Genomic DNA, 72089 nt, shown 5'->3' on the forward strand with positions numbered 1-72089 from the left:
AACTGTCTTTTTATTTTGCAGGTACAAGTTCGGGGCGGCTGCAGGGTGCCGGAATACCCACTGGGTTAGATGTGGAAAGGAGTAATGGCACGTGAGTATTAAAGTTCCCCAATGTCTTTAAACGCACCTTGTTTTGTCTTTCAGATGCGGGATGCAGCGCCGAAGGCCTCCGGAGCGTGCGAAGAGTTGGTAAGCTTTTGTCTTTCAGATGCCGGAATGCAGTGTGAAGACCTCCGGAGCGCACGAAGAGTAGGTAAGCCTTTGTCTTTCAGATGCCGGAATGCAGCGCGAGGCGTTGGTGACAGCCGATGGACCAGGTAAGTGAAGAGCTGTCACTGAAGACCGTAATGCTAACCTGTTCTTTCTTGTCTCTATAGGTGTTGCTGAAGACTGGATTCAGAATGGTAAGCCTTTTTCCTTAGGCCCAGGATCAGATGCAGAAGACACGATGAGCGTTCTGCTGCTGAGGATGCAGAATAACGCAAAGCAAGATTCATCCATCGGGTGTGGTTTAAATAGCCTCCTGTAGTGCTTAGGTGTCTCCTTCCACAGCCACGCCTAGGTCAGAAAAGAGTTCCTGCTTTCCAGAAGAGTTCCAGTGTTCTGAATCTAGGGAGTGGCTCCTGCCCCACCCAACAGGAAAAGTAGTTCAAAACAGAAGATGATCAGAGACTCAACTGGCAGGCAAGTAAGCAGCATGGTCTGCTGCAGGTAAGTCCACCCAAGCATTATGAGCCCGGCACTTCCAGCGCTGGGACTGGGCATATTTATGAGCCTGGTGCCACTGGCGCCAGGACTGGGTCCAAAAGGTCCCAATTGGGACTGGTTGGCACTCGGAACCTGGGTTATGGATCTGCTTCCAAGGGAGTTGGGAAAACCCTGACCTTTTGGAAGCAGAGATCATGACATATAAAACGTCTAAGGAAGAAGATTGGTGGCTCAGCCTGATGAGCGGGGAGAAAATCAAATAGGTGGTAGCAGTGTCATCTTTTTTCCGGAAACTAGATCTGTGAAGATCACCATCTGAGACGTGGTTTAGTAAAAATCAAGAGCAGGCAAAAGGACGGGATAAATAGACTGGACAGTTTCCCAGAGACTTAACATTGTAATTGGAACTGGTAAATGCAAATGGAAACTTTTTCCTTCTTTTAAAAAAGACCTTTGTAAAAATTGTCAATCAATTAAACAAGTAATAAAAAAGTAATGGTCTATTGTCAGCCTTTATAAACAACCTCTGCATATATTGGTTGTCTCTATGGTGGAGTTGATATATTAAGGCTTTCACAAGATTCCTATGCCGTTGACACTCCCACCTTTTGAGACTAGCAAATTCCTCTATGGAGACGGCTGACTAGGTGAATGATTTAATCACTCGCCTTTTGGACCTCTTAGAGTCTCTTATTCTTTTTGTCAAACAAATGGGGATCCCGTAATATGCCCACTGTTTCCGAGGTAGCCCTGCGTATACATTACCCAATACACAGGTCTCAAGGTACTTTAGATCCCCGCTCCCGACACCCCCTAGGTGTCTTGACTGCTGCTATGTGCACTTGGCAGTAGGTATTTCCAGTGTTTGTTATGAATTTGGGAGTCCCAGCGATGGGACCACCCATTGTTCTGTGGTATTTCCAACGCTAGGGCATCACATATATCAGACCTACATGTAATTTCACTCATTGTAAAGTGAATAATGAGGTGATCACTAACCCCTGCATCGTGCACGCTGTAAGACCTTGTCTTGAGAGAGACAGAGATGAAAAGATAGTCTAGCCATGATTTAGAAGAGCCCCAATGCCAAGTAAAGAGATCTTCCCCCTCCAATAGATGCAGATCCCAGGCTGACATAAACGTGCCCCAACTCAAACCCCACATGGAGTTTTTATATCCCCCGCCCTCCTTCCTGGCATAAGGCATAGGTGCCATCCCTGTGGCACAAAAGGCATTAAAGCCCCCCCTGCCCCCTCCACAATCATAGGATGTTGAGAGACCACCGTTAACCAAGAGTAAAACGCCTGTGAGGCGAGAAATGCGGAGATGTTTTCTTTTTGTCAGGTTCCAATATATGTTTACAAGCAGAACATTCCCAATCCCATCCAAAAAGGAGGCATGCACTGCCAAGCTGCCCTTGCCCTCGAACCACAGTGAGGGACGGATCGACAGGCTGGTGTTCATATCAATAGCCAAGCCCCCACTTGGCCCCACCTTAGCCCCTCCCCTCACTGGAGAGGACACAGATGAATACCCCTTAAGCACAAAAGGTGACATGCACATGGTTTATTGTAGGAACAGAATGTTACATTTTCTCATCTCAGACGAATTCTTCCAATTGTAAGAAAAAATGTTCATCCCACATGTGTTCCATGAGATAATCTTAATCTCACCAATGCTAGGATTGCTACTACCCCGCTGTAAGAGACACAAAGGTTTTAATGGCCCCCTCGATCCAGGACCAATCCTGTACATCATTAGAGCTAACAGATTGAATGCTAGCCAAAGCTTGTGTGGTCATATTGTCAACAGTTTTAGGTGATGGCTTGGAGGCCAAGGAAGGAGCCAAAAAAGCCTTTGCAGTCTCTGTGTTTTGATGTCAAACAAACCATAGCGCGACGCCTTCAAAATCTCCCTCTGGGACCAAACCAACTTTGATACAATCTCGGAAAAGAATTCCGAGACCATGCGATTGTTTGTGACCATAGATTCTATATCCCGATGAATGTAGAGACCTTAGTGAGGGGATCTGCAGGAATATTTCCAGTACCCTAGACCTGTTTAATCGATTGGATCCCCGACCTATGTGGCTCAGCTCCCAACCAATTATTTTAGATACACCCCACATCTCAACAAGCGTCCCATGCGGCTGAGTCCCAGACTGGACCATAAAGGGATTATTCATGGCACAAACAGTCTGACTGTTTGAATACTTGTTTCCTACATTCATTAGGATTTCCCTGGGTCTGCACAGAGGTCGAATTCCCAGGATCTTTGGGCAGATCCATCGCAGGAGCCCCAAGAACCGAGCAAATGATCGGAGGCACCTTCGGTTGAGGTACCACTTCGTCCCTAGGTTTCTGTGACTTACTGGACTTAGGCAGTGTGACCCACGAAGGCCACAGTGCAGAAAGCTTTGACTGCTGTGCTCTGTTCAATACCTCAGGTTAAAGACCTCCCTTGTTATTTTACCTTCAGTGGATTGCTGATCAGCACCTAACTGATTGCAGGGGATGATGGGACTAGAGGGGCTGATCTATCATCACTGGGGGTAATGAGGCGTTAGCAGACATTCCCTGTTTAGACTTCTTTTTTTGTACCCTGATTTCCTCCTACTAGATATTACAACAGGCCCTTGCTCAACAGCTGGATCTATACCCTGCTCGTTTAGATCAATAATGTCTGGTTGACGTGTCAAAGGTCAGGTGATCCTTTCCAGCATGAATGTTCGAGTCTGTAAAATAACACTGCAAAGAATAACTGCTTTCTTGCACGTCTCCTTCGGCAGCGTCATCTGTAGATACTCTTGTGTGAAGAAATGGGCACTTGGTATTTTCTGCATCTAAGCTGATCTCTTGTAGCACACGCTGTTAGGTCTAGAGCTCACTTCTTTGCAGCCTCTTTGTTGCTAGGGGCTGTTTTTGTTGTTTCCCTGCAGCACCGCCATTGGAGCAGGGTAAAGGATGCTGAACTACAGGTGTCTTCAGTTCTTTTCAGGCTACAGGGGGTGGTGCTCGGCGAAGGGCAGGGCTCAAGTCGAGGGTACACGCGGGGGGAACAGAGTCAACCCACTTTTTTCAGAGGGTGGACTCAGTCCTCCCAGCTAAAATGAGAAACATTGAATGACTTCTTTGAATTTATAAATTAAAGATGACCTCGGGGATCAAACCACAATCGTCAGGTTTGCAGGCACTGACACTTCACCACTGCACTATACAACCTGATGAAAAATAACAAACAACTAAAGGTGAAATGTTGCATTTCGGTACTGCAAATCCCAGGGGAAACATTTGTATTGGTTCTTGGAGTTTAAAACATGCACACCTTTTAACGTTTTCAAAAAAAATATTAGAGGAAAATATCCACTGGGGTTTTGTGTGTGTGTGTTGATTTTATGAAAGGCAAATGCCATTCATCATGTGCAATTTGAGTGGTTATGCAAAGCCAATTTAATGAAATGTGCAAATTTCAAGTTGATATGCTAATTTCTGTCGATGTCGCATTCCATTGCGTTTGTTGATGAGTCCACCCACTTTTAATTTTAGGACTTGACCCCTGGTGAAGGGTTAGCCGCTATTACCTTTCGCTGAGTGTCTGTGGGGGACATGCTTTCAGAATTTGTGTTCCTCACCCCTTAGACCAGGGTGGAATGTGGGCTTCTGGCCTGCTTCATCACTACTGAGGCTGGTGTGGGATGTGGGCGTCTGGCCTGCTTCATCACTGCTGAGGCCAGTGTGGGATGTTGGCCTGCTTCATCACTGCTGAAGCTGGTGTGGGATGTTGGCGTCTGGCCTGCTTCATCACTGCTGAGGCCAGTGTGGGATGTTGGCCTGCTTCATCACTGCTGAAGCTGGTGTGGGATGTTGGCGTCTGGCCTGCTTCATCACTGCTGAGGCCAGTGTGGGATGTTGGCGTCTGGCCTGCTTCCTCACTGCTGAGGCCAGTGTGGGATGTTGGCGTCTGGCCTGCTTCATCACTGCTGAGGCTGGTGTGGGATGTGGGCGTCTGGCCTGCTTCATCACTGCTGAGGCCAGTGTGGGATGTTGGCGTCTGGCCTGCTTCCTCACTGCTGAGGCCAGTGTGGGATGTTGGCGTCTGGCCTGCTTCATCACTGCTGAGGCTGGTGTGGGATGTGGGTGTCTGGCCTGCTTCATCACTGCTGAGGCTGGTGTGGGATGTTGGCGTCTGGCCTGCTTCATCACTGCTGAGGGTGGTGTGGGATGTTGGCGTCTGGCCTGCTTCATCTCTGCTGAGGGTGGTATGGGCTGTTGTCGTCTGGCCTGCTTCATCACTGCTGAGGCTGGTGTAGGATGTTGGCGTCTGGCCTGCTTCATCACTGCTGAGGCTGGTGTGGGATGTTGGCGTCTGGCCTGCTTCATCACTGCTGAGGGTGGTATGGGCTGTTGTCGTCTGGCCTGCTTCATCACTGCTGAGGCTGGTGTAGGATGTTGGCGTCTGGCCTGCTTCATCACTGCTGAGGCTGGTGTGGGATGTTGGTGTCTGGCCTTCTTCATCACTGCTGAGGGTGGTGTGGGATGTTGGCGTCTGGCCTGCTTCATCCCTGCTGAGGCTGGTGTGGGATGTTGGCGTCTGGCCTTCATCACTGCTGAGGGTGGTGTGGGATGTTGGCATCTGGCCTGCTTCATCACTGCTGAGGCTGGTGTGGGATGTTGGTGTCTGGCCTGCTTCATCACTGCTGAGGCTGGTGTGGCATGTTGGCGTCTGGCTTGCTGCCTCACTGCTGAGGCTGGTGTGGCATGTTGGCGTCTGGCCTGCTTCATCACTGCTGGTGGGATGTTGACCTGCTTCATCACTGCTGAGGCTGGTGTGGGATGTTGGCGTGTGGTCTGCTTCATCATTGCTGAGGCTGGTGTGGGATGTTGGCGTCTGGCCTGCTTCATCACTGCTGAGGCTGGTGTGGGATGTTGGCGTCTGGCCTGCTTCATCACTGCTGAGGATGGTGTGGCATGTTGGTGTCTGGCCTGCTGAATCACTGCTGAGGCTGGTGTGGCATTTTGGCGTCTGGCCTGCTTCATCACTGCTGAGGCTGGTGTGGCATGTTGGCGTCTGGCCTGCTTCATCACTGCTGATGCTAGTGTGGGATGTGGGCATCTGGCCTGCTTCATCACTGCTGAGGCTGGTGTGGGATGTGGGCGTCTGGCCTGCTTCATCACTGCTGAGGCTGGTATGGGATGTGGGCGTCTGGCCTGTTTCATCACTGCTGAGGCTGGTGTGGGATGTGGGCGTCTGGCCTGCTTCATCACTGCTGAGGCTGGTGTGGGATGTGGGCGTCAGGCCTGCTTCATCACTACTGAGGCTGGTGTGGCATGTTGGTGTCTGGCCTGCTGAATCACTGCTGAGGCTGGTGTGGCATTTTGGCGTCTGGCCTGCTTCATCACTGCTGAGGCTGGTGTGGCATGTTGGCGTCTGGCCTGCTTCATCACTGCTGAGGCTGGTGTGGGATGTTGGCGTCTGGCCTGCTTCATCACTGCTGAGGCTGGTGTGGGATGTTGGCGTCTGGCCTGCTTCATCACTGTTGAGGCTGGTGTGGGATGTTGGCGTCTGGCCTGCTTCATCACTGCTGAGGCTGGTATGGGATGTTGGCGTCTGGCCTGCTTCATCACTGCTGAGGCTGGTGTGGGATGTTGGCATCTGGCCTGCTTCATCACTGCTGTGGCTGGTGTGGGATGTTGGCGTCTGGCCTGCTTCATCACTGCTGAGGCTGGTGTGGGATGTTGGGGTCTGGCCTGCTTCATCACTGCTGAGGCTGGTGTGGGAAGTTGGCGTCTGGCCTGCTTCCTCACTGCTGAGGCTGGTGTGGGATGTGGGTGTCTGGCCTGCTTCATCACTGCTGAGGCTGGTGTGAGATGTTGGCGTCTGGCCTGCTTCATCACTGCTGAGGCTGGTGTGGGATGTTGGCGTCTGGCCTGCTTCATCACTGCTGAGGGTGGTATGGGCTGTTGTCGTCTGGCCTGCTTCATCACTGCTGAGGCTGGTGTAGGATGTTGGCGTCTGGCCTGCTTCATCACTGCTGAGGCTGGTGTGGGATGTTGGTGTCTGGCCTTCTTCATCACTGCTGAGGGTGGTGTGGGATGTTGGCGTCTGGCCTGCTTCATCCCTGCTGAGGCTGGTGTGGGATGTTGGCGTCTGGCCTTCATCACTGCTGAGGGTGGTGTGGGATGTTGGCATCTGGCCTGCTTCATCACTGCTGAGGCTGGTGTGGGATGTTGGTGTCTGGCCTGCTTCATCACTGCTGAGGCTGGTGTGGCATGTTGGCGTCTGGCTTGCTGCCTCACTGCTGAGGCTGGTGTGGCATGTTGGCGTCTGGCCTGCTTCATCACTGCTGGTGGGATGTTGGCCTGCTTCATCACTGCTGAGGCTGGTGTGGGATGTTGGCGTGTGGCCTGCTTCATCATTGCTGAGGCTGGTGTGGGATGTTGGCGTCTGGCCTGCTTCATCACTGCTGAGGCTGGTGTGGGATGTTGGCGTCTGGCCTGCTTCATCACTGCTGAGGCTGGTGTGGCATGTTGGTGTCTGGCCTGCTGAATCACTGCTGAGGCTGGTGTGGCATTTTGGCGTCTGGCCTGCTTCATCACTGCTGAGGCTGGTGTGGCATGTTGGCGTCTGGCCTGCTTCATCACTGCTGATGCTAGTGTGGGATGTGGGCGTCTGGCCTGCTTCATCACTGCTGAGGCTGGTGTGGGATGTGGGCGTCTGGCCTGCTTCATCACTGCTGAGGCTGGTATGGGATGTGGGCGTCTGGCCTGCTTCATCACTGCTGAGGCTGGTGTGGGATGTGGGCGTCTGGCCTGCTTCATCACTGCTGAGGCTGGTGTGGGATGTGGGCGTCTGGCCTGCTTCATCACTGCTGAGGCTGGTGTGGGATGTGGGCGTCAGGCCTGCTTCATCACTACTGAGGCTGGTGTGGGATGTTGGCCTGCTTCATCACTGCTGAGGCTGGTGTGGGATGTTGGCATCTGGCCTGCTTCCTTACTGCTGAGGCTGGTGTGGGATGTTGGGGTCTGGCCTGCTTCATCACTGCTGAGGCTGGTGTGGGATGTTGGCGTCTGGCCTGCTTCATCACTGTTGAGGCTGGTGTGGGATGTTGGCGTCTGGCCTGCTTCATCACTGCTGAGGCTGGTATGGGATGTTGGCGTCTGGCCTGCTTCATCACTGCTGAGGCTGGTGTGGGATGTTGGCGTCTGGCCTGCTTCATCACTGCTGAGGCTGGTGTGGGATGTTGGCGTCTGGCCTGCTTCATCACTGCTGAGGCTGGTGTGGGATGTTGGGGTCTGGCCTGCTTCATCACTGCTGAGGCTGGTGTGGGAAGTTGGCGTCTGGCCTGCTTCCTCACTGCTGAGGCTGGTGTGGGATGTGGGTGTCTGGCCTGCTTCATCACTGCTGAGGCTGGTGTGGGATGTTGGCGTCTGGCCTGCTTCATCACTGCTGAGGCTGGTGTGGGATGTTGGCGTCTGGCCTGCTTCATCACTGCTGGGGCTGGTGTGGGATGTTGGCGTCTGGCCTGCTTCATCACTGGTGAGGCCAGTGTGGGATGTTGGCGTCTGGCCTGCTTCATCACTGGTGAGGCCGGTGTGGGATGTTGGCGTCTGGCTTGCTTCATCACTGCTGGGCTGGTGTGGGATGCAGTTTGATGACCTGCATAAGGAAGCACATTTCAGTTGTCTCCTTCTAAATAGTTAGATTTGGGGTCCACTATTCACAACCAACATTGCATTCTCAGTCTTGGCCTCAGACTCACCAGACAGAATTCTGCAAAATCACATATGCACGCCAACTAACACATGCTGTACTATGTGTCATGAGGCAGTGCCATGTTGAAAGACTTCTCCAATAATATGGGCACCCCTGAGCCCATATCATAGTGAGTCACGTTCTTTACAAATAGTGATAACACGACGTACGAGTGAGGAAACGCTGGAGGCCCAGGCGCATTAAAGAGATATAGGGCTATCAGTATTACTGAATATATGCTAGATTAAGCAGAGACCAGACAAACAAATATTAAAAGTGAAATCAATTTGGAAAAGGTGTCTCTTTCTTGAACTAGGGTGCATTGGAATGTGCTTTCAGCACAGTTCATGGTAAGTTTCCCTAGCCAGGAAGAAAATGTCAGTTTCACTGGAATGTCATTGGGAACCGTCTGGTACACACCTGAACCCCGAAGGCCAAGGTTGAAGTAGAGCCTGAGTATAGACTGTATGCCTCCATTTTAGGAATCCCCCAGATCTCATCCATTTCAGAGTAAAGGTTGCCCACTTCCTCCAACGTTTTGTGTTGAACATTAAAATCACCCAGAAGTGTAGGATTTGTATCTGGCTTTGCCCCTTGCAAGTGCTTCAGTTTACCAAAAAACAATCTTTTTTCCAGCGATGTATTTGATGATCTAAACTAAACATTGTCTATCACCAGTGCTACTTCATAGACAGTGACAAAGTCTACGACCAAGCAGTCTGCTGGATGAACCGTACCTGTTTAGCACTAACTATGAGCTTAGCACTAATCCAGACTCGGTCCGCAACTAAACTATTAAGACAGAAGTCCTCTTGCTGCCTCCATTACCAATCTGCTCACCTCTCACCCATCCATGGCCCCTCTTAAACTTCCCTTTCCAATAGATCTCAACCTTGTTGTTCTTTCACAGTGACCTGAAACTCAATGGTTTCAACACTGACAGTGACACTGCAACCAGTCATTAGAAAAACCTGCCCCTCCTCCTGCGCCCCTCCTCCTGCACCACTTCTCTAAAACACTTCTGCTCTTGCACTCAGCAAACTGGCCCATTGTGTGACCCTACTTGGCCTACCCCTCTACTGTTTTGCTCTCCTCATGAACGTACTCAGCTTTGTGAAACGTCTCTTTCAGATACCCGGATCTGCCACCTCCACCTCTGCAAACAGTCTTCCATGCAGAATCACTCCTGTTTAAGTTCCGGCCCCCTACTCCATCTATGGACTTATTAATTGTATTCAAACACATGATTAATATATTTACATTTCTATTTGGTTTTACCCTTATGGTTAGCCGTCAGATTTTGTAATTAAAACTATTTGTTTAGAGGTACTGGGACGAATGTGGGTTCCATACCCATTCCCCTGTTGGTAAGATAACCTGCTTATGGTAGTGTTTACTAGTGTCAATGCTGCTGACACACACCACTGCATTTTTGTTTTTTTATTTTTTTTATTTATTGTGGTGCAACCAAATTTTGTTTTTTCCCAAAATACAAAACAATTCAATTATTTCAATTAAATCATTCAATTACAACTTACAAAATGTCTTGAAATTCGTTAAAACTTTTTCACTCCACCTCACATCTCTCAAATACCAGTTAACAACATTCAAATGAAAATAACCCAAACTGCTAGAGAAATTAATCGTCAAAGCTGTTTCATGACCAGCAATCAATCTTTTCCAAAACATCAGTGAAGGCAACTAATCAATTGAGACGATAAAGTGCCAGAGATATTTTTGTCTAACCTCCCAGGTCCCTCGACAGAATCTTTGTAGGTGCTTAATGGTTTGTTTTTTAGATCTGCACATTCCAAACAGAAGAATTTTATAATGTCCTTCGATACTCGACAGGCAAGGACCGTTCCCATTTCAACAAAGTTGAGTCGAACTCTCAAAATGTTCTGCCTCATCTTGGGATCTGGGAAATGTAACAAGTATTTTAGTAGGTAGCCCATCTTCTTGTCATAAAGAGAAAAGGAGGGTGCAGCAGTCGAAGCCCTCATTTGATCTATTGTCCCAATCCAATCTGTTATAAGTAGGGCTTTCCAAGTCTTCATAGGATTGGAGACTAAGGTGTCTTCATCACGGCCACAGTGGGCTAGCATTTCTAAGGCCGTCCTCTTTAGATCTTGCAAAACCAAAGACTGTTTCAGATTAAGATGTAACACAATATCCTCCTCCCGTGTGTTTCTTAGGGGATCTATTAACCTATAAAGGGACAAGAGCTTCCAATCTACTTGCGACTTGAGTGATCTCAAACCTAGCTTGTATCTCAAGGTCACTATCTGTAGACTATTTGGCAGACCTAAAGCTTTCTTCCAGATCTTACCCTCGATTTTCTGCCAATCGAATGTCCAAGTCAGAGTTTTAGCCTCTACACCATAAAGACGTGCAGGAATAATGTTTGTCATATAGAACCTTACCGCTGGCAAAAGAGAACATTTGCAGTATTGTCTGACAATCTTTTTCAGCTGTGATGTCAACCGCATACCCTTGGACAAAAGGTCCGAAAGAGTTTGGCCCTGTCTTGGAAGGGCATACAAGGTATGCCCCAAATAAATGATCTCATCTACCACTGGGATTGGATGACCTCCCACCGTCCAGCGAGAATTACTGATCCAAGGCCCCTTTTCTCCAAAAATGACAATTTTTGACTTCTACGGATAACCTGCTATGGTAGTGTTTACTAGTGTCAATGCTACTGACAAACACCACTGCATCTTTGCAGACACTCGGGCCTTGTCTCCATCTAGCCAAATTTGAGCACTTATATCACACTTGTTCCTTCAAAGTACAGTGCCACTTTCACTCTGTGGATATCAGGCCTTGCCACACTATCCAACACCTTCCTGTCCCGCTCCTTCAGGACAGCGTCCATGGTCAACTCGGGCACCCACAAATGATTCAATCCCCACAGTTCAATCACACACTTGCTGACTACTATCACGGCCACACTAGCTTTCCTAAAAGCCGCTATTTGGTTGAAAACGGGTGCTGTGAACCCAATTGTTAAATCATGTCAGGGATATATAAAAATGACATTCCATACAGCACCTTTCATTTACACAAAAGGCGTGGACACGGGAGGCTAAACACACGTCTTTATTCTTCTCTCTTCGTTCCTCCTTAACTCCTCCCCTTCCTGTGACATCACTTCCCTCACAAAGTGAAGTTCCCATATAATGCTTCCTCCCACATAATGAGGCAGTCTAACCTACAAAGTGAATTGCCACAAACAACATTACAACCCTGCCCCAATTTAACCAAAACGTTCATATCAACCCATCTCCTCAGTCAGTCTCACATGTCTTCTCCTGATTCAACCTCATGGCTCCTTGAAAACCATAGTCTCAGACACGATGAGATGAGACCCTCTTAAAATGTGCTGAATTTCACGTGATCTGGCGACTTTCATGTAGAATTGTCCTAAAATGTATTTATATATTGTCTCAAACACACAGAGTTAAATACAAATAGGTGTGTTTGTTGGGCATTGGTTTGTCTGGGGAGCCAAAAGTAGCTCCTGGCAGCTGTTGGTGTTAAGCTAACCAGGCTCTTCTAGGTTACAAGCAGGACTCAATTTTGAACCCTGAACATGAGACAGGCCTTAAAGTGATTTTTATTTTAAATCATTGAATGACTAATGATAGTGTGTATACCATTCTGTAATAGTTTTGTAGAGGCATACGTTTTCTGTCCATCCAATACCGTGAGTTTGTGAAGTACTGGAATCTGTGTTCAGTCCAACTGAAATGAAACATTGATCAGAGATGCATTAAATATTTCTGTTGACCAAGTATGCAATTGTATGACACTTTTATCCTGAAAGGAACATATGGTGAGACATGCTCATTGTAAAGGGCTAGGTTCTCCAGCCGCATGGAGGCGGCACATCTATCACTCGTATGAAAAGGCATTCCTGCACTGGCCTCGGATTGCTCAATGTATGCAAATATAATGCACTTCTGAGAAAGATTTGCGTCTTTCTGATGCCCCTTAAATACTTCAGAACTTTGAATCTCACGAAACATGGCAGCTTATCGCTGTAGGAATGTTAACATGTAAAGTGAGTTCACAGTCAAACCCACAGTAGTATATATTTGAAATCCTACATATTATAGCAATCTAAGATGCCTCCGACAAAGTGTATAGTCTGAAATGATGCCTATGTTTAGTTTGTGCAATCCATCATGCATGGGGACACCTTTCATGCATCCTCAATTGCAGTTTGGTACCCAAAAATTCTATACATGGAACTGTATCTGGCCACTACTGTTAATATTCATTCAGTTTGTGTGAATATTTTTGGTTCATCCTTTTATAAGTAAGAAATGGGAATGGAAAGAAGATATGAGTTCCTAACACCTCAATTGAGCTGCAGCCCTGCTTTATTCTCCAGACATCTTGTACACTAGAGTACGTGTCTGTGTATGTCAGTATTGTCACACAAGTGTAGTTGGAATGAAGTATACGATTGATAAATAATGATTTTTAACTATCTCGCCGGTTGAAGAAATAAATAATAAATCATTGACTGAGTTGCAAACTGCTGCTGTCTTCTTGCTTTTCAGCATCTGTGGCCTGATATAAGTACAATATTCTTGAAACCACTAGAAATTGTAACATGTATAAACGCACAGAGAACAAATGTAAATATCACCTGTGAGCTGATAAATTAAAAATAGAGATCTCATGCAATAACATATGCCTTCAAACTGCTTCTTAGCAAAGTCACTAATTAGGCACATCCTGGAAATATCCTAATTCCCACTACCAAGTGCTGAGATTGCCCTTATTCAGGTAATTTATATACATTTAAGAGAAGAGTTGTCCTTCAATAGTAAGCTTGATTGTATTTTTTTTATTTCAGGTAGCTTAATATAAAGTTACTGACATTTTCTTCAAGAGTGCAATGCAAATGTTTCTTGCTGATCTGCCATCTTGTTCTCTTTCACTTCGGTGGTGGCAAATGTTCTGCCAGCTTCGGTCTGATGTTTCCGTTCCAGCGACTCCTAAAACAGAAAAGTGAGAAGTGTATGACCATGTACTCATGTGTGCCATGAGGAGCTCCAGTAGAGCTGATGTGATTATTCAAGTATCTTTTTGCTGAATGGTCGCAATGACAATAGTGATCTATTTACTGGAGAAAAATGACCTACTTTGTATTAGTCACACAATGCTTTTATTTTAATCAAAGACAGTCTGTTTGCACAATTGGGGAATGAAACGAAACATATTAACGTATTGCATTCTCATTAGAGGAAAAAAGAGCTATCCTACAAGACAAGTAAAATAATTACAACTGTTAATTAGCAATAGGTAAAAGACCATTTGTCAGTGTGGGATCAAGGGGATAGAAGGTAAATCCAATTTTAAGATTTTCACAAATCCGGTCACTGCTGTCACAGTTTAGGATAGCCGAACGGGCAGTCAAAAATGCCAGACTGATTCGACATCCCCCGAGGGTCAAATCTTTTAAATAAAATGTCGGCTTCCTCCCCTGGACAGCTCCACAAGAGATAGAAATGTGTACATGTACATTACAGAAACGACAGTTGGTAGATTCGGGTTCAAGATGACCATATTTAACCAACACTTCCCATGTGTAAAGCAAATTAAGTCTAAAATGCAAAAAACATCTAACATTCCTATCAGGGTAGATTGATAAATATGGAGCGAGTATCCCAACTCGTTTATGATCACTACCCAGATGATTTTGTGATTTATAAGTATGCATTTTGTCAACAGTAGCAGACCAATCTTGCTGAATAAATGTATTTTGACTTTTACGGGGTTAAGTGCCAAATTCTGCACATGCCATTTCCATTAAGCAGATTGATACAAAAATTAGAGAACTTGGCAATAAAACAATCACCTTTTTTAGCTTTTCAACCAACAGTGAATCCGTTTTGTGCATAATAAGTGATACAGCAATGTTCCCCAGAAAATAACGCATGTAAGCCTGCCGAGTTCATGTTGTACCACCGATAAGGGAACAGTACTTGGTATACAAAGGATTTTTTGCCAAATTAGGCCCTCTAATACTACTAAACTATCCAGGACCTCAATCGGTAAAATTTCAATCCCATATAACAGTTTAGGGATTACTTTAGCTTGGTAACATTTTGATACAGGGATTAGGGTGTACTTGCCATGTTTAGAATCAATTCTAAGCGCCCGATTCAAGAGTGCAAAAGTGCGTGTTCTGAGTCAATCTTTCAATTGGATTATTTGGGATGTGTCATAAATGGGGAATCCCAAATAAACAAAGTTAGTGACCTGACCAATCTCTTCACAACCCATTCGCCAAATATGAGTCACTACCTTCCTTTGGTTGGTGCTATGCATAACTTTTGTTTTGCCTGGGTTAACCCTTTAAGTGGTGAATTGTGACAAATTCAGAAAAAGCGGCTCTCAGTCTTTGAATGCCCAGCCAAGAACAATCAACACTAAGAAAATCATCGGCATATCAGAGCCACATTGCTTTTTATATTGCTGGTTTTCGATGTGGCAAATGCAGCTGGCATCAAAGAATCCTCAACATCTGATATATAGAGATTAAACAGGCAGGGTGCTAAAATGCAACCCTGCCTGACTCCTCTATGGATAGCAGCCTTTCCGTATAGGGACCCCCGTCCCTGTGCTTAAGCCTTATTTGAACATTTGAGTGTGTATACAAACAATCCTATAATAAGTCGGAGGAGCCCCTCAGGAATACCCCACCTATTCAGCTTGGGCCATAGGAGGTTCCTATCAACTGCATTAAATGCAGTGGAAAGATCAATGGTGGCAATGTAGATGGGGCCATATTTTCTTTGGGCAACTTGAATAGTTATACTCTTCAACAAGAAGCCATGAAGCGAGGTGCCGGGTTGTTCCTGAAACCCTGTTTGCCACTTCCTGATTCAGCAAATAGTGTCCTTCCAGTTCTCTAGATGACCCAACATCAAGGCTGCAAAGACCTTGCTGCCTGCATCTAGGATTGCTATTGGGCGATAGTTATGTAGATCCAACCTCAATCCCTTTTTGTATATAGGCTGTTGACCAAGAGGTGTGGAATAGACTAGACTGGGAAATATGCTCAAAAAGAGAAGCTACAATATGTGCCCAGGCTTCAGGGTTTCACTTGAATAACAAATTAGATCATTAGTTGTGACCCGGTGCACCTGAAGTGCTAATTTCCTTAATTATTTCCAATGCCTGAGGATAGTCAACAGATAATTTCCAGCTATTATCAAAGAAATGCAATTCATTGTTTTTTTCAATTAAACAATCAACTGTTGAAGCAATTAATGAGACACCGAAGTCTGTTCTGACATTAGATTCTCTTGTGAATATGTCTAAGGTTTTTCAAAGCCATTTGACAACTTCCAAAAACATTTGAGTTTTTATTACACAGAGCCTCAAACACAGACTATGCATCCTTGGCATCCTGCTGGCCCCTAAGGGAAACTTGAATAAAATTGTCATTTATTTTAAAATCTCAAATAAAGCTAAAGAACTGCTAATAGATGAAACCAAGGCTCTCAATTCCCTTTTTTCTTAACTACTTACAGGTCAAACACGTGCATGTGTCTCTTGCGTGGCCCCGCCCCCAATCTTTTACAGCACTTGGGGAGAATGCTCGTGAGTAAATCTTCAATGAATCCACCAACGTTATCGACTGTACATGTGACTTTAATGGCATGGGGTCGCCCGGTCGGGGGCAGTGTGGGCAACTGTGGAAGCATGGCCAGCCCGCTCTGTAAAATGGCGCCAGAAGCTGCCTTGCACTGTTAGTCACTCCTTTCAGCAACCCTTTGCATACTGTCACTTTAAAAATAAATCATCGTCGGTACAACGGCAAAAGTGGAACTGTTGGCCACAGGATCTGATGCAGGGCTGGACTGGTCTATAGGAAACTTAGAGATTTCCCGGTAGGCCTCTGCACCCTGGGCCTCATTTGTGTCGGAACCTAATGAATTTTCAAATTTTCTCATAGGAAAAGGGTTGAGCCTGCTGAAAATGTGTAATATAGGGTCACTTTGAAAATGATTTCCAGGGCCTTTTTTGGTTCCCAGTCCACCCCTGACCTGTGCTGTTGGGCAGTTCTGGCTGAAGGCTGTGGGTGCTGCTAAAATACTCATTTTAGCATTCATTGTTGCTGGCGATTATTCGTTTGTATTGCACAAGTCATGTATATGTTTAATCTCACTTGTCAAACGAAACTCCAGCTCATGGTCTAGAGTCTGATTCTACCCATTATGTAAACTGTATAGACCTACATGATATGAAACACACTATTCACTGGATCCAGCATCCAACACATTTGAACTCTTTGCAAGTCTTCCTCCTCTGCTTGCGTTCAATACTCTGTCACATTATTTTGTTTTGGTGGAGGGGGCGTACGGCTTTTTCTTTTTAACATGTTTCAACCTTCAAACATCCTATGTTTTATGACAGTACATAAATTAATCTGTTGCCTAAGGGGGAGAGGGCCTAAAGGAAACATGACTGTTTGTGTGTAGTGTGTAGGATTTCATTTAGTACAAGCATACCAACAGTGCCCTGCCTGATGCGCCTCGTTGAGGTGTCCTCATTCCTCCCCCGAGTCTCTCCCCCCACCCCATCTGGTGGACATACACACAATAGCAAAACAAAGTATCATGCGTACGGAACGCTGGAAACAAATATTTGTTTTTTGGACAAATGCTTATGATAATCACTCACTACAAAATAATTGACAGATACATTTACTCTGTGGTTTGTGTTTGCAGCAAATCCCACGTTAAGAGGGTTGTACATTTTGAGATTTGTGGACAAGCCAGGAATGGTGGGTGGACACCCAATCTTTTTGGGACGAGCTACGCGCAGGCCATGAAAGCCTTTTGAACTGGGAAGTGGTAACATTTTTACGTGAACTGAGCCTTCTGAAGTGAGACGCCAAATAAAAGGATTTTGCACTCTGAACTGCTTTTTTTTTTCTTAATTTTCTTCTGTTTTCTTTTCTTCTTTTCTCTTGTTTTATACAGTGATGATATATGTGATTTAATACGTACTACTATTTTATTTTTGTGAACATTCGAGTTATAAAACAGTTATAAAACACAATAAATAAATAAAAAAAGCAAAGTCCCAAGTTGTCCCATGCCCCCCCCCAGATTGTATGGGTCTCCCACGCCCCTGACAGTAGATCCTTTACTTGAATGTCTCGCAGGACAAACCCGTGACGCTCCTGAAGCTCACACTGCCCGCATTCTACTCCTCGCCAACATCAATGGCGTTCCAAACACGTCATCATTCTCTCCTTGTCGACAGTAAAGGTCGGAGCACGCTGGGCCACAAACGCCAACTGTCGCTCAAACAGTATTTTATGAATTTAGGCAAGTTCATCGATGCAATCATGCCCCAATGTATACATGTTTATCCAACTGAACTGGCATTAAGCCACCGCATGTGAAAACATTGCCATATTTAGGCAGCACTTCTTTATTGACGGGCACTGGCCATTTTCCATATTCATTTTCACTTTTGCTTGATAGACAACATGGAGCACCAGCGCCACCTGCTGAACTCCTGCAGGTACTGACAAATCATTTATTGCAGGTTGACAAAAACGCACCTAGGAACTGGTGCCATTCTATTAATACACGCCGCTCCTTCTCCGCTCCTTACTGTTTATTTTTTTTGTTTTTTTTACCCGAACTTGCTATATTCACAATCCCATAATTGGACAAGTTTTTCATTGGGATATTGGATTCTTGGGCATAACTGTCAGACTGAATGAGGGCCTCCCTCCCAGACAATCCTTTTATGTCATTAGTCATTTTGCTGGGCAGGATATTGATATTGATATTTTATTTCTATCGCGCTCATACACAAGTGTTTCAGAGCGCGATAAGGCAAGGGAAGGGGAACAGGGGAGAACAAAAACAACGATCTTACTGGGCCCAGTGACATTGAGAACTTGCAAGTGCAGGGTAGAGGGGGAAGGGGGAAACGTGCATGGAACGGGGAACAAAAGGAGAGTGCGGAGCGAGACGGAAAAAACAAAAATAATATTAAAATAATACATAAAAAGGCAACAAACAATGGGAGTGCAGCCAGAAAGTGACAAGTTCTGGGTTTATGGCAGCAGGCCATGTAGGTCTGAAAGTGCAGGAAGAAAAGGGGAGGGATGTATGGGTACAGATACAGACCCCAGTGCAGGGGGTGGCCTGGAGGCAGTGTGTGAGGGTGGCAAGATGAGCAGGTACCTGGGCCCAGAGGACCGAGGGTGGCCAGGTGCATGGTGCCGAGGGAGAGTAGAATCAACAGGGGAGAGGGGAGGAGAAGGCAGAAGCAAAGAGGAAGGTTTTGAGGTGCTTCCGGAACCGGAGATGGTTCTCCTCAAGTTTTGGAGTGCCAGGGAGGCTGTTGCAGAGGGAGGCCCCAGCCAAAGACAGAGATCTACCCCCAGCTCGTTTCTTTGAGAAACGACTGACCCTGAGGGAGTTAGAGGTAGAGGAGCATAGTGCTCGAGAGGGGAGGTATTTGCAGAGGGATAGCTGAAGGTATGTTGGACCCAGGCCCCAGAAAGCCTTGTGGACAATGCAGAGGGTTTTCAATTTAATCCTTGTATCCACTGGGAGCCAATGGAGAGATTTCAGAGCTGGAGAGATACGATCCCAGGGCTTGAAGCCAAGGACAAGTCTTGCAGTCCTGTTCTGGATAAGTTGTAAAGGGTGGAGAGTAGAGGCAGGTAGATTAAGAAAGAGGCTGTTGCAATAGTCCAACTGGGAGCGAACCAGAGCTTGGGAGACAGTGAGTTTCTGGGGGAATGAGAGGAAAGGAGGAATACCTCTGAGGAGGTGCAGTAGGTTATTTGACTTTTTTGATAAATCAGCTATGTGAGCGGAGAAGGAGAGTGTGGAATCAAAGGTGACACCAAGGTTCTTGGCCTCACAGGTGGGGATAGGAGGAGGGGCAAGGGAGGCCGGCCAGAGAGTGACGGGAAAGGAAGGTGATGGTGTGCCAATGAGGAGGAGCTCTGTCTTGCTGGCATTAAGACAAAGATTGTTGGCGGCACACAAATCTTGAATGGCAATTAGGCAATCAGTGATGAGAGAGGTGGAGGAGGTGGCTGAGGGCAGCCTGATAATCAGTTGAGTGTCGTCTGCGTAGCACTGGAGGTTTGAGCAGAAAATGGCAATACAGCGGGTGAGAGTTGCTAGGTATTGGTTGAAAAGCAGGGGCGAGAGGTTAGACCCCTGGGGAACACCACAGGTGGAGAGGAAGATAGATGATAGGAAGCACCCAAGCTGGACCTGGGAGGGTCGATCAGAGAGGAAAGGTCAGCCAGGCCAGAGCCTGATCGGTGATGCCCAAGTTATCCCAGAGACGGTTGAGCAGGATGGTATGGTTGACCGTGTCGAAGGCAGAGGAGAGATCAAGTAGGATGAGAACAGAGGGAATGCTAGAGTCAAGGTTGGAAAGCAGATCTTCACGGATGTTCAGGAGAGCAGTTTCAGTGCTTCTGCCAGATCTGAAGTCAGACTGATGGTCATGGAGACAGCCAACAGAATCAGAATGAAGGTTTAGCTGAGAGATGGCCAGCTTTTCAAGGAGTTTGCCTAAGAAGGGGGTAATGGAAATTGGGCGATAGTTGGCCAGACAAGAGGGATCCGCTGCAGGTTTCTTGAGGTGAGGATGCACAAGGGAGTGCTTAAGAGGGGAGGGGAAGGATCCTGAGGCAAAGGAGTGGTTGCAGAAGTCTGCAAGGGCCGGAGCAAGGGTATCAATGTGGTCCTTGAGATTTTTAGAGGAACAGGGATGAACCTGTTTTGACGAGGCTTTCCTAGATCGGATTTGTCTAGCGACCTCATCGGGGGAGAAGAGAGGAAAGGAAGAGAAGTAGGGTGGGGGGTGGTTGGAGGAGGGTCAGTGAGTACCAACGTGGAGAGGAGAGGGAGTGGAGGAGAGTGTGGACAGTATGTCCTGGGTTTTTGAGATAAAGTGTGAGGCCAGGGCATTGCAAAGAGCCTGAGAGGCAAGGGGAGGGGTAGAGACTGCAGCAGGGTTGGCAAGCTCCTTACAAATTTTAAAGAGTTCGGCCGAGCTGTTAGATGCAGCAGAGACATGGGCTTGAATGTGGACTCTCCGGAGCAGAGGTGAGTAAGCAAGTGCAGCGGTATGGACCAGTCACTGGGCTAGCAGGATTACAATCAATGGGCAAAGTTAAATGCATAATTACACCCAAGTTTGGCTTTCAAGTTAAATGCAGAATTACTCCCAAGTTTGACTTTCAAGTTAAATGCAAAATTACACCCAAGTTTGACTTTCAAGTTAAATGCAAAATACACCCAAGTTTGACTTTCAGACACGACTACAATTTGAGAACATAACAAGGAGAGCTGAAGGAGTACCAGCAGAGTAGGTAGAACAAAGGAAGTCAGAAAAGAAGGGACTAACCATGGCAGAATGTGTTGTAAGAGTCATGGTAGTCCAATAGTCCAGGGGTAGCAGCCTCAGGGAGGGTTTGGCTGTGGCAGAAATATCATGTTGCAGCCTGTAAAGCAGACAGCGAAGCTGACAGGTGCCTTTGTGTGGGCCTGGGTGTACTGGGCCGGCTCCTGCCTCTGGGTTGCTGCTATTGGTCTATGGCGACCTCTGCAACGAATGTGAGGGGTAGAGAACAGTGCAGGCCCAGTGGAGCCCAGGCAAAGGGAATATGAGCAGCCATCTTGGAGGCAGGAAAGAAACAATGGGCCCCAATGCGTAAGAGGCATAAATAGAGTGAAAACCAGGGTTTTTGGAAGAAATGAGCCAGGCGAGGGCTCTCCAGGTTGTTGGTGCTTTGCCAACAAGGTATTTTTCGAATTTAGAGCCCAGTCCATTTGCACAGGAGCGCGGTGAGTAGCCAGGGCCCTCCAGGAGCGCCTGTTTTTTTAATTTATTCAAGGCCCCGAGGCCTTTCTGTGCCTCCCTGCAGCCCACGTCCACCCGCTCCCTCTTCCTGTTTCTGCTTCCCTCCCGCCTCCCGACCCGCCCAGGCCCGCTCTGATTGGTCCACCCACACTTCATCACTGGTCCTCCCAGTGCAGCCCTCTGCGGCTAAGTGCCCCAAGGCCAAGGGCGGCTCCAACAGAGGCGGCTCCAGAAGGTGTCAGCAGGTGTCCGCAGGGGAAGCCAGTGGCCAGCCGTCAGCATCCATTCACAAGGACCAGTAAGGTAGGAGTGGCCTGGGTCAGGATTAGAGAAACTACTCTACCCCAGACTCCGAGCCACTTACCAAACCCAAAGTAAAGAAATTATTGCATTGTATGAGGTTTAGGTTACACTGATGGGCCTCTCTCCCACTATACAGGTCTCTCAAATCTAGCAGGGGCTCCGTCCCCAAACTGTATTGTGTGAGGTTCAGATTGCACTGATGGGCCTCTTTCCCACTGTGCGGGTCTCTCGGATTCAGCGGGTGTTCTGTCTCCTAATTGCATTGTATGATGTTTAGGTGGCACTGATGGACCTCTCCCCCACTGTGCAGGTCTCTCATATCTGGCAGGGGCTCCGTCCCCAAACTGCATTGTGTGGGGTTTGGATTGCACTGATAGGCCTCTCTCCCAATGTGCGGGTCTCTCGGGTTTAGCAGGGTTCTGTCTCCTGATTGCATTGTATGAGGTTTAGATTGCACTAATAGGCGTCTCTCCCACTGTTCGGGTCTCTCAAATTTAGCACGGGCTCCGTCCCCAAACTGAATTATGAAGTTTAGGTTGCACTGATAGGCCTCTCTCCCACTGTGCGGGTCTCTCAAATTTAGCAGGGGCTCTGTCTCCAAACAGCATCATATGATGTTTAGATTGCACTGATAGGCCTCTCTCCCACTGCGCGGGTCTCTCGTTTAACAGGGGCTCTGTCTCCAAACTGCATTATATGATGTTTAGGTTGCACTGATAGGTCTCTCTCCCACTGTGCGGGTCTCTCAAATTTAGCAGGGGTTCTGTCTCCTAATTGCTTTGTATGATGTTTAGATTGCACTGATAGGACTCTCACCCACTATATAGATCTCTCAAATAATCTAACTGCGCTTAGTTCAGTACTCTACCTATCCCTGAAACCCACCACTACCTAACCCAACTAAATCCCATACCAGCAGACCGTTAACACCCTAACACCCCCCCACCGACAGTGCACCCTTAGGAAACATACCCTACCCACCGACAGAAAAGACTGAGCCAGAGAACACCCCAGCGCATCCAGAGAAGGAAAACCGAGGTCACAGCGACCGCACAGCACAGCATAGAGGACCAACTACCATACCACGCATGCACCTAGACTGGAAAATGACCCGTACCAGAAAAGGACGCAGAGAAAGAGAACAAGAGACGCGAACACACAACACCAACAGAACCCACAAGAAACAGCCCCATTGCAAGAAAACATGCCTAAAACAGCCACAACCAGAACAAAATCCACAAGAGAAAAATCCTTATACCTCACGCCTTACCTTGCAACAACCACGGTACACCGACACCCCAACACAGAAACCTCGAAACATGCAAAGAATTTCCTGATACACGCGAAAAAAAGACAGGGGCACTCAACGAGAGTGGGAGGGCTCTGACCCCATTACCCCTTACATTACAAGAACAGAGGGGCAACATCGATTTCCACTACATCCCGCACAATACGGCGAAATACCAACAACCAGCAACGCCCCCTCCCACCCAACAATCGGACCCAATGAAGAAACCACTGCTGATCTTCATCTGAGTAGCATCACAGCAGAAACACCAAGACTAATCAGCCCTGTTATCAACTTACTAGCAGCTGTCGCCGTTCTTCATCCTACCGGCATCAATGCGGAAACTCCATGAACAGACAATTACAAACTCATGCAACAAATAACCTCAAAACAAAATCTCACCCAGAGAATCCACTATAATCTAATAAACGCAAGGTCAATGTCCAAACACCCAATGGAAATATACAACCTTCTGTCAGACGGAGGCCTAGACATCCTATTTGTAACCGAAACATGGCTAGACGACAACTACAAGATCACCCTCAACAACTGCCTGCCTGAAGACTTCAAATGCATCCAAACAAACAGAAAATACAAAAGAGGGGGGGGACTAGCGATCATCCACAAGGAACAACTGGCCATCAAAATGGAAGATCCACTAAACATCGATAAATGCAAATCCTTAATACTACGACTTTCAGTAAACCCCAAAACCAACCTGAAATTCATACTGATATACAGACTACCAACCTACGATGCGACTTTCGTAGACGCTTTCACGGAAGCAATCACTACCCTAGCCATCAAGTACAATCATCTGATAATCCTCAGAGATTTCAACATCTGGTTCGACGAAGAAACCACAACCACACAAAAATCCTTAACCGCCCAACTAGCAGCCCTGAACCTACAAAAACTAGTCAAAGGAGCAACCCAATCAGCAGGACACACACTTGATGCAATCTTCGCCAACAAGGATCTCATCACCACGGCACCCCAATTCAAATACTTTGGAGCGACCACCTCATTATTCCGTTCATAATCACAACGGCCGCTCCAACAAAAAAGCAACAAGAAAAGCAACCCATCATGATGAAAAGAAATTGGAGAACCATAAACTCCAACCTAACCGAGCTTCTAGAACTCAGCAAACCACAAGCATCAACTATGGAAGAAGCAGACAAAAAAGTTGCCCTACTTCATACCTGGATCACAACAACCCTTGACGACATTGCCAAAGAAAAGCCCTTCACCCAATCACGCAAGAAAACTACAGCAAAATGGTTCACCCCACTACTCAACGCCATGAAAAGGAAAAACCGAAAACTAGAATCTGAATGGAGGAACAACAACAACACTGCAAACAAATTGAAATTCCTACAACAGATCCGCGCATATAAAAAGGAAATGCAAAAAGCGAAGAGGAAACATTCCGACAACCGAATCTTCAGAGCACCAAACGGTCAAAGAACTATTCAAAATCATAAACGAAATAAAAAACCCACCGGCCTGCAACAACACACCAATCCCATCGACGAAACTTTGCGAGGACCTTGGAGACCACTTCAAAAACAGAATAACCTCCATCCAACACACCATACAAAACAGACCAAGCGTTCACAGCTCAAAACCCACAGACACAGACGAGGAACATGCAAACAAGCTAGGAAACTTCGCAGAAATTTCAGTTGAGGCTTTCGTCAAACTGGTAAACCAAAGCAACAAATCGGGCTCTCCTGAAGACCCTTGCCACCAGGACATATACAAAACAATTCTCAAACAAGGAAACCCCATGGAATACCACAGGAACCTCCTCAAACTCTCAATCTCAACAGGTAAAGTACCGCAGGCCTTCAAATTGGCTTACATCAAGCCGCTACTCAAAGACACAACAGGAAACGTAGAGGATTTATCTAACTACAGACCCATCTCCAACATACCCTACATTGCCAAACTGCTAGAAACGTACGTCTACCAAATATCCCAAGAATTCATAGAAGAGCACTGCCTACTAGACCAGGCACAAGTTGGCTTCAGACCTATGAGAAGAACACAATCGGCTCTCCTCTCAATATGGGACGACCTAAAAACAAACGCAGACTCAGACAACAGCACCGCCCTGATTTTCCTTGATCTGTCTGCAGCCTTCGACATTGTTAACCAAGCCATCCTCATAAAGAGATTAGAAGGACTAGGGATAAAAGACACTACCCTACTATGGATCAAATCCTTCCTAACAAACAGAACAGAAACAATATGGATGAAATCTTGTAAATCCAAACCCAGAGTCTCCACGTGCTGAGTACCACAAGGATCATCCTACTCCACGCTTCTATTCAACATCTACATGTACCTATTAATCAAACTTATCGAAAAACACAGACTCACATGCTACAACTACGCCGACAATACTCAAATAATCTTCAACATACAAGACACCCGAGAAGAAAACGCCACACTAGAGAATTGCCTTTGTGACATATTCAACTGGATGAACTTCAACCATCTCAAAATCAACCCAGGCAAAACAGAGATAATGATTGTTTCAAAAAAGGGAGGAGACATCAACTCCATCCCCTAGCCAAGAAAGCTTGGCACCACACCAGAACCATCATCAACTGTAAAAAACCTAGGGGTCCTGATGGATAACAACCTCACTCTGGAGCCACAAGTAAACTCGGTAATCAAATAATGTTTCGCTCTGATCATGTCCAGAGTAGACTATGCCAATAGCCTATACCTGGGCATGCCCGAACGAGTTCTAAAAAAACTGCATACAAAATTCAGCAGCCAGACTCCTCCTCAAGATACCCAGAAGAGAACACATCACACCTGTGCTAAAAATACTACACTGACTACCACTGAAACAACGAATAAAGTTCAAGTCCATGTGCATCACGCACAGAGCAATACACAAACAAGGCACAGAATTCCTAAGCGACAAACTATGCCTACACCAACCGACAAGAACACTAAGATCAAGCACCGACATACGCCTGGAACCAAAACCCTACAACAGAAAAAAACTTGGAGGATCGTCTTTCTCTCACCAGGCACCCAAAACCTACAGAATATAACAAACCACCTAGCATTCAGGAAACTCCTCAAATCATGGCTCTTCAAAGCGTAACCACAACGGAGATGCACTAGAATGCCCAGACATTAAAACAATGACGAAAATAACTCCAACCTCGACCACTCTTAAATTGGTCAAACGCTCAAACCAAAGAACCAACCATTCAACAGAGCATAAGACATCATGGAAAATAGCCACAAAGGAAGGCTGCAGAGACTGACCACATACCTAGACCCAGACGAAAGCCCCAAGTGACTCTCCCACTCGTACATACCGGACGAACATATCCAGACCGGCAGACGCATCTAGATAGACGTTGGCCTGCGTCGCATCTGGATAGGATCGATTGAAGGATGACATGCCCGCGCCTAGAAAAACGTGAATGCTAACATGTGCCACACCTAGAGCTGTGAACACCAGCCTGCGTGGCGCTCAGATGGAGTTGTGAATGTTAGCATGCCCACACCTGGACGGGTCTATAGACACTGGCCTGCGCCGCATCTGGATAGAGGTGTGAAGGTTGGCGTGGCCGCACCTGGATGGAGTCCTGAGCATTGGCCTGGGCCGCGTCCAAATGGGAATGTGAGGGCCAACAAGTGCCACACTCAGACAGAACTGTGAATATTAGCATGGTAAAGTTCAGGTAACCCACTAACCAATATAAGCTCAAACTCTGCATACTTACCTCACTCAAAAAACTCACACAACCATCTCTCGCACAACAAGCCACACGCACTTCACAACACTGCAACAACACATAAGCCGGAACAACAGCACACACGGACTGACTCCGATCCGATACCCACACCAAAGCTCAGCACCCGGTGTATACCGAGTTGAAGCTGCCAAAAGAACACCACTCCTCTCACTATCCTAATCCCTTCTTCACCTTACTAACCCATCCCACCTTTATCGTTTACAGATCTGCCTGAGCGCCTGGGGACCAATTCCGTTGGTGACGGTGCGCGGTACAAATACCTTTAACAAAATGCTGAGCGCGCCGCATCAGGTGCAAAACACACCAGAAATGGAGCACTTACCCATTGAGAGGTGCTGGTTGTGCTGGAGTTTGTTTTATGATGGTTTTATTATAGACATGGGGGAACGGTGGGTTTCTCCATCATGGCTGTTTCCCCCCTGTTGGGGGTTTGTCCCGACCCCCGTGCGATGCTCGTAAACCCCGCCACTCATAAGCACCACACGACACACGTCCTTATGGTTCGGGCTTCCCGGTCACTCTGACGCGGCCGGGAACGCCCCGTTTATTTATGCTGCACTCAGCGGCGTGAAACATCACGCTGCCGCGTGCGTGCCCCTTCAAGCGGCAATGCCACACTCCTACTTTTATTGGGAGGACAACAACAATTACTTTAATAATACACACTGCAAACCAAGTAGCACTACTAATGCAAACACGCAATAACAACTTCCCCACATGCCCCTTTATTAGCATCCACCCGAGTCCCCTTACTTAGCAGTCTACAGCATTAGGCTGATCAGATAAGTGTCCCAGCACATAATCGCTGAGGCGAGCATGTTTCCCTCGCCCAGCCCTCTGGGGGTACCTCCCGCTCACCTCTGGCACGGGTAGTCTGTCCACAGGTATTCCCTGAGCAGGGGACTCAGGTAGGCGCAAGGTCTCTCCCCTGTCCTCAGGGGTCTCCACCAGGTCCAGGTCCGGGGGAGGGTCAGTTCTCGGATCCCCTAACTTCTTAAAGAAGCTCACATTGCGAGTGACAGCTGATCTTCCATCGGAGGCCGTCACCATGGACCCCTTGACCGCTACAACATCCAACGGCTCCGGCTCGTAGGGGAGGGAGAGCTTTCCATGGGGGTGTCTGTTTCGGATGAGGACTTCATCACCTGGCTCTAGCCCCTGCGAGCGAAGCCTCTGCCGCACATTTTCCTGCTCAATCCGCACTCGCCTGTACACCTCCACCTGTTGGTCATCGATGACCCCCGGCTCCTTCTCCGCCACCTCGGGCAGCAAACCCCGAGGGCACCGCTTGAAGAGAGCCTCGACCGGGGCCACTCCTGTAGATGCATGCGGGGTGGTGCGGTACACCCACAGGAACTGATCGAGGGCTCTCTGGAGGGACTGACCCTGGACTTGGGCAATCCTGAAGGTCTTGTTCAGTGTTCTCATCAGCCGTTCGGCTTCGCCATTTGCCCTTGGCCACAGAGTAGTGACTTTCCTGTGCTGTACCCCGCAGCTCTTCATCAGTTCCGAGAACCGCTCACTCTGGAACGGCGCCCCGTTGTCAGAGCACAAGGTGTGGGGGAAACCATGGGCTGCAAACACCTTCTCCATGGCCACCACCACATGCTCGAAGCCACCGACTCCACAAACTCCACTTCAGGATTCCTGGAGTACTCATTGATGATCACCAAGAAGCGTGTGCCCATCGTCGTAGACCCGAAGTCCGCATGGACCACCTCCCAGTGTCGCGTTCCTCGAGGCATCGCCTCTATGACAGGCTCTCGTTGCAAAGGAGACGCCGCCTAACACCAGACGCAGGCCGCCACAAAATCGTCCACCTTCCGCTCAAGTTTCTGGAACCATACTTTCAGTCTTAATCTGGCCTTGGTCTTTGCAGTGCCCTGGTGTCCATGGTGAGCAAGGGTGATCACGTCCTTCACCTTGGACTGAGGCATGACAATACGATCACCCCTGAGCAGCAGGCCGGACGTTGAGAATGACAGTTCCTCCCTGACCTTCCACAGCTGCTCCAGCCCAGTTTTGGCTTCCTGAGTGCACCCGGCCAGGGACTCCAGCACCGACTTCCAGGAGCCCTGCTGCATGGACTGTCTCAGGATTTGAAAGCATTCATCTCCCGCTGCTGCTGCCTCTAGCTCGCCCAGGGGCATCGCATTCAGTGTGGCCGCCTCCACCACCATGCGGACGTGGTCATCCGTCTCTTCAGCACAGGTGTCCTGCTCTTTTCCCCCCTGTGCACCCGGGTGTCGAGAAAGATAATCGGCGGAATTGTTTGCCCCGGGCCGGTACACCAGGGTGACCCCATACTCCAGGAGAGCGAGCATCCTCCGCACGATCCTTGCCGGCGGCTTGGACGATGACCCAGCCAGGATGGGAAGCAGAGGCTTGTGGTCCGTCACAACCGTCACCGGGCGCCCCAAGACATATAACCTGAAATGTATACAGCCCCAGAGCACCGCCAGTGCCTCACGCTCGATTTGCGAATATATCTGCTCCGTCTCTGACAGCGCCTTGCTGGCGTAGGCCACCGGACGGTCACCCCCATCGTGACCAATCTGAGTGAGCACGGCGCTCAGGCCGAAGGGGCTGGCATCGACAATGACGTCCGACTGTAGTGCAGGGTCAAAGAACGCCATGGTGTCCTCAGCCACCAGCGCACCCTTGATGTCATCAAACGCCGCTTGTTCAAGAGGGCCCCAGTGCCAGGTGGAATCTTTCTTCGTCAGGGCCCTGAGGGGTGCCGATCTGGAGGCAACGTTTTGAATAAACCGTCCATAGTACGTGACCATGCCGAGGAAACTCCTCACGTCAGATACCGACTCAGGTGGCTGCGCATTTTTAATGTCCTGGAACTTCTTGGCATCTGGTGACACAACCCCCCCTCTATAAAACACAAAGCCAAAGAACTCGATGGACGGGCGCAGGAATTCACATTTTTCTTTGTGAAGGGAGAGGCCCAATGACTGCAGCCTCTCAAAAGTCCTCATCAGACTCCGCTCGCGGTCCACCTCTTTTCTCGCAAACACCAGGATATCATCACTGATGTTCAAGACGCCCTCTAGGTCTGCGAGGGCCCCCCGGATGATATTCTGAAAAACCTCTGCTGCTGAGGACACGCCAAAGCTCAGTCTTTTATAGCGGTACAGTCCCCGGTGTGTTGTAAACGTGGTGATGTACCTTGATTCAGGGTGTAGGACCACCTGGTGGTAGCCTGCGCGGAGATGCAGCTTGGAGAAGAAGCGAGCACCCTGTAGTTCGGCAATAATGTCATCAATTGTTGGAGTGAGGTGCCTCTCCCTCTTGATGGCCTTGTTCGGCAGCCTCATATCGACACAGATCCGGACGGCCTTTGGTTGTTTGGGTTTCCTTGCTACGACGATCGGAGACACCCAGGGAGTCGGACCCTCCACCTTCTCAACTATGTCGAGGTTCACGAGATTGTCCAGCTCCTTGTCCACATGTTCACAAAGGTGAAAAGGTACCCTGCAATGTTTTAGGGTGATGGGTTGCACTGATTCATCTATATGCAACCTCACTGGGTCACCAGCCATCCGTCCGATCCCAGTGAATAGGGCTGCATACTTATCAAGCAGGTCATTAATGTCCTCCAGATATACTGAATATGCAAAACTGACAATGCCGAGGGCCTCAGCCGCCGCACAGCTCAGCAGGGTGTTAGTGCTTACCGGCGTCACATAAAAGCGTGCTGTGATCTGCGCGCCATCGTGTTCCACCTTTGCCACGAAGGCACCGTCCAGTGGGATGGGTTCCAGACCCCCGAAAGCAAAAATATGAGCCTTCGGTGTGATCAGCCTGGGAGGAGCGTCCATGGCGTTGTAATGCCCAGGGGCCAACACGTTGAGTGAGGCTCCCGTGTCGACAAGGACCGGGACTGGCGACCTGTTGACCTCCACCACACACCTTGGCTGCCTTCTGTAATTCCCTTTCAAGGCTTCTACACTGGAGACAAAGAAGATGTTTTCTTCCTCCTCTTCGTCTGCCTCCTCCTCCTGGGCATCCTCTTCACTCTGGTCCACCTGGGCAACATTCGGAGGGCGACTCTGGCAAAACCCGGACCGGTCCGGGCCCCTGGGGACCCTCACGGGTAGGGCTGCCTTGCACACCCGGGAGAAGTGATCGGGTAACCCACACCTTCCACATGTCCTTCCGGCAGCTGGGCATTCCGTTGGGTGGGGAAGATCGTACCTGCACTTTTGGCAGGACTCACCCACTCTTCCAGCTCTGTCACGGGGCCCCGCACCAGGTCTCCGGAATCCTCTGCCACCCTGCCACGTGACACACACCTCTTTCGTCTTGATGGAGCACGATCCAGCCTCCATCCTCGCTGCCCAAGCCTCAGACACCTCATGGCACGGCCCCAGCTCCAGGATGCGTGATAACGTGAGGCCGGGTTCTCTTAGGACCTGTCTTCTGAGCTTGCCCGAGGAGCACGCCTGGATGAGCATAGTTCTTATCATGTCATCTGCATCACCCCATGCACAGGCGAGCGACAGGCGCTTTAGGTGTCCATAGAAGGTGTCCAAAGTCTCATCTTCTTTTTGTTTTGCGGACAGCATGACGAAACGTTAGTAGTCCGAGTTAGCAAGTGGCAGAAAGTGAGCCTGGAGTGCAGCCTTTGCTGCTGCATAGGATCAATCCCCTGGTGGAAGCGGCTCAAATGTCTCCTGAACTAAACCTCACACGTTTCTTTGCTTAAGAAGTATTTACAAAGTGAAAGTGATAGTCTTTGGAAAACAACTCTCTTCAAGCAACTGAGTCATTTATAAGTGCTTTCCAAAATAGATAGGCAGCATCATTCCTACAATGTCCCTGCTGACACCAAACCTTCAGCCAATCAACACTCATCTTGGCTTGGGAAACATTCCTGTCTCTGAATAAACCAGTTAAGGCCTAACCAACCAGTGAATGAGTAACCAAAGAATGACCAGCTCCAACCAGAAACCCCCCCCACCCTGTGCAGCACCCTGGATCTGACAATCTTGACCTCCCTAACCAAACTGGACACACCGCAGTGCAGGGTTTTCTTCTCCTGAGGATCTCAAAAGGTATCAATCCTGTTGTGGCGCATGGTGCAAGTCTATAAGCATGCACCCTTTTTTCTACATCCTCCTCCCATATTTTACCTTCCCTAATTCGTATGCATATGCCCTGCATGAGGGTGCCATTAAATCTCTCGACCACACCATTGGTCTCGGGATGAAACAACAAAGACCTCTGATGAGTTACACCAATATTCGACAAAAACTATTTCATAATATGTGAGTTAACTTGCACCCCATTGTTGCTAAGGATTTTGTTTGGGACCCCTTCTCTCTGTTACTACTGCCTTTCAATCACCTTCCTGGACAACTTTCATTTCTTTCTATTCGGAATGCAAGTCCATCAACACGATCATATACTTCTTGACTCCGCGTGTACCCACAACTTGACCCAAGATATCCATGGCAACATGCTCCCAGGGTAGCTCTGGTTACTCAAGTAGCTTCAAAGGCTGAACATAAAACCTCAGATTTTTGTCAGAATCATTACACATTGTGCAATTTTCTGTCATACCTAGATGACATTCATGCCCAATTTAAAGCAGTTTACTTCTAATACCTTGCGGAGGAACAATGCGCCCACTCTCAGGAGATGTCCACCCTCGATACTCAATTCATCCTTCACCCTGTGAAAGGCTCCTAATCTATCATCACTCGTCCAGTTTGCCCAATCACTCATAACTAATGCCTTCTCTTTGTTGAGACCCTCATCCCTCTTTTCCGCTTCTTTCCACTCACTCTCCTCTATAGAAGATCCACAAGTAAAGAAAATTTCTCAAGCTAACTCTTCCTCATCTTCTAGCTCTTCTTCCACACAACCATTATGGGCTCTGGATAAAATATCTACCAATGTGTTCTCCTTACCCAGAATGTGTTCTATCACAAACTGATGGCCCTGTAGAGAAGAGACCCATCTCAGAATCCTACGTGATGCACCATCTAATCCCTTTGAATTAAAAATGCTCACCAAAGGTTTGAGATCAGTGTAAAGTTTGAAGGATCTGCTTCAAAAAGATGCCTTGAACTTTTTGACTGCCCATACAATGCCCAAAGCTTTCTTTCTTTTCGAGACCCTAGTTTCAGCACATTTTAATATCCCTGATGCAAAGGTAATAACTCTCTCCATACCTGCGTGTGTTTGTAACAGCACTGCCCCCAAATGTGAGCCTGGGTGGAGGGGCCCAGTGGGGTCTCTACAGGCTCCCACCACCCAGGCTCACATCTCTCAACTGTCTGGGCTGAAACCTCCTTCAAGGGTACACATTCCACCCACTCTCACAGCATTCTACCAGTGACTTCACACACTACACTTGCACCACTATGATGTAGGCGCAACATTGCCTTTGACTAAGAAGATATCATCCTTCTTGCCCTCAAAAACAGACAATCCAGGGGTAGTTATTTAGGCTGTCCCAACACTCAGATCCATGGAGAGCCTGCGGTATAGAGAAAAATATTCAAAACTTATTCTGAATACTAAAACAGTTGTACTGCAGCCCTCTTCCAAGTCCCTTAGGGCGACTGTAACAATGGTTCAGTCTGAAAAAGCACCTCAAGCTCATTTCAATTTCTAACCATTTGTCCTGAGAATTGGGACCATTGGGTCTTTAGAGCCCATTAAAAGGATGTCATCCTCAGGCGTGCACCAGGAAAATGCAGGATGCCATGAGGCCAACCAACCTCAAGAAGTTGCAGGCCTGAAGATTTTGGGCATTTTGAAATTTGGAAACCATCTGAAGAATGTCTTGAGCCCTCGACTTGGGAGGCGAGCTCATTCCCAAGGATGTGTCGAATACAGCCCCGATGTACTGGAGCTGAGGGAGAAGCCCAGTCTGTGGAGGAAGTGACAGGTGACTTTCAGATGATTCAGGGCTTGCTCGTCAGAACGCGTCCTGATCAACCAATCGTCCAGGTAGGGGTAGACAAAAAAAGACGTTATTATTTCTGTGCATTTTGTAAACATTTGGAGATATACATTCAATGCAGCTTGTTCTAAAGCCACTGAAAACAGTCTTGTTTTGCATTTAGTGCATTTCTCATTAGGCTGAGTAGTGTGGGCTCGCTTTGCTCCTCTTACCAGATCCCTACCTAATAATAAATCACAGACAAATTAATTTTATGGAAAAGTTGTAGGCCGTAGGCATTTTATTTTCTTACAGAAAATACAACACAACAAAATTCAATACACTGCCATATGCTTTTGGGCACCTTGCGTCCAGTCCCGAAGTTGCCCAAGGCTCCTCCTGAGTCCTTGTTATCCCTGGGCCTTCGTTCCTGGGCACATGCCGCCTACGACATGTTTTGGACCGTGTACCGAAAGAGTACTCGGCGTTCCAGCTCCTGCCTGCTCCCTTCTTCTTTCGTTATTCTTGTAGGGTGGGTTATGTGGCAAACGATTTTCCTTCTCCTTATCCAGGCACAAAGAGCCTACCCGAGAGAGGTGAGCTCTTCCCTGGTTTGTGCCGCCTCTCCTTTTCCTGGCTTACTTATACACCCCCGGCCTTTTGTTCCTTCTTGGGGGCGACCGGGTTACCTCCCTGGCCCCTTGCTGTTATATTTCACACCTTCTCAGGTGCTGCTTCCTGCCCTTTCCTGGGCTTTTGTTTCTTGTGGCACCGTTCGGACGCCCCTCCCTATGCTTTCGCGCCGTTTCCCCCCACCCCACGCCTAAACTCCCAGACCCTCTATCGTCCTGCATTTCATGCAGCCCGGGGCCTGGGGCATAGGCTGAGTAGTGTGGGTTCGCTTTGCTGCTCTTACCAGATCCCTACCTAAATAATAAATCACAGACAAATTATGTTTATGGAACAGTTGTAGGCCGTAGGCATTTTATTTTCTTACAGAAAATACAACACAACAAAATTCAATACACTGCCATATGCTTTTGGGCACCTTGTGTCCAGTCCCGAAGTTGCCCAAGGCTCCTCCTGAGTCCTTGTTATCCCTGGGCCTTCGTTCCTGGGCACATGCCGCCACACCTGAGCAGGTGTTCCTCACGCCCATTCAGGTCCCCCGAAAAGCAATCTACCTACAGCCCCGTTCTTGGAGTGCCCTAAAAATGTTGTCGGAAAAAACCCCCATCCCTTTCCTCGATAGGTGTACCCCATCCTGGTGAAACATGTCCGGATTGTTCCGGTGTAGACCATGTTTTATGAAGTGCAGCCCTGTGCTCTTGCAGTACTTTTCTACTAATCTATTTAGTTTCTTTCTGGCTATTTCGATTGCGTGCCTCTTCTGTGCCCCATACCAGACCCTTCTTGGTATTATTTCTGACATAAAAATCTCGGTTTTCCTCCAGCTGCGGGCTATGCTATGCAGCGACTCGCAAATGTTCCTTTGTAATTTACCCCTATCTGTGCTCACCAGGTCTTCCCTCCGAGATCTTTAACTAGGTACTCGGGGGGGGGGTCCCTGAAACCTATCAGGTCCGACAGCCTGTCGTGGAGGTCCTCCCAGTGCATCCCTGGGAGGCCCCACCAGGATGTAATTGTGTTTTTGAAATGTAGTCCTTGCTTCACTTCTTCCAGCAATCTGCCTGCCCGGGTCACGAAAGAGTGCCCCACTAGCCATGCCGATTTGTAGGGCCCAGCCTCTATGGAAACAGGGAAGATAAGTGTTTATATCAGTTCCTCCCTTATGTATTTTTTAAAACATTGCGACTTCCATCCCCCAATTCTTTTCAAACCCTTCGCTCCCAGGCCTCCCGCCCATACAGAGGTTGCTGCTCCTATCCTGAAAGAGTGTGTTCCGAATTCGGCTGGATCCCATCCTGCTTTTGCCACCGCCTGTTCCAATACCACCTGAAACTGGTACCTGCTGAGTGCGCTGCCATCCCTATGTATTAATAGCTGCCCGTCGACCTCTGGTCGAAGATCTAGGAATTCTTGGGTGATGCATCTGGGACAGTGGTCCTTCTCTGATGCAATTGAGGTCTATTGCTCTCCCCCTCCCCGTTTGGTCTGTTTTAGATTTCTTTAGCATTATAGACATCCCCTTGTTTCCCATACTAATGTCTTTCCTTGCCAGGCCGTCTCCTGCCACTGTATTACTGGCCACCAGTTCCCCTACCCTGAAAGCCCCATAGTATGCCAGCGCAAATGCTGCCCTGAATAGCGCAGTTTCGTACGTGCTGCTGCATGTGTCTCGTAGTACTTTTAACAGAATTATCAACTTCCCAAAATTTACCGGCCTTCTGTTATCTGGTTTCTTCCCTTCTAATTTCTCCCATCCTGTCATAGCGTATTTTATTCTAGCGCTGTCGGTTGGGTCCGGTATGCCTGCCACTTTTATGGTATATACCACCGCCGCTAGGTGCGCTGCTGCCCAGCTTTTCTTTTTCCCTTTGGCAAATGCCCCTTAGAGAAATTCACACATTTTTTCAGTTGAAATTCTTTCCACCTCTTTTACACCTGTTTCCACCAACACATCTTTTGCATGCTTTTCATACTGATTACCCGTTTTGTACGTTAGGGCGTTCCTGGTCAGTTTGTCAATGACCCTTTCCTTTCTGCGTTCTTCTCCCACTTCTTTTGAGTCGACCTTGTGGCCAACCATGCTTTCCTTTCCAGTGCCTCCAAGGGGACCCATGCCTTCCGCGGCGTGGGCGTTCTTTCCTTGTCGGCGTCCAGTCTCAGCTCCCTGAATTTTTCCCACTGAAAGCGAGAGATTGCATCAGCCACCACATTTGCTTCCCCAGCGATATCCCTCGCCTTTATGCATGTATTCATTTTTAGGCTTTCCAGCGTGATTGCCCTCATTAATTCCAACACTATTATCCATGACGCACTTCCTTTATTTAACACGTGAACCACCGCCATGTTATCTGACCATACTGCCAACTCCTTGTTTCCTAGCTCTTCCCCCCATGCGCATAACGCGACCCATATCAGGAAGAGCTCCAGCAGCGTTATGTTTTTCGTCCATTCTGCCACCTGCCATGTTTTTGGCCACTTGCCTGCACACCATTATTTCCCCAGTATCGTGCCAAAACCAAGGCCACCTGCTGCATCGGTGAACAACACCCTTTCACCTTCCTCATTTCCCTGTGAGGGCCATATCACCGACCCATTTAAGTATTTCAGAAATTCCGCCCATACTTCCAGATCTCTCTTGATTCTCTTGATCTCTCTTGATTCCTCCCCCTAGCCTGACTCTGTGGTGCCCCTTTGTAGCACTTCTCGTTTTCAGCTCAATACTTCTCTGGAACACCCTCCCCTGTGGTATGACTCTTCCTGCGAAGTTCAGCTTTCCTGCCAACGCTTGCAATTCTCTCACTGTCACTTTGTTTCTTCCTTGTAGTTCCTTTATTGTCTTCAGCAGATCTGTCACCTTGTCATCCGGGATCCGGCACCTTCCTTTGCTTGAGTCAATTTCTATTCGCTTGTTATTTCCTCGAATTTATCCAAGGTTGCCCTGCATAGCTCTGAACCTTTGGGCCCAACGAATAAAAAATCGTCCAATTAATGTACCATCATGGACTCCCTTATCTCTTCTGTTACCGCCCATTGCAAAAATGAACTTACCCTCTCAAAATATGAGCATGAGATGGCGCACCCCATCGGGAGGCATTTGTCGATGAAGTATTCCCCCTCCCACTGCATACATAACCATCTTTGAGATCTGCTATTGACTGGCAACAGGCGGAATGCAGATTTAATGTCTGCTTTCGCCATCCATGTCCCTTTTCCTGCTTTCCTGACTAGTTCTACTGCCTCCTCGAAGTCTGAATATGATACCGTTGCGTCGCTCCGGCGATGCCGTCGTTCACCGAGGGCCCCGGGGGGTAGGATAGGTGGTGTATCAGCCTGTATTCCCCTTTGTCTTTTTTCGGCACCAGCCCCAGTGGAGAGCATATAAATTCTTCGAATGGTAAGGCTGTAAAGGGGCCCTCCACCCTCCCCAGTTCTACCTCTTTCCGGATCTTACTGGTCACTATATCTCTGTTCTCGGTTGCGGACTTCAGGTTTCTAGGAATGTCTTGCGCTCCCTGCCCAGTAAATGGGATGTTATAACCTTCTCTAAAGCCTTGTCTGATCTGATCTGCCGTTTCTTGGTCTGGGTATTTCTGAAGCCACCCTTCCATCCTCTCGATTTTTAGTGGCGTGGCCCCCTTCCCGCCCCAGTTCTTATTTCCGCGCCTCATCGCTTGTGCCGCCTGGAGCTGCGGCCCTTGTGCACTTGGAGCTGCTGTAGTCACCCTTACATCTCTCGCACTTGTGGCTGAACTTGCACTTCTACCCCCAGCTACAGGGTACCCCCTTCTCGAAATTCTGACATTGTCCTGGTTATGCTTGTGCTGTTCCCGTGCTGCCGCTGCCCCCCCAACCCCTGCGTTGTTGGGGGCAGACTGCTCTGTCACCCTCTCTGTGACCCATAATTTCTGCTCTGAAAACTCTGGTCTCTATTTCTGTCATAGCTGGATTTGTACCTTCTGTTATTGTATCTATAATCCGCTTTGTAATCATTCTGCCAATATTGCCTTCTCTGTTGCCCCCTGCGCTTCGCTCCTTGGAATCCCATTTCTCCTTCAGCACATTAAATGTGTAGAGATTAAAATTTTCTTCATCCCAACCCATATCCGGAAAGCAGTCCATCTCCTTTCTGAACTCGTGATCATACTCCAGCCATGCGTCACCCCCAAACGCTCCGTGTACCTTCAGCACCCTCTGCTGATACGCCACTAATGCTACCCCGTCTTCCGGGAATTTTTGTAATATAATTGTAGACATTATGGTGAAGGCCGCCATCCAGTTGTCAAAATTCCTTACCACTGGCCCCTTTTTTAGTAAGCTTTTCTCGTCCTTAATGTCCTCCAGGGCCACATTCATCCCCCTCTTTTGACAATCTAACAATGTGAAAATATCGATCGATTCCTTCCTCCATATTTTCTCCTTTACTTTGTCATTTATATGCCAAGCCATTGCCTTCATTGACCTACCCTGCGCATCTTTACCCATGGTTGGCCTGCCATATTTCGTCATGAGTGGCCCCCCAATTTCTGCCGCTGCCACCGTCGGTACCTCGTCTTCTCCTTCGCTGCTGCAACATTTGGAGATATACATTGGAGATATACATTCAATGCAGCTTGTTCTAAAGCCACTGAACAGTCTTGTAGGCTGTGTAGTGTGGGCTTCCCCTTGCTCTAGGTTCCTACTTCCTATACTCTGGAATTAATTACAGACAGTTTTGTTGTGGACAAATTATTGGCCGTAGGCATTTATTTTCTACAGAAAATACACAACCAAAATTATATAACAACATGTTCTTTTGGGCACACCGTGTCCAGGATTGGAGATGCCATCCTTCTCCTTGGCAAGTCTGTTACCCTCGGGCATCTGTTCCTGGACACGTGCCGCCACACTTGAGTGGGCGTTGCCCTGGCCGCTCAGGTTCCCCCCAAAAGTGCCCCTATCTACAACCCCGCACCTCTAATGCCCTGAAAATATTGTCTGAAAAAAAACCCATCCCTTTGTTGGACAGGTGCACCCCGTCCTGATGGAACATCTCAGGGTTGTTTCTGGGAAAAACCGTGCCTTCTAAAATGGAGGCCTGTGCTCCTGCAGTATTTTTCCACTGCTTTGTTCAGTTTCCTCCTTACCGTTTCCACGGCCTGCCTCGGGTGTGCCCCGTACCAGATTCTACGTTTCTACGGCTGCTCATTTTCCCTTTGCCTAAGCTCCACTGGGCCTGTACTGGTGTCCCCCTCCCATTGGTTTGCCTAGGTCGCCATAGACCAATAGCAGCAACCCGGAGGTGGGAGCCGGCCCAGTACACCAAGGCCCACACAAAGGCTCTTGTCAGCTTCCCTGTCTGCTTTACAGGCTGCAATATGATATTTCTGCCGCAGCCAAACCCTCCCTGAGGCTGCTACCCCTGGACTATTGGACTACCATGACTCTTACAACACATTCTGCCGTGGTTAGTCCCTCCTTTCTGACTTCCTTTGTACTACCTACTCTGCTGGTACTCCTTCAGCTCTCCTTGTTATGTTCTCAAATTGTAGTAGTGTCTATACTCACCATTACCATCTGACTCCCACTTGACGGTATCAGGTAATATTATCCCCATATATATGGGGAAGTAAATAATATCGCCGGGAAAAGGTTGCAGCGATATTATATGGGTAACCATATATATGGGGACAGGGGCAAAAATAAAAATGTAAAAAAAAATGTTTGGGGGTTGCGGGGGTGTCCCCTGCATGTTCCATGCAATAATGTCGCCGATATTTTTGCATTGCGAGATTTTTGTGGCGACATTATTACATGGAACCCACTTGACTCTTTAACTACAGGACCTTCATCTATCCTGAAAGTCAAACTTGGGTGTAATTTTGCATTGAACTTGAAAGTCAAACTTGGGTGTAATTTTGCATTTAACTTGAAAGTCAAACTTGGGTGTATTTTGCATTCAACTTGAAAGTCAAATTTGGGTGTATTTTGCATTCAACTTGAAAGTCAAACTTGGGTGTAATTTTGCATTTAACTTGAAAGTCAAACTTGGGTGTAATTTTGCATGTAACTTGAAAGTCAAACTTGGGTGTATTTTTGCATTTAACTTTTCCCATTGATTGTAATCCTGCTAGCCCAGTGACTGTTCCATACTGCTGCACTTGCTTACTCCTCCCCCTGCCTCCTCTCTTCATACTCATGGCGCTGTCTGTTTCTCCCATCTATTCCAACTGCTTCTCTATCAACTATCCTTCCCTTTTCACTAAGTCTGGAAAGAAGAAGTTTAAACAGGATATCTTGGCCACCAACCCGGGTCTCCCTATTGCTGATACCTATACCAGCGCTTCTTCCAGACAGACCCTCACCGACATCCTCTTTGTTGTTCCTTCGCCGGATATATGGACCCCCCATATGATATCTGTGCTCTGTCCTGTCTCCTCCTCTCCCATAAATGGTGGCGCTCGCTGGGAAGTCCTTGTGGCTTCTTTTGACTCCTCCAGAGTCATCATTAACGTCTACCTAAATGGCACTGTCGTGGTCCCCTCCTCTCATTCCTTGGCTACTGTTTGTGCCCTCCCCGTCTTTGACGTGCAAAAGAATAAAACTACACACTCCTGACGGGGAATAAGGCAAAGAGAGCAGGCTGCGAGAGTTCAAGGAAAGGCTTATCTCTGGTGAATAGTATTCAAGAGATATCTGAGAGCGCTCTACACAACTTATCATTACATTACGTTTTATAGGGTAAATGACGCAACTAACATAGGATACTACGTTGGTCCCGGATTGGTCAGTTCACTCGATGTCTCAGGTGGGGCGGCATCTCTTCATCCGGGTTGGTTGCTTGGTTGGCGGGAGGATTGACGTCAGTCTCTGTGCTCCGCATGCTGGGAGATAGGGTGGTCGCTAGCTAAGCTAACATAATATATTCTCAAATGCATGCACTAAATAATAATTGTTCAAAAGATCTTCAGTAGTTTATCATGTCTCTATAAAAGTCACATATATATCTATACTATCAATAACATAGGATTATACAAGTCGTAGGTTAAGGGTTTTGACTAGTTATAATACACTGGTTGAAGTTAGGGTCCGTGCACATAAGAATCTCTGATATGCGGTATTTGTTAGTGGTAGGCAACAATATATTGCAGCAGGGGTCTAATGTTAGTTGGGGATCTGCTGGGTGGGCATTATGGCATGGTCAGTGGTCTGGCACATGAAGGGAATATCCTGCAGGGACACAGGGTCACAATGGCAGTAAGTTTTCGCTGGCATGGGTGCGGGAGGGGCAACAACACATTTGTGGAGATAGACGAGCTATGTGCTTAGCTCATGCTGGTTCACATGCAGGACAGTGATCACAGAGGAAGAGCGATGTGTTACATTTATTATTGTGTTGCAAGTATCTTCGGCTTCAGCGTGAGAATGGACCCGCAGAGTTTCAGTCAGAGTGAGAACGGGGTTGGGGGCCCTATGCCCTGCGCGCCTGGCCGGGCTTCTGCGAGTAAAGGGAAGAGAAGCGTTTTTGTACTATCGCAGTGAGGCCTAGTCACCAAGATGGAGTCGAAAGGGGGTACAAAAATAGATGCCCCGTGTCCTGCTCAGTGGTCCCAGCTACGCTAAAGTCAACCAAGGTTAACATCGCATAAGGGCAAGGGGCGAACCCACTACTGGAGGAACTTGGTCCGAGTCTTGTACTGAGAAGAAGAGGACGCCAGGGGCCTGATGGCCCATCGCTCCCACACACTGCCTGCCCACTCTTCCCTCCTCTGCCCATCTTCTGGCTACCTCCACAACTCTGCAGGGCGTACCTCTGATTTGTACCCCTCCCCGGAAGGTCTTTAAGGCCGGCAACCTTCTTCATCTTGCCACTCTCAACTCTCGCTCTGCTGTCAAACACTCCTCTGACATCTGCCACCTCCTTGAAGAACTTGACCTTGACGTCCTTGGTCTTACAGAGACATGGTTCACGGCCAGCTCTGTCACAAGCTTTGACACTCTCCTCCCTGATGGCTACAAGATCCTCTCCGCACCCAGATCCACTCGTCCTGGAGGGGGTGTAGCCTTGATCTTTCCTTAGTGGATTCCTGCCACTATAATTCCCACTCAGATCTACTCCTCTTTCGAATGCCTCGTCTGCAGGCTCTCAATCTCTCCTAGCCACTCTCTTACTGTTGCCACTCTCTACCGGCCCCCTGGTCAAATCACCTCTTTTCTCTCTGAGTGGGCTGACCTCTCCTCCTCTCTCCTGGCCTCAACCACTTAACTCCTCCTCCTTGGTGACCTCAACATTCACCTTGATTCTCCCTGTCCCTCAACTTTCCTATTTCGCGACCTCTGCGATTCCCTCTCCCTCTCTATCCTCCCCTCTGGTCCAACGCACTCTGCAGGGCACACACTTGATGTCTTGATCTCCTCTAGCCTCCCCTATCTATCCCTCTCTCCACTCCCCTCTCCTGGAGTGACCACTACCTCCTCTCCTCTCATCTCTCTCTTCCCCCCAAGCCAAGCCTACCCCAACACTGCCACCTCCCTTCCTGGACATCCAGACCATGAAGCGTGTGTCAGACGAGGCTTTTGCTTCCACCTTCTCCTCACCCCCTCTTCCTCTGGCTGACTCACACCCTGACACAGCCCTGTCTTCTCTCTATTCTTCTATTTCTGATACTCTTGATGTTCTTGCCCCTATCATGAGGATACGCCTGAAGTCCAAACCCAAGTGCAATTCCTGGTATGACTCCAACCTAGCTACACTTAAACGTAGGTGTAGGGTGGCTGAGAGAAAATGGAGGGATTCCTGGTCATCCTCTGACAAACTGGCCTGTCGCCTACTCCAAAAGCAATACCGTCTCTCTGTCCGTACCAAGAAGAGAGCCCACATTCAAGCCTGTGTCTGCGGCATCTAACAGCTCGGCCGAACTCTTTAAAATTTGTAAGGAGCTTGCCAACCCTGCTGCAGTCTCTACCCCTCCCCTTGCCTCACAGGCTCTTTGCAATGCCCTGGCCTCACATTTTATCTCAAAAACCCACGACATCCTGTCCACACTCTCTTCCACTCCCTCTTCTATCCCCTCTCCGTCGGTACTCACTGACCCTCCTCCAACCACCCCCCCACCCTCCTTCGCTTCCTTTCCTCTCTTTTCCCCTGATGAGGTCGCTAGACAAGTCAGATCTATGAAAGCCTCGTCAAAACAGGTTCATCCCTGTTCCTCTAAAACTCTCAAGGACCACATTGATACCCTTGCTCCGGCCCTTGCCGACTTTTGCAACCACTCCTTTGCCTCAGGATCCTTCCCTTCCCCCGCTCCCTGGATCTTCTGCTCATGCAGCCAGGCAAAGGCAATCCCTCTTGGATCCCGACCCTGGGGGTGGAGAAGCAATGGAGGGTCACCTGGGTGGAGGGTACTCAGAGATTGGTAGTGGGGCGCTTGCAGGCGAGTCATGGTAATTCCCTTTTCCTATTGATGACCAGCATAACCCTCCACCAATCTTTTATGGGCTATTGCAAAATTTCTCCCTTCATTCCCCACAGTTAACCTTTCAAAGTACTGCGATGAGGAAGAGGAGACTAAGAGTAATGAACACTACACCTCCATTTTACCTCTCTGGTGCTGGGGCGAGGAAAATGCCTGCAAAGTATGAGGAGTCAGGCAGATCCTCTTAATCATAGTTCAGCAAATCTAATGAGGGGTCTACATCTGCAACCTGTTGGGTGGTTGCAGCTGTATAAAATGAGCCAGAGAATGGTACAGGGAGTAGAAACAGGGTGGCATATGGGGGGAGAGACCTGCAGGTCACCCTTTCCAGGAGGAGGCAGCCATGGTGGGACCTGTGGTGGAGTAAGGACACTGGCCGGCAGCCCAGAGAGGAGCCTCTGTGTCGTGCAAGGAAGAAGGATACTGTCTGCATCCCCATTGGGGCAGTGGAGCTACCGTATGCGAGAGGTAGGCCCTTGTGTGCTGCGAGTAGGTAATGAATGCCTGTTAATTATTAATTTGCACAGGCAGTTGAAAGTAAGCACAATGAATACTTATACTGTACTGAAGAACAACTTGAATTTAAAACAGACTGCATATTGAAAGTGCCCATGTGAAAACAGCGCACAGGAGAGAGCGCAAGTGTAAACGAGTGTTACTGGAAGGCAGGGCATCAGAAAGACCACCAGACAAATCACTGCAGTATGGCGAGGCCAACAACTGGCAAGAGGTGTGTCATTTTGTGGTATAGCCAAGAGGCTAACCAGTAGAATCCAGAGAAGTGTGAATACTGCACATAAGTCTAGAGGCCAATAGAGAGAGACTTAAAGAATGTGGCTCTGTAAAACCGGACAAGCCTGAACAGAGCTGTGTGGACTGAGGGCCGTAGGGATCCTGGTTGCATGACCTGCGATGGGTGGACAGCGTGATCTGAAACTGTGCCTAGACAAGTGAGCCTGGAACTGTGAGAACCAAACACTTTGTGTAATCTAAAGTCTTGGGGAAGGGCACCCTGAGACTCAAGGAATTGTGGTCTTGTCTTGAATGCACCCTCAAAACCATTTTGCTTTTGAACTTTGTTGCTTGGAGCTTGGGGCAAGGGTGCTGAAGAAGAAAGTAAGAGCTGGAAGAAGCTCAGAACTTTGTTAATCACTATTTCTTTCGTTATTGACATCCCTACACATTGTTTAGCTTTAGTTGTGAGGGTAAGGATATGTTTTGGACACAGACAGAATTTTAAGATGAACTCAGACTTTCCTTAGTTTCGTTCAGGTATGAAAATCCCAATTTAGTATAGGGCAAGTTAGACCTTCTACCATCCTGACATTTAAGTTAATAAATACCTTTTGTTTGAATGTTAAGTCTGTTGTCTCTTAATTCATGATGCCTTCACAACATACAGACAGATCTCACATGCCTGAACTGGGGGTACTCCAGTACAAGAGATCCTGATATTGGTACTTAACACTCATGAAACCTGCAGAGATGATTTGATGGATTGTGGACTGCTTCACTCGTTGAGGAAATTAAAAATGTCTCTCTCGAAAAACACACTCTAATGCTGCTTTTTTTAATCTTCATCTTGAACTGCCTGGTGCACAGCTCCCTAAATCTATAAGAGCTGATGCTGTGTTTATGGTGGCTTTTGCAAATACACGTTACTTTATACGTACATGCTCTTCTTCTGAATTTAGACAAAATTATGCCATCTGTTGTGTTGCCATTTTTGTGCTCTTTCACAGCAAAAATAGCAAACTAGGTGCCATCTTCATCTTGATGAGCTCATCACTCCATCCATTCTTCAGCCTGGAAAAGTCAGATGTGTATATACTTTACATGCATTGTTTCATTACTGTGTGCACCTTGTTCTTTGAGACATGTTTCTGTAGGTTCTCCACTCAGAGTCCAGGTGAGAGTAAGGCATTACATTTCCAAACTTGATCCTGTGCCTTCTCGTTGCATAACTTCTTTTAAACATACACATTTACCGAGAGGTTCTTCACAACACCTGGTCTCTGTGAATACTTAAGAAGCAACATTGCCTCTAAGTAACAGAATACCAAGAACTGCTCCTGATAAGTCAAGCCCACGTTGTTGATCTTTTCCATCACACCCAGTATGTGGAAACAGAAAAATTTATATGAGGCCGGGAAGCCCAAAAGGAAACACACCAACACGGGTTACAGAGGACATACAAAGCGCTTTATTTCAAAGTTACAAAGTTACCAAAAGTCAATTGACATACTGATAGCTATTCGGCCCTCAGGGTAACAGAATGAACCATCAACGGTAGTTCGCCGTGTTAGTGTGAGAGACCGAACATCGGGATACTTGGGTTTTTATACCTTTTGTCCGGCATTGGCCAACCCTCTCGCAAGTTAACCATTCTTGGAACCAAACCTAGGGTTCGTAGCCAGGTCAATCCCATAATATATGCAATTTGATCAGTTCCGCTGATACAGTTGTTCATTTACACATGGGTCAGAGAGAGGACAAGGTCTTAGTTTGCGACCCTAACAAGTGGCCTGCGGACATATTATTTATTCACGTGTGCGGAGGTCACAACGGCCAGAATTCCACTCAAAATGTCATTCGGCCTCCATTTTGTTGTTCAGGGTGACTTCCACACTACAAGAGTACCTAAGATGGCGGCTTAATCCAAGATGGCGATTTGCACAATACATTAAGGTCAGGACCTTGCCGCGGAACCTATGTACACAATGTTTTTTAGACAGCTTGGCGTAGGCCAACATACATTTAAACAATGCGATTAGAGGTACAATATTATTTCGATTTCCACAGACCCTCCTTTTGGCCTATGCCAAGTGCTAAACATCATCTCTAATACTTTCGAAAATGATAAGGTTGTTCATAAGAACCTCTTGCAACATGAACTCTTTAGATGCTGTATCTGGGGTATATATCTTATGCCCTATTGCGCTCACTACTTGAGCACAACACCCTCCCATCATTCCACATATACTCGGGAGGCATTGAAAACAACAACAAAGAAATAACAGGATCCCTAAAATAACTAGAATGACGGAAAGAACTTTCCAACCCCAAGATCGCAAAGAATCCCAAAACCAAGTACTAAGGTTCCAGTCTCCTACAGGGATATGGACTTCAGAACTGAGAGTATGCAAGTTCTGAATTGCTTTAAAAATTGTTGGCGAGGAGTCTGGTACGAAAACACAACAAGCGGACCCCACTAATTTACATACTCCACCTCGTTCTGCCAAGATAACATCTAATGCCATCCAATTTTGAAGTGCTACCAATCTTATCGCCTTTTGCTCTAAGGTCATATTGTAGAGTATGTCCGTTGTCCGGTTGATCGTTCTCGCCAATACCCTCGCTAATCCCCTAATATTTTCTGAGTTTGCTATTTGTCCCCAAAAGGGCACAACTGATTTGGCTATGTCCCCAAATACTTGCCCAGGGGTATCTCCATCGTTGTCTCGGCGTGGGCGAGCCTTAGATACCTCTAAGGTACTAGCTATAAATACCCCGGGTAACAATATTCCTAAATAACAAGTCCCCTGCCAATCCTTGGGCAACCAGGGAAATGCTAAACTACCACAGACAAAATAAACGGGTCCACCTACATACAGAGGCCTATTTTCCCCAGTCAAATGTACAATGTTTTTACAAGTTTCAAAATCTCCCATTGGCCTAGTGCCATTTCTCTGTACACAGAAGGGAACCGAGTCAGGACTATGATTCACAGAATAAGAAGGAGGCATGGCATCCTTATTGCCTATCGGAGCCATTTTAAAGGAAATCAGAGTCTGAAAAGGGAGGGATAGTTTGTCAGACGGCCTAATAGAAGCAATGTTAGGTTTACTCCTATTTGCGAAAAGCGAGCATCCCAGGGGAGTCAATTCACGTCTCTCGAAATCATTTAAATTAGTCCCATCGAAGTTCCCTGAGATGCTATCATTCCATCGGCCAAAGAATAGTGCTCTAAGAGAGGCCTAGCAAGAAGTCGTTAAAGGTAGAGGATGTATATACCATCCCAGTCCCTTGTTCCCATGTTGCGGTAAGTGAGTACAAATCCAACAATTGCTCTTATTAAAAATGGCATGAGTAGCATTCATTACTATCATCAGAGTGTTATTATGATACTTCTGTCTATGTTGGGAGTCTCTAGGGGACAGAGTGTGAAGGTGTACAGAGGGAGTCAAAACAGTTGGTACGATCTTGGTCGGTAATAAAGGTTTCAAGGGATAGATTTCTTCGAAATACCAAAGTCCTACAGCAGCAGTTGCAAAAATAACAATAATCAAAATCAAAGCACAACAGTACGTTTTCGTGGCCCAGGCACATTGTTCATTGTTCGATTTGGTCACCCCCTTATCTAAATGTCCAGTGCGGGGAGCAGCGGTGGAGGCGGCAGGCATCGTAGTTTCTCGATCGACGGCCCCAATGTTCGTTGCTGGCGACACTACGGTCGGTCGCGTGGTTTCTTAGTCCTTCCCAACCCTAGCCAGCAGAATCCCCTTTTTGTTCAACAAAACAAAACAATTTTCCGATCACTTCCTTTTCCAGATGCACGACACTCGTGCCGTAGTTCTATTTCCGTGGTCGAAGGTTGTACCTGATGGTACCCAAATTGTCTGATCTAAAAGCAAAGTATTGTCACGGAAGTCGCAGAGCTCGAAACAGTGTTTTCCGGAAGTGATTGATCAAGAGAGTGTGGAGACGAAATGGACTGTTCCCCAAGCTCCTCAGGCTCAGAGAACTTCTCCGACGCACTCACAGCGCTGTTTGCTACTCCAGCATCAGCGAGGGGTTCTGCTTCTTCTGTAGCGTGTGGCGTCGGGTGAGGAAGTTTCTTGACGTGCGTCGCATGAATCCAGTTCTTCTTTCCAGCCACCCGCACTGCTGTCCTGGTGACCAACAGCACCTGGTAGGGTCCACGCCAGCGAGGCGCAAGACAGGAAGACCTCTCGTAGGCCTTTACAAGGACCCAACTACCGGGCTGTATATCGTGTCCTGGGCCCGTGAACCGTACAGGTAAAGCGCCATTCACCTGGTGGTAAATGAAATACAGATTTTTAGTTAACTGGTTACAGTAATCCACAAGCAATACATTTTCCACCTCCCTCAGGGCTTTAGGTTTTGGGAGACCCCAGATATTAGCAGGTCTCCCCATTACCACCTCAAATGGAGAAAGCCCAGTTCCAGTTTGAGGTGTGGTATGCATAGCTAACAACACAATAGGCAAAGCATCTGGCCATTTTAGCTTAGTATCAGCACATGTTTTTGCAAGTTTATTCTTTAGAATACCGTTGTGTCTTTCCACCAACCTAGCAATTTGAGGATGTCTAGCTGAATGAAATCATTTCTCAATGCCTAGGGCGGCACAAATTTGCAAAATTACTGCTGCGATAAAATGGGGACCATTATCCGACCAAATTATCCTCGGGAGCCCAAATCGAGGAAAGAATTCTTTTACCATAATCTTTGCAGTGGTCATGGCGGTAGCATCTTTGACGGGGAAAGCCTCGACCCATTTACTAAAAGCACAAATAATGACAAGAACATATTTCAAATTATTACATCGCTCCATTTCAATAAAATCGAAGTGAATGGCTTCAAAAGGGACAGAGGGGGGCCCAAAACTTCCCCTTGGAGTCAATGTCCCTTTACCCACGTTGTGCTGTAGGCAGATCATGCAGTTCTGGACATACCTCTTTGCAATTTCCAGAATTTTGTCATTCACCCAAACCTGTTCTAACATCTCTGTAATCTGCTGGGCACACACATGCGTAGGACTGTGTGCCATCGTAACCATTGCCAATACATAAGAATCAGGGAGCAACCATTTCCCTTCGGATGTATCCACCCAACACCCTTCGGCATCCAACTTCCCCATTCCTTCAACCCACTTCCTAGATTCTTCCATTGAGGCATCAGCCTGAATATCTCGCACAGACCCAATACCTTCATCCATTATGCAAACATCTCTCACTTCCCTCGAGGTATACATGTCCGTGCTAAGGTCTGTGGCCGTTTGTCTGGCTATCAAATCTGCAAAAGCATTCCCTCTGCCCACATCATCTATGACCTTGCGATGTGCTGCACATTTCATGATTGCTAATGGTTTAGGGAGTGAGAGCGCTGAAAGTAATTGCACTATCAAAGGGCCATGCTGTATCTTGGTCCCATGTGAGGTCAGGAACCCTCTTTCCGACCAAAGTTTTGCGAAGTTGTGAGCCACCCCAAATGCGTACCGGCTATCGGTATATATATTTACTCTTCACCCTTGGGAAAGTTCACAAGCACGGGTCAACGCTATAATCTCTGTGGCCTGTGCAGAGTTATGCGAAATTCTCTTAGTTTCAACAATTTTGCACAATGTAGTAACTGCATAAGCAGCCGTAGATGTACCATTCGCGAGTTTGAAGCAGGAGCCATCACAAAACAGCTCCCCTTCTGCATTATCCAAAGGAGTATCTATGAGATCTATCCTGCCCTTTGCTTCTTGCTCGGTGGTATACAGGCAGTCATGTGATCCTTCGTCACCGCAAACAGTGTTTTGCGGGAAAGGTAAAAGTTCAGCCGGATTGAGAACACAACACCTCTTAATTTGGATATGAGGGGAAAACAGAATTAGTTCATACCTTGTTAACCGTGCAGAGGTGAGGTGTTGTGTTTGAGTTTTATTCAATAAAATATCAACAGAGTGAGGTACCATCAACATCAAATCATGGCCTAGGACCATTCCCTCACTCTGTTTTACAGACGCGGCAGCAGCAGCAACAGCGCGCAAGCATCTTGGCAAAGCGCATGCGACAGGATCAAGGGCGGAGGAGTAGTAGCCGCACGGCCTATTCTTCCCTCCGTGTTCCTGTGTTAACACAGCCAAAGCACATCCATCACATTCATGCACAAACAACACAAAGGCCTTGTCGTAATTTGGAGTACCCAGAACCGGTGCCGAACATAGCGCAGTTTTGAGAAGCTCAAATGATCGTTGATGTTCCGATTCCCATGGCAGTGGCAGAGAAATGCCCTTCTTCCTCAAAGCCAACATCGGTTTTACCACTAGTGCGAAATTCGGGATCCACAACGTACAATAGGACGCCATCCCTATCAGGGCTCTAACTTCCTTCTGCGTCTTTGGGACAGACATGCCAGAAATGTGTTTTATTCTTTCAGGTGTCAATCTTCTCCCCTCCTTTGACAGGAGGTAGCCTAAATAGGCAACCTCCTGACAACAATATCGAAATTTTTTAAGCGAAGCTTTGTGACCATTTTTACCTAGATGAACAAGCAACAATATAGTGCCTTCTTTACAGGCTTTCTCAGAGTCTGCAGCCAAAAGTAAATCGTCAACATATTGAAGCAGCGTGCAAGTAGGTGGCAATTCAAGGGTGTCGAGCTGCTCTTTTAAAGCTCTACTATAAATACTAGGGCTTTCAGTATACCCTTGAGGTGCCCTTGTAAATGTAAATGAGCGCCCCCCCAAGGTAAACGCGAACAGATATCTGCTTTCTTTATGTATAGGAAGAAGGTGTTTTTCAGATCCACAACACTAAAGTGCGTAGCCGTAGCAGGGATCATTGTTAATATCGTCGTCACATCAGGCACAATTGGGAATTGTGGGGCGACCACTCGGTTAATAGCAAGAAGATCTATTATAAACCGGTATGGAATTGCATTGTCGCCTTTCTTATATACTGGTAAGATCGGACTGTTACACAAACTACCTGTAATCTCTTCGATCACCCCGCGATGTACAAAATCGGAGACAATGCATTTCAAGGCACGTTCACCCTCAGCTGATATTTTATACTGCGGAATGCGTGGCAGTTTTACCCCATGTTTCAGGACTATTTTAACGGGCTCAATGTGTAATACTCCGACATCATTGTCGTCCACTGCTCACAAACATTCCGGAACAATGCTAAACTCGGGAGGTAGAGGTCGAATCAAGAACTGAGAGTTAGGAAGTTGCTGTGGTGAAACCGTTAGCCGTATTCCATCCGAAGAACAATGAATTACTGTGTTTAATATTTCTTTAACAAATTTAACCCCAGCAAATTCTCTCCACAGTTTGAAGTGAGAAGAAAAGGGCAATGGTCCGTGAAGGGACCCAAAGAAACAGACACCGGCGCGGAAACCGGACAGACAGTCGGTATACCAGAAAACCCTACGGAAACATTTGTTTGCCCTGACAGTGGGATGTTTGGAATCCTAGAATGATCAATGGAGCACTTCTGTGCTCCAGTGTCAATCAAAAACTGATGTTTCCTATTCCCCACTAATAGTTCAATGTAGGGGCCTTTTTGATTAACGGGAATAGGCAAAGGTTCCAAACCCTGCTTCGGGCAATCCTAATAAAATAGAGCCTTGTCAGAAGGAAGCTCTTCAGAAAGGTAGGCAGCAGAAGGGTGATCAAATATGTTTCTCGAGTCCATACTCGAGGTCTGATTTTCCCGTGAAAAAGGTTGCTGGGAATCTTGCAAAAGCTGACCTCTATCAGGGCCCCCTGCTCCAGGGCGGCCCCTAGGGCGCCTACCCATACCCCCAAACGTACCGCTTGACCTCTGGCGAAGGGCAGGGCACTTTGCTCGCCAATGACCTTCCTGGCGGCAATAAGCACATTGATTAATATTTATAGGACTCGAGGAGCATTTCCTCTTGGAATATACTGACCTCTAGTCTGTGTCGCACCTCCTCTGGGGTTTCTAATAATTTGCTGTAATAGTACTTTGGTTTTCAAATCTCCCTTTCTCTTCTCATGTTTTTCCTTCTCATTATTAACACGGTTCTCATAGTATTGAGCCATGTGCAAAACCTCAGATTGAGATTTTGCCTGCCAAGCGCTCTCAGAGGACATAATTTGTGACTGGATGTCAGGTAACCACGTACAAATTTGTCCACAAACAACCTCTTCCCCGACTCTGTACCTAAATCCTGTCCACTGAAGTCAGAAAATACCTGCTCGAATCTATTGAAAAATTCGGTGGCACCTTCAGTTTTCCCTTGAACACAGGCCGTAAGCTTGTCCCAAATAATCCTTTTTTCTGGAATTATAGTCTTTAGTTTAACGACAATCCTATCAGGTAAAGTGAGTATTACCTGGGGCGGTTTCTCACCAGCTGGTCTTTCTCCATCGATTCTAATCAGATTTGCCCACGTATCTCCCAACCCCGGCACATCGTCTATTGTCCGAACCTGTTTCCATACATCTACGGGTAGAAGCACAGGAAATGACAAGTCAATGTCACTCAAGGTGAACACAGAGGACTGTAAAACGGACTCTATTTCTTTGTAAAACCCCGTCGGTTTTTCCTAATATCGGGAACTGATTGTCTAATCGTGTTCACTTCCTGTCGCAAAAACGGGACGTGAACGAACTGCGATACATAATGTGCAGGGATATCCACCGCGGGGGCACCAGTCGCCGCGTTGGCGGGGATCTCAACTTTTGGGACAAAGGTCGGAGGAACCTCTCTCATAGGCAACTGAGATATAGGTACCTCCGGCCGCTTACTAAGCAATAGAGCCAGGTCGAGCGCTAAGGCGGCTGTAGAAGTGTCGGGTGAGAAAGCCCTTTTACAAATCCCCAATAATTCTATGGGGCAACTAACTTTCTTTCTTACACATTCCTCTTGTATGTGCTGTACCATCACCTGAATTACTTTTCTTTGCATCTCTACTGTGTACTGACTGTATGTGTCATACACTTCGTCCGGCGGTATCGATGAATCTGAGATCCATCGAACCGCATCTTTGGCACAAATTCGTACTTCCTCAGGTGCTGTTCTTCGGCACGGAAGGAACCGTTTCTGTACATATATTCTATCGTCCTCATCATCCTCATCTTGTGATTTCTCAAAGTCTTTCCTAAACTCAAACAATCTTTCAACATGTCCATATACTTTCTGTTCTGTGTCCCTCGAAAGTGCCAAAGCATTCAGATCTCTCACCCCTTGTGGAAGATCCGAATTTTGTAATCTACCCCAAATCACACAGAAATGAGTCCCCAAACCTTCGATAAAAACATTTTTCTCGGGAAAACTATTCAAATTAGATAATGTAGAAAAAACATTAGTTTGATCACCTTTCTCCATGCAATGCTTAGCCCACGCAAATAATTCCTGTTTCCTGCCTGCAGGAACAGTACTACGAGTCACGATCTTTGACCCTGCACCTGGATCAACTTCAATCAATACGGGGCCACTCGGGAGCGAAGGTGTAGGTAAACTTAACAAAGGTGCAGGTGCAGGGGGAAGGGGAGGTGCGATAGGCGGAGGAACGACAACCAGACAACTGGGAATAATAGGCTGTGCAGAGGGAACAGGAATAGCAGAAGGAACAACAGCAGGAACGGGCATAGTGCCCAAGACAGGAGCATACGGAGGTGGCGCTGAGGCATCGGGCCTGCGTTCATTTAATAATTTTTCAATAAATTCCTCAGAAACATGGAAATCGTTAGAGGGGTACATTTTCTGGACCCCGAGTGAAAAGGCTCTATCCATATTCTTAACTAATTCTGACCGTTTTTCTTTATCATATAATAATGCCTTTTCAGCATTTGTTTTATGACGACGTGCATGTTTATCCCTACTTTTAAGCTGCTGCAATGCTTCTTTCTTCCAATTTTGTAACACATCGAAGGCTGCTGGCCTAGCCTTTTTCTTTAACAGGATTGATTCTAGATATTCAATACAGGGGATCTCAAAACTACCATTGATTGGCCACTGAAATTCGGAGGCATGTCTGGTCTGTCTGTGCCAAATGTCATTAAATACGATACTACCAATGCCATACTTACAGTACATAGTACACGCCGGCGACCCCTCCTGTGGTGCCGGACGGCTAAATTCCAAAGATTGTCGATCGCTGCGGAACAGAGCCCTAAAACAGCTAGACAATTTCCCAGGCATTTCTCAAAAAATTGGTGTTACCTGGTCCAATAATTGTGTCTGCAGATACAATACGCCAAATTCAAATTGTCAGGGTTAAATTAAGAGCCAGGTCACGACTGCACCTGACCAAACCTAAGGAGGACCGTACGGTTTACAAAGGACTTACCTAACAAATTTTACCTTGCGTTTGGTGGTTTCGGCAAATCTGCCCGCCTCAAAATTGGACCCTCGTCAAGATGCCGTCTCAGACCACACGACTATCGTCCAAGGATCGGATCGTGCAGCGCTGCCGAGGTATCGCGTCTCGATTGGTCGGGCCCGCAGAATCACACCGTCCGATCCCGGTTCGATAGTCTGCGTCAACCTTCAATGATCCGGCATCAATCTTGAGGGTCCCTATTCAGGCGCCAACTGTGGAAACAGAAAAATTGATATGAGGCCGGGAAGCCCAAAAGGAAACACACCAACACAGGTTACAGAGGATACAAAGCGCTTTATTTCAAAGTTACAAAGTTACCAAAAGTCAATTGACATACGGATAGCTATTCGGCCCTCAGAGTAACAGAACGAACCATCAACGGTAGTTCGCCGTGTTAGTGTGAGAGACCGAACATCGGGATACTTGGGTTTTTATACCTTTTGTCCGGCATTGGCCAACCCTCTCGCAAGTTAACCATTCTTGGAACCAAACCTAGGGTTCGTAGCCAGGTCAATCCCATAATATATGCAATTTGATCAGTTCCGCTGATACAGTTGTTCATTAATGTCTACGCTAATGGGACCGTCTTGGTCCAAGGCCCTCAGGCCAACCTTCACCTCTTCGATAGACGCTTCCCACACCTCATCAACTTCCTCTCCTCTCCTGCTGTCCCCCCTCCTCTATCCTTGGCTACCTTGCCTCTACCCTCCCTCCCTGCCCCCTCTCGTGCTCCTTCTTCACCTCCTTCTTCAATACCTCCGCAGGGCGTACCTCTGATCTGTACCCCTCCCCGGAAGTTCTTCAAGGATGGCAGCCTTCTCCACATTGCCACACTAAACACTCGCTCTGCCATCAAGCACTCCTCCAATATCTGTCACCTTCTTGAGGAACTGGACCTCGACGTCCTTTGTCTCACTGAGACATGGTTCACAGCCAGCTCTGCCACCAGCTTTGACACACTCCTACCTGATGGTTACAAGATCCTCTCCGTGCCCAGGCCCAACCGTGCAGGGGGTGGTGTTGCCCTTATCTTCCCTGAGTGGATTCCTGCCACTGTCACTCCTACGCAGACCTACTCCTCTTTCGAATGCCTTGTCTGCCGACTCTCTCTCTCTCATAGCCATTCCCTTACCGTGGCTACTATCTATCGGCCACCTGGTCAAATTTCCTCCTTCCTCTCTGAGTGGGCTGACCTCTCCTCCGCACTCCTGTCCTCAACCACTCAACTCCTCTTTCTTGGCGACTTTAACATCCACCTTGATGCCTCCAGTCCCCCCACTGGTCTCTTTCGTGACCTCTGCGACTCTCTCTCACTCTCTATTCTCCCATCTGGGCCCACTCACTCTGCTGGGCACACTCTTGATGCTCTGATCTCTTCTGACCTTCCCCTCTCCGTCCCTCTCTCCACTCCTCTCTCCTGGATTGATCACTTTCTCCTATCCTCCCACCTCACCCTGCCTACCCCACAGGCAAAGCCACCCTCTTCACTGCCACCCACCTTCTCGGTCATCCGACCCATGAAGCGTGTGTCAGTTGAGGCTTTTGCTGCTACCTTCTTGCCCCCCCCCGCCCCTTCGGCTGACTCCCACCCTGACACAGCCCTCTCCATGCTCCACTCTGCTATATCTGTTACTCTTGATATCCTTGCCCCCGTCATGAGAATCCGCCTGAAGCCCAAAGCCAAATGTAACTCCTGGTATGACTTGGATCTCACCACCCTAAAACGCAAGTGCAGGGTTGCAGAGAGGAAATGGCGTGCTTCATGTTCATCCTCTGACAAACTGGCCTGCCGCCTGCTCCAAAGGCAGTACCGGCTCTCCGTTCTCACCAAGAAGAGAGCCCTTATCCAAGCCCGCATCTCTGCGGCATCAAACAACTCCGCCGAACTCTTTAAAATCTGCAAGGAGCTGGCCAACCCTGTTGCAGTCTCTACCTCTCCTGTCCCCTCCCAGGCCCTCTGCACTGCACTGGCCTCTCACTTCATCTCTAAAACTCAGGACATCCTGTCCTCGCTCTCTTCCTTTCACCTCCCTCCCTCCCTACCCGACCCTTCCTCTGGCCCTTCTGCGGTCACCCCTCCTCCCTCTTTCTCTGCCTTTCCACCTTTCTCTGCTGACGAGGTTTCCAGACAAGTCCGATCTATGAAAGTCTGGTCTAAACAGGTTCACCACTGTTCCTCCAAAACTATCAAGGACCACATCGACTCCCTGGCTCCTGCCCTGGCTGACTTTTGCAACCACTCCTTCGCCTCTGGAGTCTTCCCTTCCCCCCTCAAGCACTCCCTTGTGCACCCTCTTCTCAAGAAACCCTCTTCCGACCCCTCCTGCCCGGCTAACTATCGCCCAATCTGGCTTCAGAGCTGCCAGAAGCACGGAAACTGCTCTCCTGAACATCCGTGAAGACCTGCTCTTGAACCTCGATTCCAACACTCCGTGTGCTCTCATTCTGCTCGATCTCTCCTCTGCCTTTGACACTGTCAACCATGCCATCCTGCTCAACCGTCTCCGGGAAAACCTGGGTATCACTGGTCAGGCTCTGGCGTGGTTGACCTCTTTCCTTTCAAATCGACCCTCCCAGGTCCAACTGGGGTCCTTCCTCTCCGACATCTTTTTCTCCACCTGTGGTGTCCCCCAGGGATCTAATCTCTCTCCCTGGCTGTTCAACCAGTATCTGGCACTCCTTGCCCACCGCATCGCCGCTCTCTGCCCTAATTTCCAGTGCTATGCGGACGATACCCAACTCATCTTCAGGCTACCCTCAGCCTCCCCCTCTCCTTCCCTCATCTCTGACTGTCTGTCTGCTATCCAAGAATGGTGTGCCGCCAATGACCTCTGCCTTAATGCCAGTAAGACTGAGATCCTATTCATCGGTACTCCCACTCCCTCCTTCCCTGTAGCTCTCTGGCCTGCCTCCCTTGGCCCCCTCCCTGCTCCTACCTGCAAGGCAAAAAACCTTGGGGTCATCTTCGACTCCACACTCTCCTTCTCTCCTCATATTTCTGAGGAGGTATTCTTCCCTTCCTCTCCTTCCCCCAGAAGCTCACTGTCTCCCGAGCCCTGGTTCTCTCGAAGCTGGACTACTGTAACAGCCTCTATCTTAATCTGCCTGCCTCCACTCTCCGCCCTCTGCAACTCATCCAGAACAGAACTGCGAGACTTGTCCTTGGCCTCAAGCCCAGGGACCGTATCTCTCCAGGACTGAAATCTCTACACTGGCTCCCAGTGGCTGCGAGGATAAAGTTCAAAACCCTCTGCATTGTCCACAAGGCCTTCTGGGGCCTGGGTCCTAAATACCTTCAACTCTCTCTTCCCAAATATCTTCCTTCCCGAGCCCTTCGCTCATCCGCCTCCAATTCCCTCAGGGTTAGCCGCTTCTCGAATCAACGAGCTGGGGGTAGATCTCTCTCCGCGGCAGGGGCCTCCCTCTGGAACAGCCTTCCTGCCTCCCTGAAACTTGAGGAGAACCATCTCTGGTTCCGGAAGCACCTCAAAACCTTCCTCTTTGCTTCTGCTTTCTCTCTCCCTCTCCCCTGCTGAACAGCTAATTTAATTCCTCACTGAAACTGCACTGATCCTGCAACTGGACCACTCTAAACGGCCTCGGCCCTGGGCCCTGCCACTCTCCACTTGCACTGATGCCCTGGAACCCCTTTGCACTGCGGGACTGTCTCTGTATCCCTACAGCCCCCCCCAGCACTTGTTCTGCACTTACCTCACACTTGCCACCAGCTGGCCCTATTTATTTATTTATTACGTTACGCCACTTACCTTGTACTGCACTTCCCCCCCTCCCCTTCCCCTCGCACTTTTCCCCCTCCCCCACCCCTGCACTTGCGCGATCTGAATGACACCTGGCCTAGTAAGATCGTTGTCTGTCTCCCCTTGTCCCCCCCTCCCTGCCTCGTCGCGCCTTGAAACACATGTGTATAGGCGCGTTACAAATACCATATCATATCATATCATATCATATCATTTACACATGGGTCAGAGAGAGGACAAGGTCTTAGTTTGCGACCCTAACAAGTGGCCTGCGGACATATTATTTATTCACGTGTGCGGAGGTCACAACGGCCAGAATTCCACTCAAAATGTCATTCGGCCTCCATTTTGTTGTTCAGGGTGACTTCCACACTACAAGAGTACCTAAGATGGCGGCTTAATCCAAGATGGCGATTTGCACAATACATTAAGGTCAGGACCTTGCCGCGGAACCTATGTACACAATGTTTTTTAGACAGCTTGGCGTAGGCCAACATACATTTAAACAATGCGATTAGAGGTACAATATTATTTCGATTTCCACAAGTAAATCATCATTTGCTTATCCAAAATGGCGATAGATTCACCAGAGGAAAAATAATATAAACATTGCATCAGCATCAACTTTGCCATCAAGCATTTGAAGATTTGAGGATTTCAAGATTACAACAGGTCATCTTCTTGGGCCTACACTCTTTATATTGTTAACATTATTTTTCAGATACGCTTCTTACCCGTTATTCCTGCCCTCTTACCTCCTTTTGAGTGACTTCTTTTGAAACTCCTTTAATGACTTTCTTTTGCATGTCTTGTATCATGCATTGGAAATGTTGCGCTGAATTGAACATATGTCTATTTCCTTCAAATCTGTTGCCACGATGTGGTAATGCACAAACCGCTTTATATTTTTCTTGTAGTTTATGATGGTCTGTTGTGCTAACCCGTATCTCTGAGCAGATTGAAAAAGGCATGAGGTGCGTTCATCACAAAATTAAATCTGGAAACATTTTCCAACCTTTAGAAAGAAACCATTGTTACTAGTAATATCATTTGTATTGAATTATTGTTAATATTATCATGATTAGATGTTCTGGAAAGCCTGTGCTATATTTATGTAGGTATTCAGGTTGATGGGGAATGCTTTGCAAAAGATAATTATCTGGGGGGGAGGGGTCATGAATGTTTATAATTAACCCCTCTCTAAGATGTAAAGCTGGACAAATAACACCTCCACCCATTCATTTGTGACTATTCTGCCCTTCCATGAATCATGTGACTGCCAGGTGTATGAGAGGGAATATCACTAATTGCAAGAACTTACAAAAAAGTTTGACCAGCGTGTTTGATTCTTTTTTTACATTGATGCTGTATACATGTTTCTGCTTCTGCAGGGATTTTATTGTAATTGTTCAAGTTCAGTAAAATGAATAATACAATGTTGCACTACCTCTTGCCTACAAATTTGACACCCAGATTTCCCTTTAAATATCTCTGGACTCCAATAAGGTCACTCGTGAGAAGTGCTTTGGAAGTGTACTGTGGTTTGGTGAGACAGTGAGCAGTGTCTTATAGAAGTCTATGATATTTGATGACTATATGGTGTGCTAATTAAGCAGTGGTTTAACGCAGAATATTTTTAATGCAGACTTTTGGATCAGCCAATAATGGTGACCAGATCAAAGTCTAGGAAAGCAAAATACAACCTATGCATGAATGGGAACGAGGATATTCAGCTAAATGGAGCAGGTGCTGCCAGCATCGAAAAGCTAGCTGAGTGAACTTTGTGCACGCATAGCAAGCCTGAAAGTGTGAATGTGACTAAAGGTGAAGGGAAAATCATGTCTTTTTTCTCAGTGGCTAAAGGTGCGAAAGTCTTGCACACCGCGTGGTGGGAGTCGCAGAGCTAGGAAAAAGAGCAATCATAAGAGGAGGGAGGAGGCAAATAAACGTGATTCAATCACTGGATGGTTGGTGCACGATCAAGAGCACACTAACTCTTTGAGCATAAAGGTAATGGAGGCCTCTGATACTGACCTTAGAGTCGGATATTACCACTGACTCAGTGATTGACAGATGCTGTACACAAGAACTGTTGGCAAAGCTGCATGAAAGACAGAAGAATAAGTGCTTGAAGAATATGATGGTGCACAAAACTGAAATCGCTCAGTTGTCTTCCGTTGAATTATTGATAATATCTCTGACTAGCGTATATTTGACCAAAAGTGAGAACATGATCAACAGATCGGTCCTCCTAAATATACTGTAACACATTCCTTCTGACTCATTGGTTCAGCAGATTTTGAGTTTGTTGAGATTTTATAAAATGTTCATCACATGCTCATTGTACAAGGGTGTGGCTGATTTGTTTAGAGACCACAAAGCTCCTTTTCTGAAATTGGGCTTCCTAGTAATGGATGTTGAGTTGAAGTCTCAGACATGTAAACAGCCTAATAGGGTGGCAACTGGTTCTCAATTGAACCAAAATGAAAAGTTTCAACTGAGTGAAAAGGTGGAGGTTGGGAACGATGTCCAGGGTTGGAAGTGGCTTAACAAATTTCTTCCGAAAGCCTTAATGAACCAAAAGTGAATCGAATTATAATCTTGGATTCACTCATTTAATGGCCCATACTGATTCATTGACCCTGTTGCAATCTTCCTATTACAAGAAACCTGGACGACTGGAAATTTGGTAGTCAAAGAGGTTTCTATTTTCCAAAACAAGGCACAGAAAGGTCCTTTGGGGAGGCCATCTGGAGTTCTCGTCATTGGCATTAGAAATATTTGCACAAGTGAGCTACGATTAACAACAATGTTTTAGCAGTAAATATGTTTGAGTGCCTTAAACAGTGACCATAGAATTCTTGCTATAAACATGTATGACCACCCAGGGGGTACAAACATGGTCGTACTCTTGGGGACTTGCCGGGCTGTTATACCTGGCACTCCGGATCCAAGAGAGCGACAACTGATTCTGTATTGTTCACAGGAATGAATCCATGCTGAAAGAGGTTTATTCCTCTCTTCAAATGTTAACAGTGATCACTGTGTAATTAAGCTCTCACTTGATTTGGTTAGAGTGAGTAACAGTGGAAGGGGCGCAAGTTAATAATTCTAAAAATAATCAGTTGGTCGGAATAAAACACGTGGCTTATGCATGAATATATCGGGAAAATTGGTGCCATAGAACTAAGCGGCTTGAGTTGTAAAAGCCCTGATGAGATCGAAATGGGGATTGCACAACTAACATCTAGGTTTGCTAGTGTAAATTTATCTGTGGCATTTCAAATCAAGAATGCCCATTTTTACCAGCTTTTTGACATAAGCATCAGGAATGCCAAACTGTCTTTGAGACTAAATATTAGGTACAAATGCCATTTGGCGAAAGATGCTAAGGTACAATGCACCTTAATTAGATAAGCTAAAAACAGACAAACCAATTGGCTTAGAAGGCATCAATTTTCTTTGAAAAAAATGCTCAATGGCAACATACCTTTAACACTCTGCCAGGAGGGAATATAAAGATGATTTGGGAAGCCCTAGGTGCACTTAAGGAAATAGTAAAGACATGCTGTAAATCCTATCTCTGCCACTGACTGGACCACCTATATTGAAAAGACCTTTTAAAGGCAAGGTAGATCAGGCTTCAACTCAGGAAATGCACCCTATTATTTTTAGGATGATCTATGATGAGGAAGACTTTACAAATTGCATAGCCAAACTTAAACGCTCACGAGCTGCAGGTCCTAGCGGCCTCATCAACATTGTTTTAAAAGAAAACCCTGCACAGTGTGCATCTTTGCTTAAGATATTGTTCAACAAGGTTTGTTCATCTAGGCAGATTCCAATATCTTAGTGTCATTCAATATTAATTCCAATATAGAAGAAAAGTTGTCATACTAATCCTGTTAACTATCGCTTGTTACCTATGTTAGATGCCACTGGAAAGACTTTCTCAACACTACTATTAAAATCATTGCAGGAATGGGTGGGGGCACAGACTATTTTAGGAACATTTCAAAATGGTTTTAGGGCCGGCTCTTCAATGGCTCATAATTATTTTATGTTTGATAATCTGGCCAGAAGAGAGTATTTGTAGATCTATGGGTGGCATTCAATACAGTTGATTGAGCAAGGTTATGGAAGAAGCTTCACTTATTGGGTATTTTTGGGTGGCTTCTGTCGCCCAGCAGACAGTTACACAACAAAACTATGTGTCAGTACAGCTAGCTGGCAGAGGTGTCAGCACGCTACCTATCCCCACTAGATGTGGGGTCAGACAAAGTTGCATTCTCACCCCATACCTGTTCAATCGTTATTTATCTGACCTGCCTGGTACCTTGTCAGGGATCCATTGATATTTGCCAAAGTTTGGGAATACCCATGTTGATTGGCTGACCTACACATACAATAATATAATATTTGTTCATACTTTGGTTGATCTCCATAGGGCGGCCATCGCCTTGGCTGCATATCTAGAAAAGAACGTATGAGAAGACCAAGTTCATGAGGTATGGCAATTGTGGAGCGATTCAGTCTTTAAGAATAACAGGGGGAACTATCAAACAAGTCCTGACTTATAAATATCTAGGACTTAAAATGGACATTGGCAAATAGGCAATATGGGAGGGGGAAAAAACATAAAACCAGGATCCAAACCCACCTCATAAAGTGATTAGCATCGAACACTGCTGGGTACAGCTATGCCGGAATATTGAAGCTCTATAAACAACGCATTTGCCCAGCAGTATTGTATGGTCTCGAGGCGATTCTAATGCATGATTTGCAGTGGGTCAATAAGATAGAAATGAGATTCTGGCCTACTCTTCTTGGCCTTCCCAGCTCTGCACCTATTGAGCATATACAACTAGAATTGGGACTGTCTCTGTTAAGGTCCGAAATGTACAAGAGAATAGGATTGCTCTTACTAAAGGCATGTAAGAACCCACAATGTCCGCTGCTTGTCATTTTGGGTCAGCAGATGCAAAATGAATTGGGAAACAATTTATCAGCATTGGTTGAAATTATCCTTATTTTTTAATGCATTAATTGGTCCCCTATTTTAACACTAGATTTTTGCAAACTGAAAGAATGTACAAACAAAAGTGAAGGCATGATGGGAATAAATTGAAAATGTTGCTCATCTTGAAAGCTTAAAAAGGTACCAGAAGCATTATGAGTTGAATTATAAATGTATGATTCCTCAATAATAGTTTATCAAACTAAAAGTGTGTTAAAATATTTGGGGAAGGATTGCGTTTGAGCAGCAGGTGTTCACCTAACAGAAGTTCTTTCTATTTTTCTCTGGGAGAGGCTTCTTAATGGTTTCGTGCCTTGAGGGTCATTCAGGGTATACACCTTAGGAATTGGAACACATAACTCTGTTCAGGGGAGTGCTTGTCAGGCTTGTATGTAGATCAAGTTTCGTGAATCTAATGGACATGTATTAGCATACGAATACTAAATTTAGAAAACATGTTAGTACTGACAGGTCGACCGTCCAAGAAAAATGGGCAGATCTACTGTTGTATTAATTTCAAATAACAATTTTTATAAAAATGTATATTTTAGGATTTAGTTTATTACACACTTTTCATAACACTTCTATAAGTGAAATCTGCAAAATATCCATAAAATATTGTTCTAATTCCACATGATATAGCTTCTTAGCCTTTTGGATCTTTTCATGAATTAAAAATAGCTTTGAAGATGCTCCCCATTCAAAAATAACGACTTCTCAGTCATTTGAGTATTTGCATGATTTGAAAAGAGCTTTCAGAAATGCCATTCCTGCCATTATCATTGGGACGTTTTCTCCAGTTAGGAATAACGACCACCACTCATCCGCTGATACGGTTTCTAGGTTCTTATTGTTCGGCCAAGAAGGTAGTCCTTGTCTGGGTTAGGGCTTTACATTCCAAAGGTAAATGTTTCACTGATACAACAATCTCTTGATTTTGACAAAAATCGACAGTGTGCTTGAGACTTGGGGAGTTTTCCCTGCATGCTCCTCACTTGTCTTGTTGGTAGTAATCGCACAAAGGAATCTCTCAAGTTTGGGCAGGGAAATGTGGTCAAATAACAAAGGAAGTTGTCCACCCAATCTTCGTTCCTGGTTCATCAAGAGTGAAAGTCTATATGTGGATCTTCTATCTTGGGTCTTTATCCAATCATGTACATGTATGGTAGCTTTCAACTTCTCTGGATTTGTGATAAGCATCTCCTCCATTAGGTCTAGTGAAACTACCCAATTTCAGCAAGTGACTTTCCATGTATCAAGTAGCCATTAAGTTCCCTCCTGTGGATTGGTTCGTAAGAGTTTGAATGGAGGATGATCATCCTGCATAATACATTTGATATAATGCTGAAGATTTCCATAATATAATGGATTGAAGAGATTGCAAGCCCCAGTCATATCTCACCATTGCAATCGGGACACTTTTAGGAAGGTTGAGAACTCTTTCCAAAAGGAACCCTCTAAGGTGTCCCAGCATTACCACGATAGATTTGAACGTAAGAACGGGGATGACTTTCGGTTTCTAAAAAAATGTGACATGGTAAATTTACAGTATATCTTCTTCATCAACAATGCTTCTGATGAAGAGTTCTTGCATTTTAATACAGACATCCATTCACTTTCATTGATATTACAACTAATGGGCAATCCCAAATAAATGATGGACTGGACTTTCTCCAGATTTTGATTACCAATAAGCCATCTCTCATGTGGTTTGGTTTTATAATGTGCGTTCATTAGCACCATTATTGTTTTATTCTTGATGTTTACTCTCAATTCATGGGTTTCCATATATGTAATAAGCTAATTGGTTTTCCACTGTAGTCCTACTGCTGTCTGATCCAGGATAACAAGATCATCGACATATAGGACCCATGGTAGTTCAAATCCACTAATTTTGGGAGGGACTGCTCTAACTGTGGTTTGGCATCACCCATGTCTGACAAATAGATGTTGAATAGTGGGCAGCCTTGCTTAAGCCCCCTAAAGGTGCTGATTAAATGTCCCACCTTTTGACAGCCTCACCTTGGTGGAAGTGTCTGTATAAAGGGCCTTGATTGCTTCCAGCAGATCTGGTGGGCATCCCCAAGTGTGCATCTTGTTCCACAAACCTCTCCCTGCTGACACTATCGAAGGCTTGTGCCAAGGCCACAAATACAGTATAGATTTCTGGTTCTAATTGCTTTTGAAGGCATGCCCCTGAACCCTCACGCCAGAAAAATGCAACCTGCTAGGGAAAAAAGCCCAAGAGATTTGTTGCAAGGATAACACGTTTTAATAGCACAAAAATAAGATGCCAGCAAAGAACTCTGCTGTGTGAGTACGAATGGTGCAAGCAGAAGGTTATAAGGCAACCCTCGTTTTGGAATATAATGTATTCCTCCCTGTACCTCATATTATAAAGTGTCATTACGAAATATTGTGAAATGGTAGTGTTCTTTCAGATCTTTCATGACCACTGGCTTTATGGTAGGTGGTCTGAGGTCACCTACTATTATGGAATTCAGGGGTCTTGGACTGGGTAAGTAATGGGTGTCATAACTCTTGGTGGGCTGGGTGGGGGTTGGAGGTCTGCTTTTGGCCTGGCTATGATGAATGTGCTCCGTGGGGCGCCTGGTGCTATCTTGTGGCCTTGCAGGGCGCATTCATTTTTGGGATAACAAGTATTTGCAACAGTTGGGGAACAAAGAGGTTTCTATGCCAATTAGTAGCTTGGGTCTTCCTACCAGCAGGGCGAGGCCTGTTCATGTTTCTCCATAGGGCCTGTGTTAACCGTGCTGCCATGCAGGACTGAATGTATCTATCATAACTACAAAAACTGGTGCCTGCTTATATGTGCGCACTAAGTCTACACATCTGTATTTCATACAATATTGGGTTCGTGCAGGGTTTCTTAGCATGGCCCTCTTCCCCCCTGGCACATTGCACGTCTATCTATGGGACTCGCCTCACTCTAAAGTGCCTAACGGGATGGGAAAGGTTAATTTCCTGCCCAACATTATCCCCTTGCATTACTGCGTTCATTTGCTCTCCTCACTGCAGCATCACATGGTGCAGTTCCCTTTATTGGCATCCATGCCCTATATATTTCCTGCAGGCTTTCTCCTGCTTGCGCATATTCTTCGGGAGTAGATGTCATGTAGATACATCCGCTGGTCTCACAACAGCTAATCCCACAAGGGTAGGGTGACCAAAGTTTCTAAATAAAAAAACGGGACAGGCCACCGACATAGAAGTAGGACTACAATGAGACTGTGGTCAGAGACACAAGTAGGAATACAAATAAGTAGCTATAAACACAAAAGAGGGACTACACACATGACTTATGACAGCAGTGACCAACATGAATGAGTTTGGGGGTGGCTGCAGCAGATAATTCCTATCAAAGGCTGGATTAATGTACAGATGCCTGTGAAACCACTATGTGGCACTGTTTTGTGTTTTTAGAGTGAATTCTTGGGGATCCACCTGTACAGGGCATGTCTATATTACGGTAGAGCACTACAGTGGACTGGGGTTATTGTCAACCCAACAATATTTCAATGTGAAATTAAAGCAAGCCTTTTCACAATGAATACGACTGTAAACACCTTATTAAGAACTGCTGACCCCCTTGCATCATTGAATGGCACAAAAGTAATGCACCCCACAGGCGTATGGCAACCTTTATTGTGTGGAATTATTTCTCCCGACAAGGCTTTTAGTGATCAAAAGAACTATGCATTTATTGCAAAGAAAAAAAGATTAAATGCAAGAGATAATTGCTGTACATGTTTTATTTCTACTCGGAGTACTTTGCAGATGAATGAATTCTGTGTAGCACCATTTTGTCCTTCTGTAGTCTACTATGAAACACAGAGCAGCTCAGGCTGAAAATGACCTTACTAACCAACAGGGGTTTCAATGTTCATTCGGTTTCTTTCATCTGTCCATGTATTGTTCACTATGGAAAGATTATTTCCACTAGTGCAGTTGTGCCGGGCAAAATGAACCATTATGCTCAAGTTTTTAATTTTAATGTTGTGCTTTGAAAAATAGGTGAAAACCTCCACCCACTGTTAATCTGCAGCCTTTTTCTGCTCATTCTACTGGGCCAGTCTGCAAGCTGTGTAATTCTGTACACAGCTCAGCTCATCAAAAAGCCGGGCATCCAGTTTGAATCTTCCCGGTGCAGACTGCACACATTGTAGGGACAATGTTTAGGAGAACCCAGCAAAGTGTTCAGTTCTGAGAAATGTGTCCCCCATTCTTCAAGGTAATTCACACAGTAGTCATAAAATGAACACACATATCCATTGGACTGGGCTTCCATTAGTTGTCCTTGTTCACAGAGGGCGTTTAGGAGGCCTTTCACTTCATTGATAAAAAAACATGCATCGCGCTGCCCAAAAACATGCATCACACCGCCCTTTCATTTTTTCTTTCAGTCTCATCAACCTTTGGCCAAAATCAATAGCATTTGAATTTTGCTTTTCTAAAGCCTTAATCGTATATTCTGCAGAAAACAGAGCCACGCCTCACCAATAGGGTTCTGCACACCCCACACCACTTAGTTTATTTTCCGAGATTGCCTCCTTCAACTTACAATAAAAATTGGTGGGAAAGCAAAAGCTGGGAAAAACAAAGTTTGTGTTTGTATTATCTGCACACAAGGCAATTACCTTTTCCCTTATATTATTTTTCTCCAGAGCCTGAAGCAGTTCCCCAAATAATATTATGGAGGTTTCCCCAGGGACTGAGGTGAATAGATGGGTAACGTTACTCAAATCCCGCTTGAGATCCTCCATAGCTAAAGGCGCCAGCACTTTGGTTATTAATGCTTCTGCTTTTGTGCGAGCACAGGTAAACTTCTCATCATACAGTTTCCTTATCAATGAGGATGCACTGTCCATTGATCTAAAGCTGTGGTTGTGCTTTGCGAGGTGATGGGCAAAAGTACCCTCAGAAGCAGCCCTACTGAAATCTGTGTCCCCGGGAACAGCCTTCCCAAAACACTGTTATATTGCTGCTGCTGGCAGCAGACAACCAACATTTGTGCGTCTTGGTTTGCAAGGGAATGACTTTTGCATCTCCTCAGTGGTGGTGCATCTCCTCTTGGGCATCTTTGGTAGCCACCTGGCTAGTATTTCTAGATAAAGCTTGGAGAAAAAAGTTATGCAAGTCATCATCATATTTATTTTGGATGTGCATAAAAAGAAATCCATACATACAGTGCAAAATACATAAATACATACCAATTATTACACAATAATGTAAGTCATCTTGATATGGTGAGCTTTGTTTCATGCAACAACAAAAACAAGTATTGTGATGACTGAACCACAGTTGGAGTAGTATACCTGAGAGGTCATTAAATGCCCAAATGTGTCTGTGACTTATACAGGTGCAACAAAGGGCACAACATTGGCATTTGACAAAAACCAAGAAAAGGAATGGAGAGTGGTGCCTGAATTGCAGGAGGGAACTGGGCAGGTTTTTACAGGCAAGCATAAAGCCTACACAGGTCCCCTTCCATGAGAGGGCAATACAGTATCGCCTCTCACCCTACCACTATCCCACCCGTCCGACCTACTCCTCCCCCTGCCCCAATCCCTCCCCTCTGCACTTTGTTAATTTCACTTGCACAATCCAAATGACACATGGCATAGTAGAGCCATTGTTTTTTTCTTCCAACCCCCACCCCCTTTTTAGTCTTGTGGCGCCTTTAAACACCATTTTGTGTATAGGCGCTTTAGAAATAATCAATAAACATACAAATTAAATTGTAAATCAATGTCTAGCAGAGTGGATTTGCTTTCACAACCACCATTGCCAATTAACAGCCACTAATTGCCCATTTGAACAATGCTGTCCAGTATCAAGATAATCAAATTCAAACTACATTTCAAAATATAATACTCCAATTAAAACTGCACGGTATTGGGAAGGACAGGACTGCCTTGGGTAACGTTTAGCTCAAAAGAAATAAAAAGGCTTCTGCTTGAAGAATATTAGGTTATACTAAAAACTCTTTAAGGCAACTGCTAGTGTGAAATCACACAATCAATATCACATTTAATTTCCTTACCTGTTGGGTATTGCAGGACGAGTTGGACGTGCAGCAGCAGAGATGAGGGCCACAAACTAGCTGGATGCACTGCCGGCAGGGAGCAGGTTGACGAGGATAATGCTTTGCCTGGTGTTGTGACAAGGGGGATTCACAGCCTTCCTAGTTTGTGGGTACTTCACATGATATATACAAAAGGAAGGATATAAACGTGCTTCAACCTAAATCACAAATATGGATCTTAACCCAAAACTCATTTATTTATACAAATATATAATTGGAATTGTATTATACATATCACACACAAACACTAAAAATCAAAGTAAAAGTCAGTATAAAACACACAATCCACAATAATAGACATATGTATACGCAAATAGTCAATAGTGGAGTGGATCTCAGTATCTCAATCCTAAATGGTTAATAATCACTTCAATGTGTACATTTGTGAACAGTTCTATTGAAAAACATAGCCCTACTTGCACCTAACAGCGAATTAATAGATGGACATTCATCAGGGGCATATACAACTTCTTGTGTGATTTGTCTTTGGGGCACCAAGTCGAATTAAACTTCCTGGAACCCTGGAATTCCTATAGATACCTAATAGGATGAAGGCACAATTTTAGTATACTGAAAGTCTTATAATTAGACCTCTAAATAACACTGCCCCCTAGAGTATAAGGTATCGATCTAAGTGGAATACCTATTTGTTAAGTTTGGACTTGATTTTCCAGTAACTCAATGCAATGTGTTGCTGAAACTTGTTTCCTTAATGGGGAATGTCAGTCAATCTTCCATCCGCTAGCCTAGGAGAGAAAACAACCGCAGTTGTGGATTCTAGTAGTGACTTTAAAAATACTGATTCAACAAACATCCTGGGGATCGCCTGACGATCTCTCAAGTAAAATTTCAAGGACCTTTTTTTTAGGAAAAATATTTAACCTCCCAACACACAGGAGAAATTATACAAATGCATTACATGAAGCTTCTCAAATCGTGCAAACCCAGAGTCCCCTTCTCCCATCCCATGCGTTCCCCGGCGAGCATAGTTCTCAGGCCTTAATCGGACTGGTGGCAGTAGCGGGTCGTTCATAGCGTGAATGGCTCTTGCAACCGGGCGCGGTTTGTGGGTCAGGGCCAGGTAGTTCAGGTCATAGTCCAGTACTGGCGCCCAGATGTCTCGAAATCGGTGAAGCAGTCCCGCTTTGGCCGCCGTGACCCTCTCGGCTATCAAAATATCCCAGAGTTGAACCCAGCAAAGGGCCATCAAGGGTCCGTCAGCAGACTTCCAGGTGCGGGCCACCGTGATCTTAGCCGCTAACAAGAACTGGGACACCATTAACCTCCCACTCTTACCTTCCAGATAATAGCCGAGCCTTGTCTTGATAATGATGTTAGGTTGGGTGCTAACATGGTAACAGGTTCCTCAATCTAATGAGGAAGGAGACCTATCCATGCTGAGCTCAAGTTATACCTCCTCAACAGTAATTCAAGATGCTACGTAAACCAATCTTATAGCTGCATTTACTTTAGGAGGATTCCAACAATTGGGCCACCAGGGCTTCCTCAACTGATGAACTTGATGTAGCACTGTGGCAAGGCCTGTAGATCAATCCCTCTAAAAGGCAGGGCCACTGGATGACTAACCACTGCAAAACAACATGCCAAGTATAACTGGTCTGTTGGCCAGTGGCAGTGAAACAAATTAACAAGGGCAAGTTACCAGTAGGCCATGGAAAAAAGCGCTTTACCTGCACAGGGTAGCTCGCTGCTCAGTCAGCCAGTAGTATAATTTGCAGGAGCATTTCCACAAACAAAATGGCTGCTATTTACGTGCCATTGCGCAATGACTTCATCGCGGCCTGAAAATGTCAATAGAATGATGCCAAACCGAGGTGGAAGAGCAGTCCAAGGCCTAAGGTGGCAACTAAACATGATCAGCTAGCTCAAGGTCAGAAGTAGCACAATGCTAGCTGTATACAAAGGGGTGGCACAAGGCCTATGGTGGCAACTAAACATGATCAGCTAGCTCAAGGTCAGAAGTAGCACAATGCTAGCTGTATACAAAGGGGCGGCACAAGGCCTAAGGTGGCAACTAAACATGATCAGCTAGCTCAAGGTCAGAAGTAGCACAATGCTAGCTGTATACAAAGGGGCGGCACAAGGCCTAAGGTGGCAACTAAACATGATCAGCTAGCTCAAGGTCAGAAGTAGCACAATGCTAGCTGTATACAAAGGGGCGGCACAAGGCCTAAGGTGGCAACTAAACATGATCAGCTAGCTCAAGGTCAGAAGTAGCACAATGCTAGCTGTATACAAAGGGGCGGCACAAGGCCTAAGGTGGCAACTAAACATGATCAGCTAGCTCAAGGTCAGAAGTAGCACAATGCTAGCTGTATACAAAGGGGCGGCACAAGGCCTAAGGTGGCAACTAAACATGATCAGCTAGCTCAAGGTCAGAAGTAGC

This window comes from Ambystoma mexicanum, chromosome 4p (assembly GCF_040938575.1).
Source record: "Ambystoma mexicanum isolate Mex_15411 chromosome 4p, UKY_AmexF1_1, whole genome shotgun sequence".
Classification (NCBI taxonomy): Eukaryota; Metazoa; Chordata; class Amphibia; order Caudata; family Ambystomatidae; genus Ambystoma; species Ambystoma mexicanum.